Below are 72,089 nucleotides of genomic sequence, written 5' to 3'. Positions count from 1 at the left end.
TTTTCTAGCAGCACTGATTGCAAATGGTTTTGATGGCTTATATGCTTGCCCTGAGGGATCTCTGGTTGGGTTACCACTGTTGCTCAGTCAAATTACGAAGTGTTTATTTCCCCTGACAACACAGACTTTGTGCTCGATAAGTTGGATTCCATAAGGAGCCACTGTGAAACCTGCATTTGACTAAACAATTGTCTTAAAGGAAGTTGTGCATGTAAGGTTAAGTTTGCAATTGACCACACTGGTACAAAGTCCACAGGTATGTTTTATCCACAGATTTTGATCCGTTTTCAAAGTGAAGGTATGCGCATACTTTCACTTTGAAAATTATCCCAGGAAACCTACCCACATACATTTATACCTGATAAGTTTGTGTGGATAGTTTTTCTGAGAAAACTTATACACATAAAGGTGAATTGTAAAAGCCCAGTATGTGCCAAATTCGGAAGATGCGCGAACATGTTGGACTGGTACGTGCCGAGCGAATTTTAAAAGCTGCCCAGATGCATGCATATTTCCCACTGCGTTTTTCATCTCACTTGTTTCAAAAAAGGAGCATGGTCTGGGCAGAGTCTGGACAGAGCATGGGCATTCTTGAGCGTGGCCAAAAGATGTGTGCGCAAATACTTACATGCCTGGGCATGCCCCAGATCTAGTGCCGCTTAAGTTTACTTCTGCTATGGAGGAGGTGTAAATTTAAAACAAAAAGCCATATCTGCGGGATTTGAAGGGTCTGGTCTAACTGGGGGAATGTAGGCTATTAAACTAGGAGGGTTTGAAAGACCTACATCTGAACTGGGCGAACTGGGCGATGAACTGGTGAAACTGGCAATGCAGTGTGTGTGCACACCACTTTTAAAATTCCCCAACTTAAGCTGTAAAAGTAGAATTTATACAGCCAGGCACACAATCACTTAAAATCGTCCGCATGTATATGCAGCCCAGGCTATTTTATAACATGTGTGCATATGTGCGTGCATGTTATAAAATCACAGTATCCCACATGCCAGTTTTAAAGTTACCATCATACTTTTGAAAATTCAAAAGTATACATACAAGCACAAACCCCACCACCAGAAACGCCTCCCCCTTTTACGCATGTAGTGTTAGTGTGCATGTAGGTTTACTCACATATAGGGTGGGGAATGTTCTAAAAGCCCATTTCTACAATAAAGCATTGTTTTACCTACAAAAATGACTTAATATTTTCCTCGTGGCTTGCACTTTTTAAAGGATTTTATGCAAGTGTACAATTGTGTTTGAAAATTTATTCCCTCGGTGAGGGCGAATTAGATCAGGGAAGTACATGCAGATGTATCCACCTGTCCATCGGGGGTCACATTCTCTGCTTTGGGAGTCTGGGGTAACTCTCCCAAAGTGAGGAAATTCATTTCAGTTGGGTTGCGGGCTGGAGGCAGCTAAACTAAAAGGTCAAACTGGGTGCAGAACACACACACATGTACTTCAAAAAAGTCACTGTTCACATCAAAACTTGTGCTCTAAACAGGGGCGGATTGTGGGAAAATAGTGGCCCGGGAGATTTTTCTCCATACTGGCCCATCGATACCCCATTACACATACAATTTGGTGAGTCACCAAATACAGAATAAAGGGACTATAAAATATACACAGAAATGCACAGACAAACTGAACTCGAAATCACAAGTTAGACTGTATGTAATGCAGCAATGGAAAAACAGAAAATACCAGCATTCCTCATAAAACATCAAACAATAAAATCAAGAACTATAAAACATCACAATAGGTAAATCATACTAAAACTATATATTTCAAAACTGCTGATGAATAGAACCTCCAGTAATTTAACTCAGGGAAATTTTCAAAAATTTGTATATAACACCAATAAAATATTTCAAAAAGAGCAGACATCAAATATTCAATAATTAAAACTAATAAGGATTTTAAAAAGCCCCTGCTGTCCCCTTCTGTGGGAGCTCTTGATTTCCAGTCACCCTGATATTGTCGAAGATTAGGAGGTTATCCTCTCTCTCTCTCTCTCTCTCTCTCACACACATACTCACATGTCCATTCTCTCTCGCACATACACTGTCACAAACATACACATTCATGCTCTTATATCCACCATAACCTCTCGCTCTCACTTACACTGACACACTCTCAGTCTCTAAGACACTCTCTCCCCCTCCACACTCAAACTCTTACTCCCTTGGATTTTTTCATACGCACTCATGCTCTCACACTCACTGGCTCCCTCACATACACACAAACACACACACCCAGGCAAGCTCACAGTCATTCTCACACACACACACACTGACCCCCAGGCAGGTTCCCATTCATTTTCACACCACTTCCTCCCCATCCCCCAGGCATGCACACATTCATTCTCACACACATGACCCCCAGGCAGACACCTATGCATTCACACACATACACCCCCAGACAGACTCCCATTCATACACATGCACACACTAAAGGCAGACCCCCATCTCTTTCTTTTCCCAGTAACCTCGGAACCTCTCTCATTCCTCTGCTGCCACTGTCACTGCTGCCACATGGCTATTGGGGAGGTGCCGATTACTGCTACCAACACCGAAGCCCATTCTGCTGCCTCTTCTGTGCAGGCCCCGTGGGCTTCCACTTTCTCCATGCTGATCTCGTATATTGTGAGATCTGCATAGAGAAAGTGCTATTCTTGCACATTCCCAAAGATTACATGTGCCAATCACTAAAAAGTAATTTTTATTTTACCTTTGCTGTCTGATCTTAGTTTTCTAATTAGTTGGTCACAGGCTTTTTTTTCCCACCTTCCCTTTATTTTTTATTTTTTGCCAATTCCTTTTATATTGTCTTTTTTTCTGTTTCTTTTCTCTCCATCTTCTTCCCTCAAACACACAGTCAGGTTCTCATTCTCACATGCATTTCTCTCTCTCACACACATGCATTTCTCTCTCTCACATGCTCTCTCTCATGCAATCATTCATACACACAGGCTCTCACTGGCACATGCTGTCTCTCATACAATCATTCATACACACAGGCTCTCACTGGCACATGCTGTCTGACTCTCACACACACAGGCTCTCTCTCACTCCCACATGCTGTCTTGCTCAAGCACAGGCTCTCACTGTCACATGCTCTCTCTCATACAATCATTCATCCACACAGGTTCTCACTGTCACATGCTGTCTCTCAATCAATCATACATACACACAGGCTCTCACTGTCACATGCTGTCTCTCATACAATCATTCATACGCACAGTCTCTCACTGGCACATGCTATCTGACTCTCACATACCCAGGCTCTCTCTCACTCCCACATGCTGTCTTGTTCAAGCACAGGCTCTCACTATCACATGCTGTCTCTCTCACACACATAGAGGCTCTCACATGCTGTCTCTGCAAACATTCAGGTCCTCACTATCATACACAATCTCTCAACACATCTCATACACGCACAGACACACAATCTCTCAACTCATCTCATACACGCACACAATCCCTCAACTCATCTCATACACACCCTCTACGAGCCCTCAGCCTCTCTCTCACCTCTGGGCCTCCTCTTCACGGGTCGCCGCAGGATGGGCTCTGCAGCAGCTCTGATGTTCTCGGGCCACAGCGGCCCTGCTACCGGGCCTCTTCCTCTTCTCGGGCCGCTGCGACTTGGGATTCGCGACGGCCCGTAAGTACTGCTCCTCTTCTGCACTCGCTGATGCTCCACCTTCTTCCTGCCCGTGCGGCTCCGGCAACGTTTACTTCTGGGGCTGCGCAGGCAGGAAGGAGGAGGAGCATCAGCGCATTTAAACACAATCTTTTTCTTTGGGCCGTGGTGACGTGAGCCTTACCACGGCCCTGCCGATCTGCCTGTCACAGCGCCGCATGAGCCTCCCTGCGCCCGGGGGCATTGGCTCCCCTTGGGATACCACTGCTCACAGCTCCCCAGGCCCAGGCCTAATGCTTCCACCGGCCCTGCCTGCAGGTTTCTCTTCGGGCTGCAGCGCCAGCAGCTCTCTTCTTGTCTTTGGCCGGGAAGTTTTTAAAAAAAAATAAAAAATCACATGATGAGAGCAACCGGCCCACCGAGGGAAGCCCGATCCCCCGATAGGCCAATCCGCCCCTGGCTCTAAATGAAAAGATAGTATATTAGAAGTATCTTCAGATACTGTAGAAGAGTATAATTTTCAACTTCACAGCAAATCCAGAATGATTTTTCTCTCAGCCTTCCAGAATGCTTCAGACACCCTATTTTATGGTCTATATACACCACTCTTCAACCTGTAAAGGCCATACTGTCCTTAATCTCTTGTCAGATACAACAGGTCTCAAGGTACTCACTTTATCTCTCAGATGGCTTCAAGCTACTTACTTCCCCTTGGTGCAGGAGGAAATGGGAGGCTTTCAATCCTGCCTCCAAGATCCAACCGTTGACAGGTTTCTCTTTTCTGGTCCCAACCAGTCCCTTCACAGTTCCTTTTTTCTAATGTACTTTTTACTCTTAGATCCAAATTCCAGTCTCTTCACACAGGCTCCCTGAGACACTATTGGAGTATCTCTGCCAACTCTCTCCTCTTTTCCCCTGAAACCCCTAGAGAAGGTCCCAGCTGCTGCCTGCTCTTTGCTTGGTGACTCTGGGAGAGCTCTAAGCAGAGTTATATTTTCTTTTCAAAACCTAATCACCTAGGGGGTCATTTTATATAGCTTTTGCACGTGATAGGTAGATCGGGGCGGAGTCGACACCGGAAGGGGAGGAGTTGGGGCAGCACGGGGGCAGAAGCGGCGAAGACATCGCTGATGGCGAAAAGTTAAGGCCCCTTATCGCCGCCAGTAACGCACCCAATAGTTACACAAGTCCCTCACCATCGTTCACAAAACCATTCACAACCAGATCCCCATCGATCTTCAATGTCCACTCTCATGCCACACCTCTTCAAGACCTATCAGAGAAGCTTACAGGGGATCTCTACACATCCCCCCAATCAAATTCACCCTTATTCAACCACCAGAAAACGGGCCTTCCTCGCCTCCCCGCCCCCCGGTACCGCACGTAAGACCTGCGGTACCGGGGGGGCGGGGATTTTAGAAAATCCAGGCCTAAGGGCTGAACCAGTCTGGCTGTCAAGAAATTCAGGACAACCCCTTGACTAGTACTCCCCATAAGGGGAATTCACATTAACCTCAATACATTCTCTACACATTACACTCTGCAATTGTTCCTGTGGCACACAGGGGCTATACAAAGATTTCATTTTGAAATCCCCACACATACTTTGATGTGTTTACCACTGTTCCACATCTTATTTATTTATTTATTTATTTAGTACTTTTTATACCGACATTTATGATACAGATCATATCATATCAGTTTACAAGGAACAAGGGATTATAACATTAACATAAGCATAGAGGGTACCGGAACTAGGATAAGAGGAGTCAGTAGCAGAAGGTAACTCGGTAACTATAACAACAACAAATCGTTTACAATATCGGTAATGGAGTGCATTGAATAGGAGGCGTTGGTATGTGACTATAACTGAGCTGGGCCTGAATTAAGGGAAGGCTTGTTGAAACAGCCAAGTCTTGAGTTTTTTTCTGAATGTCAATAGACAGGGTTCTTGTCTGAGATCAGGGGCATAACATTCCAGATGGCTGGCCCCGCTGTCGAGAGGGCCCGTTTTCTGGTGGTTGAATAAGGGTGAATTTGATTGGGGGGACGTGTAGAGATCCCCTGTAAGCTTCTCTGATAGGTCTTGAAGAGGTGTGGCATGAGAGTGGGCATTGAAGATTGATGGGGATCTGGTTGTGGATGGTTTTGTGAACGATGGTGAGGGACTTGTGTAAGATTCTAAAGCTTACAGGTAACCAGTGCAGATTTTTGAGGATGGGCGTGATGTGGTCTCTTTTGTTGGAATTTGTTAAGATTCTAGTGGCCGTGTTTTGAAGCATCTGAAGAGGTTTGGTGGAAGAGGCAAGGAGAGCTAGTAGAATAACATTGCAATAGTCTAACTTGGAGAATATAATGGCCTGGAGGATAGTTCTGAAGTCATGAAAGTGCAGAAGAGGTTTAAGTCTTTTTAGCACCTGTAGTTTGTAGAAGCAGTTCTTGGTTGTGTGATTGATGAACTTCTTTAAATTTAGCTGGTGGTCAATTATAATTCCGAGATCTCTTGCTTGGCTGACCAGGGTGTTGGGGTGGGTCAGTTGAAGGATATCGCTGTGGTCGGGAGATATAAGGAGAAATTCCGTCTTAGCAGAGTTCAGTACAAGGTTTAGGCTGGTGAGGAGGAGGTTGATATCTTGGAGGCAGTTGTCCCAGAACTTAAGTGTTTTCGTAAGGGATCCAGTTATAGGGATCAGGATTTGTATGTCGTCGGCATAGAGATAGTGTTTTAGTTTTAGTTTAGTTAGCAGCTGGCAGATTTGAAAATTAGTTTTCAGGTCTATGGGTACAAAGTATCTGGCTAGGGACACTGAAAATTTTCCCCATAGTATTAAAATGAATATGTCCTACAAATCTGTTAGATTTTTTTTAGAGCAGTTAATAAATATATGGACAGTGGCAAATAAGTTAACATACAGGATAACTTTAAAACAAATGCGGCGCCATGGATACATGTACTTGGCCGCATGTAGTTTTAGAAAATACACGTATATTTATCCCTCAACATATGCGTGTATGTAGGCTTACACACGAATACATGCAAAGCATTGAAACCAAGTATTCCTTTTTATTTATTTATTTTAACTATTTGTTTCTAATTTACAAATAAATTTAAAAGCATTTATTTGCAACAGAAATAGCAGATCAACCATATAATTTAAGAAAAATGCATCAAAAGAAAAATAAAGTCAATTTGCTTAAGAGACCACAACTAAGTAAGGGGATCCAAGCAAACTAGGGAGGGAAAATAAAGAAAACAACAGGAAATTTTCCTAAGAGGGCAGTTCTCCCCCATAAACCAAAATTATTGACCATATCACCCCAACCCTCATCCCACCACAACAAACAAGATTACTTAACCATATTAGAAACTCTAGAGACAATAAAGGTGTGAAGCTATGAGGGCTCAAGAAAAAATACATTTCTGTGAAGCAAATTGCAATCATATATTAACAGGAAAACTATTTTAAAAAAGCAAGCCCCCAGAGCCACAGTCTCTTAGAACATATATAAACATTTCCTTCTATGGATTTGAGTTTTAACTCAATGCACAGTCAAGCTCTGGAATTTGTTGCAAGAGGATGTGGTTAAGGCAGTTAGCTTAGTTAAGTTTAAAAAAAGTTTAGGACAAACTTCTGAAGGAGAAGTCCATAAACTGCTATTAATCAAGCTGACTTAGGGAATAGCAACTGCTTATTAATGGCCTTAGTAGCATGGGATTTATTTACTGTTTAGGTATTTGCCAGGTACTTGTATCCTGGATTGACCACTGTTGAAAACAGGATGCTGGGCTTGATGGACCCACGGTCTGACCCAGTATGGCAACTTCTTCTGTTCTTACGCTCTTCTGTTCTTATATGGCCTCCCAACCTCATCCATCAAACCCCTCCAAATGGTTCAAAACTCTGCAGCCAGAATCCTTACCAATACGAATAAAAGAGATCACATCACCCCCATACTTAAACTCCTCCACTGGCTGCCAATTAAGCAAAGGATTCTCTATAAAGTGCACATAGCAATTCATAAATCCATTCACAATATATCTCCACTTCACCTAAGCACCCAACTACGTCTTCACTCTTCATCTAGACCTATCAGAGGAGCATATAAAGGCACACTCTATGTACCCTCAACAAAATCCTCGCTTCAGAAACGTGCCATATCTTCAGCAGGCCCCGTTCATTGGAATGCGCTCCTGCCAGACATCCGTCTAGAGCTCTGCCACTCTTCATTCAAAAAGAAACTTAAAACCTGGCTCTTCAGCCAAGCTTTTCCAGGACCATGAGCACGTTTTTCACCTCCAGCTAGTAAGAGCTTCTCACCATCGCAATCCCCATGTTCTATACTACTACTTGACACTGTATCTAATCCCTTCTGCAAGACACATGTGACATTTACAGTTATGCTTTATTTTATGATTTTGATGCTCAATGAGACCTGTTAGCTAAGATGTTTTCTTTATGTTCTTAAATTTTACAATGTTAATTTTGAACTAGTTTACCCTGTTTCCAAGTTCCGTAACCTTGTTCCATGTACCGCCTCTAGGCGAAATTTATGTTCTGTTTCAATGTAAACCAATGTGATCTGTATTTCATACAGGAACACCGGTATATAAAAATCTAAAAAATAAATAAATAAATAAGTAGCCCTACAAAAATCAGGGAAAATTCAGACTTTAAAGCTCATGAACAGAATATGAGCAGATTGAAAGAATAATTGAAGGACCAAATCACAATCTTGTAATGAAACAAACATCACTAACAATGTTGCTCTGTATGCCAATGTCCACCATTGTAGACTCCAAAATTGCAGAAATATATATAAATAGGGATGTGAAGGGGAAAAACATACATTTTCATTTTTTATTCCGTTTAAGGAGGTTTTTTTCCCCATGAATTTCGGTTCCTGGATTGCTTGATTTGTTTCACTCATGTGAAAAAAACAATTTAAAAAAAAAACAGCCAGAAAATAAAAACAAAGCCTCCCTCCACTCTTCCAGAAAAATGCCAGAGCCAGGATCCTGCCCCCCCCCCCCCCCCCCCCCGATCCCTTGGACTTGCATAGACTGAAGCCACAGTAAGTTACCACAGCCTCAGCCTACTCAAGGCCAATACCTTATCCATAGCCGGAGCCTGGACCCAGGCCAGACACCGCAGTCTGACCCAGAGGATGGTTCCCAATGCCGGAACCTTGATTGGGACCCAGGCCCAATGCCGTGACCCGACTCCAAGGCCAGGTGTCGAAGATTAGGCTTCAGCCTAGGGTGGTGCCCAAGACCAGGCTGAAGTCGCAGCCCAATCTGAAGGCCAGATCTTGATGCTGGGGCCTCAGCCTGGACTCAAGCCCAATGCTACAACCCCAGCGGATGGCGACATTTGGCTTTCAAGCTCCGAAGAAAGAAAAGGTTCGAAGAGGAACTCCCAGGCCTGTCTGAGGCCCAGTGTCGGGCCTGCCCTAGACGAGATACCCATTTCGGGCATAGGCCAAGGCACCAGCATTGCACTTGATCATAGGCCTTCAGGCCTAGACCTTGCCGTGATGCATTAGTTAAAAACACAATGAATGAATAAGTTTCATATCATTTGGTTTGGGCCCCCCCAAATGAAACGAATTAGCCTTATTCATCACGTTTTACACTTTCATTTTAAAAGAATGCACATCCCTGATGCATAACTGCCCCATCCTGATTTAATACAGCCTGGCCGGTGTTTCTAGCCTCTGAACTCCTCCCTTCTGGGAGGTAGAAGGCCTTGTGAGATAGAAGACAAAACAGTCTGAGAGATTCCAAACATTTCCCACATATATGTCTTAAATAATTCAATAGGAGATATCATAGAAACCAAGGGGATGGTCAACACTCAAAGATTCAAAGTTCTTACAGAGTTTTCTAGATTTTTCAATTTGTGGTGGCTCACAGATCTATCTTACACCAATGTAAACTGTAGCACTTGTCAGATTATCAATCTATTCAGAATGAGCCATAACCACAGCCTTTTGAGATTGCACCCATGATAAAAGAACTATGGTAGAATATAGAGAAATTAAGGACTGCTCCACTGACAACAAAACATTCCAAATACTGCCCAATGTAATGGGGGAGTGTTTAGGTGAACAAGGTCTAAAAACACCAAAGCCACAGCAAGCTCACCTTGATGTAACCCAGAGAGTTCAGTCACAGAAGATCCAGTCACTCCAACAGCCATCTGCAATGGCACTCCTCCATCATTCAAGGCCCCTCGTCTTCTCTCTGCAGCCTGTTGCAGCCCAGCTCCACTCCCACAGATCACCTCTGTAGCTCTGTTTCCAGGCAATGCTGACCCCATTTGTGTCTACATCCAGGTATCAAACAACGACGCCACCACTGAGCACAGCGGGGAGAAAGGAATTCTAGCATCAGGCTGAGCAAAACTTCCTCAATCTCCTCCAGCCACTGTGCTGCTCCCTCAACAGAAGTAGCAATCTGGCCCAAACCTGACAAAGAGGGAGATTGGAAGTGCTCTAAAATCACAGACTGTCTCATCAAAGGACCCTGAGGGTGAGTAGGAGGAAAGCTCCACAATCTTCCCTTCTGCTTGATAATAAGAAAAGAAAAAAGGGGGAGAAAAAAGGGAAAGAAATATAGGACCTTCCTCACATCATATCCTCTCTCGATGCCATCATGGCTCCCCCCTCCCCCATTTTTTTTTTTATTTAACTTTTATTGAACCAAGCATAATGAACTACAACAGCAAAGGCAGAATCACATTGCACAAAACAGTATGGGGCAGATCTTAAAACCTTTGCGCGGGCATAGATTTGTTCATGCAACCCGGCGCAAACAAATCTATGCCCAATTTTATAACATGCGCGCGCAGACGCGCGCATGTTATAAAATCCAGGGTCGGCACGCACAAGGGGGTGCACAATTGTGCGACTTCGCACACCGAGCCACGCAGCCTTCCTCCATTCCCCTATCTAACCCATTCCCAGCCTTAACTAAATTCCCCCCCACCTTTGTTCCAAAAGTTATGCCTGCCTCAGGCAGGCGTAACTTGCACGTGCCGGCCAGCTGCCAGCGCGCCATGCCCCCGCACAGGCCGGGGTGCCGGAGCACCCTGTCCGCCCCAGACCGCCCTGGACCACTGCCACCTCCCCGGCCATGGCCCCGGCCCGCCCCGGACCGCGGCCATGCCCCCGGCCCCGCCCCGCCCCTGGACTGCCCCTTGTTCGAAGCCCCGGGACATAGGCACGTCCCGAGGCTTGCGCACCACCAAGCCTATGCAAAATAGGCTCGGTGCACGCACGGGTATGTTTTCGGGGGTTACGCGCGTATCTTACGTGTGTAACCCTTTGAAAATCTACCCCTATATGTATATAGCACATCTAAATGTATATTCACAAGAATTATTCAGTTTCCATCCTTAACCCAAAACCCCCTTCCCACTCCTCTGCCATTCCCAAACCCTTGCCACCCTACCAACCATAAAAGCTGCAGACAATTTTATTATTGTTGAGCCTGGAACATAGGAAATTGACCTCTGGGGTAAAAAATTCAGTTAATGATTTTACACCAAATCATGTATGGCTCCCATATTTCCAGAAAGGAAGATAATGAGTCTGAGAAAAGCAGTCAGCTTCCTCATATAAAACACATTCCATAAATGTTTTATGAGGGATGCTAAAAAGGGAGTAGTTACCCATCTCCAAAAAGCAGCTATTTCACATCGTGCATCTCTCAAAGCAGGATAAGGATCCACTTTTTCCTGAGTCCTATAGACCCATTTCATTGCTCAATTTTGATATAAAGATTTGGCGTTTATACTAGTAAATTGAGTCACTAGGATTGTGAAGAATTTAGTGGGAATAGAGCAAACAGGACTTGTTGCATGGAGACGTTTTTCTTCAAATTTGTTGAAAACCTTGATAGCATGTCATGTGATTAACCGGAACCATGAAGATGAGCTTTTGGTCAGCCTAGACTCAGAAAAGGGTGGAATGGTCTTATATGTGGTGGGTCCTTTCAGAGTACAACTTGGGGGAGCCTTTTCTGAGGTGGATCCAGCTACTGTATGCAGGCCCACAAGTACAAATCATGATTAATGGGGCGTTGTCAGAGGTGTTTCCTTTAGCCAGGAGAACCAGGCAGGGATCTCACTTGTTGCCACTTCTGTAGATTCTGACATTGGAACCATTGGTATCGAATTGAGAACATTAGATCTTTTCAGGAGGCTGTAATTCACAATAGGCATATCAAAATAAGCTTGTTTACCAATGATCTGTTATTGTATATTGGTAATCCTAAGGAGAGTCTTCCGGGCATAATAGAGTGCATACAGAATTTTGGATATTTCTCAGAATTAAAGATAAATTATAGTAAATCAGAAGCCTTCCCTCTGTGCCCAGATTTACCAAATAAATGGGAGGGCAGTATTCCCCTAAAGTGGGCTGTGAACTCTATTAGATACTTGGGTATATGGCTGGCTCATTCAGTGCATGATTTGTATCATTTGAATGTTACCAACATGCTAGAGAAGCTCAAAACCATACTTAATAAGTGAATGAACTACCCATTGTCATTAATGGGCAGATGTGTGGTTGTCAAAATGGTGATCCTGCCTAAAATGATATATGACTTGCAAATGTTGCCTATTTGGATAAAGGAACCTGATATTAGGAATTTCAAATCTATGGTCTCGAGTTTTATTTGGCATGCTAGAAGGGCTAGGTTAAGAATAGATGTTCTGAGTGAGGATAGAGGGAAGGATGGGCTGGCATTACCAGATTTATGTATGTATAATGTTGCTTGCTTATTGTACTACATTGAGGAGTATGCTTCAGGACATAATAAATTTGATTTAGAAGGGCTGATGGAGGCTTGGATATAGCTTCATAAATGAATTAAGTTGTTGCATTATCCAAAACAGGTAGTGACTGCATTACATCTCTCGAGCTTCTGGTATAATGCCTTGTGGAAGTCGTGGAAATGGTAGAGAATGCATATGCAGAGGAATGTTAAGGTATCTCTGTTCCTGCTTTTTTAAGAGAACATGGAATTTCTCAGTGGGTTGGAGATGTACATATTTCATAACTGGAAAAGGAGTGGGTTGCAATGTTTGGGGAAGTTGGTAGATAGGGATTTGAATTTTTTTGTTTTCGTTTCAGCATCTACAGAAGAGCTGATCCATATCTAATAAGCAAATCTTTGGATACCTCAGGTACATCTCTGTGGTTTGAAGGTTTGCACTAATGATCTTTTGCGAATTGGTTTTTCTGAGGATGAGGAAACGTTTTTTGAGGCTGTCCCAAAGTTTAACAACATCGGAATTTGGGTTCTTTTCCTCAGAAAGGCTCTCCCTCAGGATCATTTAATAAAGTTGGCTACATCTTGGACTGCAGATTTGCAAACAAAAATAGAGGTGGAGAATATATTAGCCATGTTTGGGGCTTTGTATAGGTATTTGAAGTCAGTGAATCTCAAGGAAGTGCAATTGTGGGTCTTGCATCGCATTTATCTCTTATGGGTACAAGGTGTGCAGATGGGACTATGGGACTGCCTGATGGGAGGAGCAATCAAATAGGAGTTAGCAATCTGTTCAGGATCTGCTAGAGAGTTAGCAGTCTCTGTTATAGTTGTGGGTGGATCCTTGGGCCAGTGGCAGATGACCACACCCCCGGGGGAAGATCCCGAGAGGGACCACCAATCAGGCTCAGAGTTTGGAGACAGACACACACTAGTTCTTTTATTAAACAATATATTGAACTACCAGAGATGGCAGTGGTGAGCCGGAAAGCCCGGCTGGGCTGTAGTCCCTAAGATACTGGAACAGCGATCCCTGGAGGCTGAGCTGTAGAGAAACTGAGATATAGTGAGTAGGCAGGGTATGCAGATGGTAACACTCACGCAATGTCCAAATAGAAGCCCAGGAGCTGGAATGTATAGGCCCTCGAGGAGCGAGTACCTGGTTCCAGGGAAAGCTCAGAGAGAACGAAGGTAACTCACTGATGTAGCTGATATAGTTGGTAGTGATGACTTCCAGGCAGAAGAGTATATGAAGCAAGTCTGGAAACAAGGGCCCTCGAGGAGCGAGTACTGGTTCCAGACTGTCACCTGAAAAACAAAGGAGAGAGCAAGGCCCCCGAGGAGCGGGTACCTCTGGTAAGTCCGAGGAGGCAGAGTAGCTTAGGTAGCAAAACCCTTGCTAACTTGATGAGTTAGCAAATACTGAGACCTTAAATATTCGTCGCGGGTGACGTCAGCTTCGGGGGACGCCCCTGAGGTTCACGCCATTGCCGGTACTTCAGTCGGGGCCGCGCCGCACGCGCGCCCCTAGGCCTCCAGGAACATGGCGGATAGCAGCCGGTCCAGGAACACCCGAAGACTTTCGGCAGAAGAATGCCGCGGCAGCCAATCTTCCCACGTTTGGAGAGGGAGGCGCCAGAGAGGTAAGGAGGGCAGAGAGAGGGTGTCAGACACCGACGGACGCAACAGTACCCCTCTTCAAAGGGTGACTTCTTCTTCGGGTACCAAGCTTAGGTTTTGAAGGATGCACGAGGTGGAATTGACGAAGCATCTCTTTGTCCAGGATATTGGTCTGAGGCTCCCAAGAGTTTTCTTCGGGGTCGAAACCTTCCCATTTTAGAAGGTATTCAAAAGTCTTGCCACTTTTATGAACATCCAGAACTTCTTCGACTTTGTATTCCAAGTCGTCTTCTGCATTGATGACAGGTGGATCTTGAGTCTTGGAAGAAAATTCACTGAGTATGAGTTATCAGCAGCGATGGATGAGCTGCTGGGGACATCACTGAGATCTTCAGTGGAAGTGGCGAAGTTGGGGAACGTCCAAAGCCCACTTCAAAAGTTGACACTGTAATGGATCTTTCAGCTTGTTGAGAGGACTCCTCAGGTCTTCCACTAGACGTCTGAGAATGAAGTTGCCTCCTGCCCCTGAGTCCACTAGGGCAGGAGTCTGAACCGTGATCAGTCCGTAAATCAAAGAGGCTGGGAGAGAGAGCGGAGGAGATGTTGCGGTATGGCCTAAGAACAGTCCTCCTGCAGGACTTAGGCCTGTCCGTTTTCCAGATGAATGGAGCATGTGGAGACATTGTGGCCTTTGCATGTACTGACCACAGTACATGCAAAGGCTGCACTTCTTCCGAAATCTTCTCTCTTTGGAGGTCAAATGACCGTGACCCACTTGCATAGGTTCATCTGTATCAGCAGCAGGGGTTACTGGAACCATCCGAGGTATAGAGGCAGCACTGGCCTGTTTCAACCCGGGTACACCCTAGGCCAGAGTTCCTTCACTTTGTCCCAGAATCGTAGATCAATCCAAGTAGTTAAGGCTATTAATTCGTCCAGCGAGTCAGGTGTTTGGCGAGCGGCCAGCTCGTCCTTCAAACGGCTATCCAGGCCTCTGCAAAAGAGAGTCTTGAGACATCTGGGGTCCCAGCAAATTTCTGCCGCAAGAGTTTTGAACTCTATGGCAAATTCAGCCAATGATCTGCTGCCTTGCTTCAAATCCACTAAAGCAGAACCGGCTACAGATATTCGAGCAGGTTCATCAAAAACAGATTTAAACAAGTCCATAAATCCTTCTATGTTCTGCAAAATCGAGTCCTTGCAATCCCACAAGGTGGATGCTCATGACAGAGCCTTACCATCCAGGTATGAAAGGATGTAAGTAGTCTTGGAGAGCGCTGTAGGAAATAGAGATGGCTCTAAGGCAAAGTGCATGCAGCACTGGTTCAAAAAGCCCCGGGCCTTCTGGATTTCTCCAGAAAAGCGGATTGGAGCCGCCAGTGGTACAGCAGTCTTCAAAGTTACCTCCGGTGACTGACCTTCTTGGTTGGAGGATGTGCCTTGAGCCTTCTGTGTGTGTAGTTGATGAAACGCTGAAGTAAGTTTCTCCAAAGCGTCTTGCTGCTCCACAATGCGTTGGGCCAGGCCCGGTATGGCCTGCAAAGCACTGAGTTGTGCCAGATCCATGGAGTTAGCAACCTGTTCTCAATCTGCTGCCTGATGGGAGGAGCAATCAGATAGGAGTTAGCAATTTGTTCAGGATCTGCTAGGGAGCAGTCTCTGTTATAGTTGTGGGTGGATCCTTGGGCCGGTGGCAGATGACCATGCCCCCGGGGGAATATCCCGAGAGGGACCACTGGTCAGGCTCAGAGTTTGGAGACAGACACACACTAGTTCTTTTATTAAACAATATATATGGTCATCTGCCACCGGCCCAAGGATCCACCCACAACTATAACAGAGACTGCTAACTCCCTAGCAGATTCTGAACACTCTGAAATGTGTCTTCGATGTAAAATTCACAAAGAGGATTTATGTCACACTTTTAAGGAATGTCACAAAACCCTTTTGGGATCAAGTGTTAACATTCCTGGAGGAATTGAAGGGAGTTTCTTTGAAATGCTCCAGTAAATTGATATACATTCATTTGTTTGAGCAATTGAATGGCTGGCCAAGTGGAAGTCACAAGATTTTGAGTGTCGCTTTCACTGTGGCAAAAGACATTATCCTTTCCTCCTGGAGGGAAGAGGAGTCATTGACAGTGAGTTACTGGAAAAATTTGATGGCTACTCATTCTTTGATGGTATCAATGCAAAAGAAAGATATCACTGATCCTAAACTGCTGGTACTCAAAGGGATAGTTTTCACTATGGGGAAAAGTGGGTAGTTACCTACCATAGGTCAGACATTATGAATAGGTGTGAATTGTTAGATATCACTATAGTCAGAGTTCACCAGGAATGGATGAGGAATGTTTGTGGAGTGAATGAAGTAATATGGTATGTATAGTTATGGATGGTGGCTGTGTGGAGGGGAACATTAACAAAATTTATATAGTGAGAGGTTATACATAAATCTGTATTGCATCATCTTTGGGTTTTTTTGTTTGTTTTTCAGCAACATTTGTAATTGGTTTTTAAATGACATTGATGTTTGTGTGATGCTTCTCACTGGAATAAAGAGATTATTTAAAAAAATAAGGTTGTAGAGGCCTCACCTGCCACCATTTTGTTTGACAGAAAAAGTCAAAGTTGGATATACCCAAATCTATCTTTCTCGGACAAACCCAATTTTTCCACAAGGGCCTGAAAGCTAAGTATTTTTTTATTTTAATACAATTGACCAAAAACCAATAGGCCTAACAGACCCCATCTGAGAAAAGTGGCAAAAGATGTATCCTCATTTTGCTTAATTCTACCCAACCCAGTTCGAATCAATGGGGAAAATTCTTTATGCTCTATCAAAATTATCATTATCCATTGAACATTTTGAAAGAAAATTCTTCATGCCCAGTTAAGGTAACTCAAAATTTCTCCCATAATTTGAGAATCACTATCATAAAGGGATTGGGCAACCATCTTAATTTATCCATTAGAGATGGTGTCCATACCAGTTTGTACAAAGATTCCTGCCCCAATAAACCCTGCTTCAGGACCCCCCACTTAAGCTTAGAAGTATGGTGCCATATCACTTTAAGCTGTGCAGCTAGACTGTTGTGGTTGTGAGCCCTTGTGCTGTGGCATGGTTGGTGCTGCCTTGTAAGTGAATCTACTAGACCCACACCGACAGCTGGTAGACATGCTCTACTGAGATAGGAGCTGGAGTTTCACCTGTACCAGCCCAATTCCCCATGGGTTGAGCCTTTGGGTTCCAGGAGCAGGCAGGGCTTAGGGAAGTGTCCTCTAAGATGCGGTCAGAGAGAGTTCAGATTTGGACAGTGGTCGGGGCATGCAGCAAACAGACATTATCAGGGTCTAGACCAAGAGTCAGGGTAGGCAGTGAGCAGATGATGTCCTGGTCCAGGCCAAGGGACAGGGCAGATGTCAATCCAGGAGCAAAGTCAGAATCCAAGGTAGAGGTCAGAGCCAAGACAAACAGGACAGGCAGAGACAACACACCAAGGGATTAGACAGGGCAGGATGGATAAGGCAAAACAATGGAAACAAGGCAAGGGAACAAACATGGCAAAGGAAGACAACAGGAGAATGGGGCAGCAGGACAAGGCAAAGGAACAGTGAGACAAGGTACAGGGAATAGCAACATGCATTGCAGAGCAGGAGGATCTGTTGCTGAAGCAAGGATCCAAGGTTCCTGTGGAGTTTAAATAGTTTAGAGGACCAGACATCATCAGGAGGCACTGAGTGATTTTTTCTGCCACAGGGCCTTTAAACCTGGTGAAGGCATGTGTATGGGCACCTATGCTCGCACACAGAAGCGGTAGCATTCGTGCTGTGAAGCATGGCATCGGGGTGGGCTGGCTGTGTCCTGTGGTGTGTGCAGCTAGTTGCAGGACCTCCCTGTGACTGCCAATCCTCTCTGATCCTTAAGGAAAATGAAACAAAAGCTGAGGTGCTTAGAACATTGTTGGCATAGGAACCCAATACACGAAGGAAAGTAGCATATCTGGTATTCTAAAGAAATCAGAGGAGCCAGATAAATGCTACCAAAAAATGTTTCTACTCTGAGAAATCCATTCTGCTGGAAAGAACTGTGCCATTTTATTTAATATCATGAAATCCCTAACCTCGACACATCCCATGTCTAAACTAGCAGTAACCCCCAACTGCCGTAATCAATTAGGGGAATTTTTCATTAACAAGATCTTCACCATTAAAAATAGTGTCTCATATCTTCCTATCCCCACAAATACTATCGGCAAGCAACCTATTACAAAATGGGATTCCTTTTCTATAGTCTACTGATACTCTTAAACCGATATTAGTTAAACTGAATACTTCATCTTGTCCCTTGAACCCATGTCCCACTGCCATGTTGAAATTGGCCAAAGACAAGATCTCTGAACACTTAGCTGATCTGGTAAATATTTTATTAACGTCTGGCAAAATACCTGTGGTATTAAAACCTATCTCTGTTGCATCCATATTGAAAAAACCTTCTGCTGATCCCTCTGTATTCTCTAATTAGTAATTACTGCCCAATTTTTTCCCTGCCCTTCCTATGGTGTTTTACATTAACTCAGTGTTTTCGTTGAAGACAATATTGACTTTGATCACCATCAAAATGGTTTTAGGTGGGATTTCAGCACCAAAGCTTTGTTACTTTCTTCCTTCGACACAATGATTCGAGGTTGTGATGAAAATACAGATTGCATCATAGTCTTATTAGAGATATCCACAGCATTTGATACTTTAGAACATACTATGCTACTTTCAAGTTTACAGTCTTTTGGAATATCAGGCACTGCCTTAAAATGGTTTTCATCCAGTTTAACTGACAGAATACAAGTCAAGATAAGTTCAGTTTGTTCAAATTGGTTTGCAATGTCCTCTGGCATTCCACAAGGTTCTACACTATTGGCCCCCTAATTTAGTATACATCTAGCCCCACATTGTAAGGTACTCAAAGTTTCAGCATCAATTATAAAATCTATGCAAATGACATACAGTTCTTTATACCATGTACCACTTCTTGGACAAACACGTTTGGCCTGGTTTCTTTATGCCTAAACTCAGTAAGACACTGGCTAGACCATAACAGATTACAAGTACAATGTTCAAAAACTGAAATTTTACTGCTCTCAGGAATAAAGTGTCCATCCTATATGATCCCCACCACTTTACATTTCAAGGACACTGCCTACCAAGCGTGCAAAAAGCTAAAAACTTGGGTGTTATGCTAGACTTAGACCTATCCATGAAAAATCACATTTCTGCATTTGTTAAATCTTCCTTCTTTGTGCTCCACTTGTTAAAGCAATTGAAGTCTTTGTTGGAACCACCAGATTTCCATTCAGTTTTGCATTTGTTAGTCCTGAATCATCTCAATTGTTGTAACTCTTTATTTCTCAGTCTCCACGCAAATGCCATCCGTTCATTACAAATTGTGCAAAATACTGCAGCAAGGATACTAATTGGAACTAGAATTAGAGAACATATTTTGCTTGTTTTGTCATTCCTTCATTAGCTTCCAGTAGAATCATGTGTACAATATAAGGTACTAACCCTGATTTAAAATCTACTCAATAATGATTCCTCTACTTGATTGAGTACTAACCTTAATCTGTAGAAGCCTGCTAGATATCTGAGCTCCACCTCAAGGAATATGCTGGATGTCTCAACTCCGAAACTGGTTAGATTGGATATTTCCAGAAGCCAAGCCATCTCTGTTGCCAGTCCTCTCTTATGGAACTCCTTCCCAGACACTTGCGAAATGCTTCCTGTTTAAAGACTTTTAAAAAGGCACTGAGAATTTATCTTTTCTGCTGGCCTTCAACTCCAATTCTCTGGATCCAGTACAGTAAGCAGCCCCTTGACTCTTGGACTTCTGATATTTAGCGAACCTGTGTTTCAATTATGTGTGTTGACTTTATAAACCACCTCACACTTATAATAAATTACGGGTTATAAATCTTTTATAATAAATAAATAAATAAATAGATAGATAAAAAAAATAAATAAATATGGTCTACATTTCCAGATCAAACCAAAAATCCACTGCTGTAGCAACTTTAAGAATCTATCTGGAAGTACAATAGGCACAGTTTATAAACTATAGCGTAATTTACTTCTGACATGGCAATTTGGTATGCAATAAAAGCACTTAGTTTCTTTACCTACACTTGCATATTTTACACACACAAAAAAATGTACATGTAAAACCCTGATTTATATGCAGAGACAGGTATATTTTAAAATATGCACATGTTCTTAAAATTACCAGATAGGGATACCTCTGCCAGTTCACCCAGACCATCTCCAGTTCACCTAGACCCTCTAATACTTCGTTGCAAACTCTCACCAGTTTACCCACAGCTCCTACCCAAAAACAACAGACAAAATATGAGTCCAATTTTACTTGCTGAAATCAATTAGCAGGTGTAAAATTGTGCAAATAAGTTGGCTAATGTATTTGCATAAATCTCTTATAAAATAGCAACTTTTGATCCTGCCCCCAAATACCCCTTTTTTGCATGAGTAAGTGTACATGCAAAACCTAAAATCTGTGCGCACGTTTAATGTTTATAAATATAGCATATATGCAAATATAGGCTACTTGCTCACATATATGCTAACTTCCTGTATGTAATCTCTTTGGAAATGTAATTGTTTGTTTAGGTATGAACTTATTGATTTGTAGGTAATGTTACCTTTTATTGGACCAACAGGAAATTGATCTAAAGAAGATGTACATGGGGTTTCACATGAAGCTAGATCTGCTTTTCAGAAACAGCCTTGAAAGCTTATGTTGTGATGGTCTATAACACAGTCTGGATTTCAGTGGTACTCTTAATGTGAGCATCCAGCCAATGCCTGGGGTTTTGCCCCTTCTTTGGGCCCACAGACCAGGCAGGCCTATTGTGGGTGGAGGGTTAGTTCATCAAAAGTTCAGACTTCTTATTTATAGAAAGTCAGTTTGGGCAAACACAGAGGTCAATGTACTAACATGAGCTAAATTTTGAAAAGTTTGTTTCTTGCATAAAAATGGCAACCTGAGCTCATAAGTTACACTTAGGTGTACAATTTTTCCTTTTTACACACACAGCAGACTTTGCAAAATGTTTTGGCTTTACATGTTGTAATCTTGATTGCGAAATATGCAAAATCAAAATAAGCTGCTGTAATGAAAATTCATGCAAAGCAGCTCATTAACTATGTTCACACCACAAAATACACTCAAAGGTTTGTTTTCACAAAAAAGATAACATACTTCATTGAGGTGTAAATATCATTTTTGTGAAGCAAGTCACATAAAACCTACATATAATTTTTCTATTAGGCGTATTGGCAAACCACGATCAGCAGAAATCACATGGGGAAAACTGCAACTTCTGCACAAAATCTAGTGCTCTTTAGAACATTGGCCTCGTAATTTGGGCCATTTACTGGCAAAGGCATTGGTTCACATGGCTACCTTCCCTTTGAAAATTCACATAAAGTATGTATATTAAAACTGCTCACATTGTTTGCACCTGTTCTTGTGTGGGCATCCAAGAGAAGAAAAATAGTACAGGTACTTCTGACAATGTCATATACAAGCACTTCCCAGACCTAAATACGCCCAAAGGAATGCCCGCTTTTAATGGGTGCACTATAACAAGTACAGGTGTTGGGATCTCTGTGCACCCTTTTAACCACATTTGATAAGAGAAATGTTCAGTCAGGCCAATTTATTTGGATAAATAGCTTTCAATGTTGTAATATGCCTGAGAAAATGACTTTAAAAAAATTGCCCTTCCTCTGTGTATCATACTGTGACAGGAGCATTGACAAGGAACAGGATTAAAGAACTGCTGACTCACTGTAACCTAATTTTACCACAGCATCAAGATAACAAGATTAGGAACATAAATGTTTTCCATAGAGCATTAAGTTCTGACATGTTGATCTGCCATAACGTAGAGCAATGGAAATACACAAAACAGAAACAAGGAGGTCCATATTCAGAGACATTTAACTGGATAACTCACAAGTTATGTGGCTAAATGCCTACTTTTGAGTATTATGGAAACTTATCCAGCTAAACTTTAGCCAGATATCTTATATTCTGGGTAAAATTTAACCGGATAACTTATGGGCATTCTAGGGACATTTCTGGGAGGAGTTAGGTTAGCCAGCTAAGGGCCTCATTTTCTAAAGTATCGCAGGCCTGCGATACTTTAGGGAATGAGGGGTGGGGGGCCGAAATGGGGGGCGGGCCTCCACTAGCCGGCAGCGATCGCACCGTCGTGGTGCGATCGCTGCCGGTTTCGCACCCAATAGCACCACCATAGAAGGTGTAGCTATTGGGCGTGAACTCGGACGCGAAAAGGGCCTTACCTTTTCGTCGTCCACGGCATCTTCGCGGAGTCGGCCCCGGTGACGCCCCAACTCCTCCTCTTCTGGGGCCGACTCCGCCCCCATTTTGGTATCGCATGCGATAAGGGACATTTCGCGTGCGATCCGGGTGGAAAATGAGGCCCTAAGTTACCCGGGTAACTCTGATATTCAGAATTAGCCAAATAACTTATCCAGCTAACTCGGGTCATGCCAAAGAGCTGTCCTAAAATTAGTTGGCTTAAAGTTATCCAGCTATTTTAAGATAGTCATCTATTCAATAGTGAATATTTCTCTAAATTTAGCCAGAAAAACAACCCTTTCTAGATTGCTAAAGGTTCCCAAAAAAGCATGTTAAAGTTAAGCAAAGGCATCTTTCTACTTTTCTACCCCCAGACCTCATGCTTAGAGATCCAAGTGTCCTTTGCTAAGAAAACTAAACAAAATAGGAGACATCATAATGACATGCTGCCCCTTTAAGGAATAAAGAAAAAAGTCACACCCTAAGATGGTGGCAGGGGTTTATATACTCTGAGAGCTCACCATCTCAGACTCCCAGATGGCGCTAAAACCCACAATAATACTAAATCTGCCCCCCCCCCCCCCCATAAAAATGGATTATTCCTCTTAGTAGGAACCCACAGGATTCTTTTACCATTAAGTTCTGTGAAAGAGGGTATTCTGGTTTTTTTGCTGGGTTCATTATTACAATTTGATATTGCATTCCAGTAAACCTTTCCTGCAGGAAAAATGTGGGACTAAGGATTATGACGACTGATCATTTTCATTTGACCCATCTCTCCATTTTTATATCCATCTTTACGGCAAACAAGAAATCCGTTGGAATTAGAAAAAAAATAGGACTGAAATAAGGAGAAAGTATCTTGGTGGTGTGCCTGATAACTTTGCTTTGTATAAAGAATCACTCCTTTTGTATATTAACCAAATTGATCTTTCTTGGAAAGTACATTAAATTAAACTAAATATCCCATGTAGTACCTGAATGCCCCAAACATTATCATCCTTTTTACAAAGTAGTCTGGGATTCTTTTATCAGTCACAAGGGCTGCTGATGAACAGGAATTTGTCATATCTGCAAAACGAAAGTCTATAAAATATGGTTAGTCAGCTGCTCCTTTATTCAACAATGATTGCATTATATCATGGCAGTTCAGGAATGCAAGGATAGGCAAGAACAAAAAACGAACAGAAATCACAACCTCATATAAATTGGCAGCACAATACAGAAGAAAAAACCATGGCCTATTCTTAATCAAGGGGGGAAATAACCTATATTGCTTGCATCTTCCAATTACATGAAATGCTTCTAACTTTTTTCTCTCCTTTCTACAAAAATATCTATCCTCCTCACTTTGCACCTCTCAGGTGCATGTATACTATACTGTGAGACACAGACATTCATGCTTTTTCAAGCCTCCATTAGCATATTTTTGAAGTTATTGCCACCAAAGCAGATAAAATTATGGACCTGATTTACCAAGTGTTTTTTCCCCATAGGCACAGTTTAGAGATTAAAAAAAAAAAACCCTTGACAAATCAGGATTTATCTTAGAATTATCTATGATAAATAGAGTGCAGTTAGCATAAGAGGTTCATAATTTCTCACTCCCACCCGTGCCATGGAAATATAAAACATGAGCAGAAGCTGTCACTTCTGCTTCCTTGCTTTCCATGGGGTTTTAGCAGGCAGCAAGTGGCAAAAATAATGACATGCATTATTTATAGAACACAGTGACAGCAGATATGAATTGTTAGATTCAAGTAATCTATAATTGCAGTTCTCGAGATGCAATCACTTATTCAAATAGAAATAAAGAAATAAAATTAGAGTCATTCATACAAATTGTTCACAAATTGTTCATTTGAGGGTTTAATGTCCCTCAAATTATATCATTATAATACAAAGATTAGGGAGGGCGAAAGAAAGCACTAATGGTGGTGGAAGCTCAGGACTACAGCACCGTCTGCAGCTCTGGAGAAATCCCTCTAAACTGGATGCACCCACTGTTCCAAAGTGAAATAATATAGTGGACTGGCTATAACAACACAATCTATTTACTTAGTTAGTTGCAAACATTTAGAATTCATTTTTAATAGACCTGTCATGCTAAGCAGAGTAAGGCAGAAAAAAATACAAAATTACAATCTTAGCATCATTAAAATAAACTACTTAAGAACATAAGAATTGCCATACTGGGTCAGTCCTAGGGTGCATCAAGCCCAGTATCCTGTTTCCAACAGTGGCCAATCCAAGTCACAAGTACCTGGCAAGAAACCAGACATTAAATAAATCTCAAGCTAATATTGCTTAATAATAAATTGTTACGCGTGCTGGCCGCAGCAGACCCGCGGCCCGGCCCCCTCATCTCTCTCAGACGAATCCAGTGCCTGGTCCCTCATCTCTGGTGGCGGTGGGCCGCCGGCTCCAACCTGGGGCTGTCCCCGGTGCCTCAGTCTCAGACGCTGATCCCTGAGCTCCGCATCGGGCCTCTCCGCATGGCCCGCGGAGAGACGCCACTGTCCAGCACCGCGCCCCTCCCTAGGCGTGCGCGCGCACACCATTGAACCTTAAATAGGGCCCACGGCGAGAACCTGGCCGCGGCCCTGGATGATGACGTTAGCGGAGTCCCGCTACTTAAGACCGGGCTCCTCTCCTCAGGTTTGCCTTTGCAACACGTCTCCACGCTGGTCGTGTACTAATTGCCTCCTGGTGATTCTTCCTCGTCCCTGGTTCCTGTTCCTCGCTGACTCCTGTTCCTGGTTTCCTAGTTCCTGCGTTCCTGATTCCTAACCTTTATTGGATTGCCTTCTTGGAAACGACCTCTGATTTGCCTGACCACGCCGTTGACTCTCTCCAAGCCCGGACCCCTGCTTTGCCTGACCATGCCATTGACTCTCTCCAAGCCCGGACCTCTGCTTTTCCTGACCACACCATTGCCTCTCTCCAAGCCTAGACTTCTCATTGCCTGACTACGCTATTGCCTCTCTCCAAGCCCAGACCTCTCATTGCCTGACTACGCTATTGCCTCTCTCCAAGCCCAGACCTCTGCTTTGCCTGACTACACTATTGTCTCTCTCCAAGCCTGGACCTCTGCATTGTCTGACTAGGGGGCACTCCATGAAGTTAGCATGTGGCACATTTAAAACTAATTGGAGAAAGTTCTTTTTCACTCAACGCACAATTAAACTCTGGAATTTGTTGCCAGAAGATGTGGTTAGTGCAGTTAGTATAGTTGTGTTTAAAAAAGGATTGGATAAGTTCTTGGAGGAGAAGTCCATTACCTGCTATTAATTAATTTGACTTATATAATAACCACCGCTATTACTAGCAACAGTAACATGGAATAGACTTTGTTTTTGGGTACTTGCCAGGTTCTTATGGCCTGGATTGGCCAGTGATGGAAACAGGATGCTGGGCTTGATGGATCCTTGGTCTGACCCAGTATGGCATGTTCTTATGTTCCTTGTCCAGACATCAGCTTCTCCTTGCCACTGCTTCCTGATTGCTGCCGGCCCTGACTCCAGCTTGCCTTACGACGTTTCTTCAGTCTATGTCCTGGACATGGCCTAGTCAGGCATTGGCCTACTCATGCTAGGGCACCCCCCTGTCTGACTTTGGTTCTATTGGTGCCCGGGACTCTGGGACTCCGCCTTGTCCAGTACAGACTTCATCATTCCACTGATGCTGCCTCTGGGCTGACCCCTCGTTCCTTCCATCGACAACGACATACAGAGGCCCACCAGCTGGCCCCGGTACCCAAAGGCTCAACCCACGGGGAATGAGGGCAGGTATTGGTAAAGTGCCAGCCAGCCTCTATCCTTCATCCCACTCCGCCTGCCAACGGTGGGGACCACCTCGGTCCAAGGGTCCACCTCCGGCACAACATTAATAGCAGTTTATCGATTTTTCCTCTAGGAACTTATCCAAACCATTTTTAAACACTAAGGGGTAGATTTTAAAAAAGAACGCACGCGCATCCATGTGTGCGCATTACCCGGCGCATGTTATAAAATCCCATTCAGCACGCACAAGGGGGAGTATAATTTAGCGAATTCACGCAGCAATGCATTGTCGGGCTTCCCCAATTCCCTCCCAGTCCACTCCAATTAAGGAGCAGAATGGGAGGGAACTTCCCTACCCCCTACCCTAACCTCCCATCCCCTTCCTCATCCTACCTACCCCCTATTCCTATCCTAGTCCACCCCCCCATTTTTTTAACTTACTTTTTGCTCCTGCAAAGGAGCAGGAGCAAGTTGCGCGCGCCGGAACCCTGGCAAATGACCCCTGTACCGGGCACCTCTAGCCCCTCCCCACCCCGCCCCAGACCACCCCTCTGCCAAGGCCTGGCTTTTGTGCACATAACAGGGGTTACATGGGCAGCCAGGCCTTGCACGTACAACCCCTGTATTTTACGTGTGTGGGCCATTAAAAATCCGGCCTTAACTGCTGTGACCACATCCTCTGGCAATGAATTCCAGAACTTAACTATGCGCTGAGTGAAAAAGAATTTTCTTTGATTTGTTTTAAATGAGCTACTTGCTAATTTCATGGTCCTTCGATCATCTGAGAGATTAAATAACAAATTTACATTAACTAAAGAGTTAATGAAGAGTTACATTTATATTAACTGAAGAGTAGTAAATTTACATTAAATTTACATTTAAATTTACATTAACTGAAGAGTAGTAAATCACCCGGACCAGATGGTATACACCCCAGAGTCCTGAAGGAACTAAAAAATGAAATTTCAGACCTATTAGTAAAAATTTGTAACTTATCATTCAAATCATCCATTCTACCTGAAGACTGGAGCATAGCAAATGTAACCCCAATATTTAAAAAGGGCTCCAGGGGCGATCCGGGAAACTACAGACCGGTTAGCCTGACTTCAGTGCCAGGAAAAATAGTGGAAAGTGTTCTAAACATCAAAATCATAGAACATATAGAAAGACATGGTTTAATGGAACAAAGTCAGCATGGCTTTACCCAGGGCAAGTCTTGCCTCACAAATCTGCTTCACTTTTTTGAAGGAGTTAATAAACATGTGGATAAAGGTGAACCGGTAGATATAGTATACTTGGATTTTCAGAAGGTGTTTGACAAAGTTCCTCATGAGAGGCTTCTAGGAAAAGTAAAAAGTCATGGGATAGGTGGCGATGTCCTTTCATGGATTGCAAACTGGCTAAAAGACAGGAAACAGAGGGGCGGATTTTCAAAGGCCCGCGCGCGCCGGCGAGCCTATTTTGCATAGGTTGCCGGCGCGTGTAAAGCCCCGGGACGCGCGTAAGTCCCGGGGCTTCCTGTCGGGGGCGTGTCAGGATGACGCGGCGTTTAGGGGGCGTGGCAGGGCATTTCGGGGGCGGCGACGGGGGCGTGGTTTTGGCCCGGGGGCATGGCCACGGCCTCCGGAACAGCCCCCGGGACCGGACCACGGAGCGGGGCAGCCGGCCGACGCGCGCAAAGGTAAGGGGGGGGTTTAGATAGGACCGGGGGGGTGGGTTAGGTAGGGGAAGGGAGGGGAAGGTGGGTGGAAGGCGAAAGAAAGTTCCCTCCGAGACCGCCTCTCATGAGGAACTTTGTCAAACGCCTTCTGAAAATCCAAGTATACTATATCTACCGGTTCACCTTTATCCACATGTTTATTAACTCCTTCAAAAAAGTGAAGCAGATTTGTGAGGCAAGACTTGCCCTGGGTAAAGTCGAAATCGGAGCGGCCTTGGAGGGAACAGGCAGCGCGCGCTGGGCTCGGCGCGTGCAGGTTGCACAAATGTGCACCCCCTTGTGCGCGCCGACCCCGGATTTTATAAGATACGCGCGGCTACGCGCGAACAAAAGTAAGCTGTGAGTGAGAACGAGTGAGATAATCAAATTTGCAGATGACACAAAATTGTTCAGAGTAGTTAAATCACAAGCAGATTGTGATAAATTGCAGGAAGACCTTGTGAGACTGGAAAATTGGGCATCCAAATGGCAGATGAAATTTAATGTGGATAAGTGCAAGGTGATGCATATAGGGAAAAATAACCCATGTTATAATTACACAATGTTGGGTTCCATATTAGGTGCTACAACCCAAGAAAGAGATCTAGGTGTCATAGTGGATAACACATTGAAATCGTCGGTTCAGTGTGCTGCGGCAGTCAAAAAAGCAAACAGAATGTTGGGAATTATTAGAAAGGGAATGGTGAATACAACGGAAAATGTCATAATGCCTCTGTATCGCTCCATGGTGAGACCGCACCTTGAATACTGTGTACAATTCTGGTCGCCGCATCTCAAAAAAGATATAATTGTGATGGAGAAGGTACAGAGAAGGGCTACCAAAATGATAAGGGGAATGGAACAACTTCCCTACGAGGAAAGACTAAAGAGGTTAGGACTTTTCAGCTTGGAGAAGAGACGACTGAGGGGGAATATGATAGAGGTGTTTAAAATCATGAGAGGTCTAGAACGGGTAGATGTGAATCGGTTATTTACTTTTTCGGATAGTAGAAAGACTAGGGGGCACTCCATGAAGTTAGCATGGGGCACATTTAAAACTAATCGGAGAAAGTTATTTTTTACTCAACGCACAATTAAACTCTGGAATTTGTTACCAGAGGATGTGGTCAGTGCAGTTAGTATAGCTGTGTTTAAAAAAGGATTGGATAAGTTCTTGGAGGAGAAGTCCATTACCTGCTATTAAGTTCACTTAGAGAATAGCCACTGACATTAGCAATGGTAACATGGAATAGACTTAGTTTTTGCGTACTTGCCAGGTTCTTATGGCCTGGATTGGCCACTGTTGGAAACAGGATGCTGGGCTTGATGGATCCTTGGTCTGACCCAGTATGGCATTTTCTTATGTTCTTATGTTCTTATGTTTTTCAAGTCCTTTCATGATTTTTTAGACCTCTATCATATCCCCTCTCAGTCATCTCTTCTCCAAAGTGAACAGCCCTAACTTCCTTAGCCTTACTCATAGGGAAGCCGTTCCATGCCACTTATCATTCAAACCTTTGGGTAAAGGGGGTTAACAAGGGGCCTTGACCCCCCAATGCTTTTATTCACACTTTTAGGGGGAGGGAGAAGGGGATACTAGGGAGACCCTGACCCAACAATTATCATAGTCTGCAACTTTGGGGGGTGGGGCCATCACTGCATAGTAATTTAAAACTTTTTGTTAAATTTGGGGAGTCAGGCAACCTCGGGTTGAGCTGGGGGTCAGCCCTGATCCCCATTCAACTTTTTTTTAGCTATGGCAAGCTTTTTTTTTTTACCAGGCCCTTTAAATGTAATATGGAAGTCTCAGGATCCGTGTTAAAATTATTGAAATGCCAGGAAGTGTTATTATTTTATCATGGCTAACCACTTTCTCAGTCAGACACAACAAAATATTATCATCAAATTGTCTAGTAATGAACTGCTTTGCAAGGATTTGCATTAGTCATGCATGCAAATCACATGCAAAGCAGCTCATTTTAATTGGGGAGGCAACCTGGGAGGGGTCATGCATAATATCATGTATATTGCACAATATCACCACAGTAGAGTTCTATCATGTGATATAGAGTATATATGTATAGAGAGAGTATATATCACATGATAATCACTGTTTAACATGCATTAGAACACTACCATGGCTTGATGCATCACTCAGTCAGTTTGATGGAGTGCGCTCTTAACTTTTGAATAAATTGAGGCTGCAACTAGAGGATGGGACTTGGGAGAGCTGATTGAGAGCAATGAATCTGATTACTTTGGAATGATGAGAAGCTATAGGAAATTGATAATGAAGCTAGCTAACACTGCTTGAGAGTAAAGGCAATAAACTCTCTATTTCTTGATCACGTCATCTCTCTAGATTCCAGGCAGGTTCTCTACATACTACACTTCCTTTAACCAAATTTTTAAAAAACTATCTTCCTCCAACCAAAACTCTTCCGCCAGCTAAGTGTAAGCCCTAGGTGTATGTTTCACCAGCTTGTTATACAAATTTACTAGCTAATTAAAATCAAAGGATAATTATATTACTCTAAATTGTTGTGCCGGAGGTGGACCCTTGGGCCGAGGTGGGGTTGACGCTACCCGTAGGAGAGATCCTATGGGTGCCCACCATCGGCAGGCAGAGAGGGCTGATGGACAGAGGCCAGCTGGTGCTTCACCAATACTAGCCCTTGTTCCCCACGGGTTGAGCCTTTGGGTGCCGGGGCCGGCTGACTTAGGTGGCCTCTGTCAGTGGTCATCGATGGGTGGATTGAGGTCAGCCCAGAGGCAGCTACTAGTGTAGGTATCAGTCTGTACTGTACAAGGTGGAGTCCCGGAGACCCGGGCACCAATAGGAACACAGTCTGATAGAGGGCGCCCGAGCAAGTGCAGGCTAAAGCCTGAATGAACCATGTCCAGGATAAAAAATGAAGAGGCGTCTTTAAACAAGCTGGGACCAGAGCTGGCGGTAGTCTGGAAGCAGTGGCAAGCAAGGCTGAGGTCTAGACGAGGAGAGAGTCAAAAGGATGGTCAGATGAAGCAGAAGACCAGGGCTGGAAAGAAGCAACTGCGTAGTCAGGCAATGCAGAGGTCCGGGGCTGGAGAGAGGCAACAGAATAGTCAGGAAATGCAGAAGTAAAACCAGGTTAGCAATATGAAGGAGAGACGAAGGAACAGGAACACAAGAACAAGGAAACAGGAATGAAGACAATCAGGATCGGGAACCAGGAACTGAAGAGGCAACGAGTACTCAACCCCATTCCTTCGACGATCCTTTTCTATTAAACACTGTCTCATCTCCCTTCTCCCCCCCACCCCCCTCTCTCCCTCTCACCTCCCCTACTCTGCCCTCTGCCCTCATCCCTCATCCTCTTCCAACCAACCTTTCTCAAGTCTTTACCTGTAGCACCTAACATGCCCCGAGCTCCTACTCTTACCCATATCCTACTTCAACCCTCTACCGCTCAGATTGCTATTCGTTCCACATAATAATTAATGAATATCATATATTTACTCCTCGTGTCGATTACCTCTTTCATATAAATTTCTCTTCTAATATGTTAAATAAAGTTATACTATATGAATGTTAAATACAGTTATAAGTTATTTGTATGTATTACGTTGTTATCCTGTAAACCGGAGTGAAGGCAAAACGCTATACTTCGGTATATAAAAAACCACAAATAAATAAATAAATAAATAAACTAGCGAGGGGACCTGTTGCAAAGGCAATTTGAGAGAGCAGAGCCCGGGCTTATATACCAGAACTCAGCCGATGTCATCATCCGGGGCCACGGCCAGGTTCCCGCCATGGGCCCTATTTAAAGACTAGCTGTGTGCGCACGCCTAGGGAAGGGCGCGGTGCTGATTGGGAAGGCGTCTCTCCACGGGCCATGCGGAGAGGGCCGACGCGGAGCATCAGGAGCTGCAGCAGAGTCAGAGGCCCCAGGGGTGGCCCGAGGACGGAGCTGGCGGCCCACAGCCGCCAGAGACGAGGGACCAGATGTTGGATCACTTTGAAAGAGGTGAGGGGGTCGAGCTGCGGGTCTGCTGCGGCTGGCACACGTAACATAAGTAAAGGCTCAATAAGAGATCTAAGACATGTGAATAACAAACTTTCGTTTTGGGATTGCCCAATGTGGAACAAGTGAGTGAGTAAGATGAGATTTGAGAACGTAAGACTCAAGAAAATTAGATGTGACAAATTTAATTGTGATGTCCTCACATACAACCACAAATGTAATCACACTTTATTTCTTCCTCATCTGTTATTATTTATCTAGTTTCTCTATTTTCTCCATACCAATTTAGAGAAACAAAATAATTTATATATTCCAGGTAGGTTCAGGATCCACAGAGGTGCATTACTTCTGATACTACTATAGATTATATTCTTTGTAGCAAAGGAAATCCTTTCTTCCTTCCTTCCTTCCTTGGGTTTTAAAATTTCTTTCAACTCAGTGCCAAAATGTATTTGACAACAGTTCTCAGTTTATCGTAAAGACAAATTCAACACTTAACCAGCATAATATCCCTCTGGTTACATTTATTATGGCCACTGTTTTATATAATTTCTCTTTCAGAGAATTGCAAGCCACTTACGTAAATGACATAGGTTAAGGTTATAGATAAGCCACTAATTTCATAAAGAATACAGGGGCTTCTATTAACTCAAGAAACTTTTGTTGCATTAATTAATACTCAGTCCTTTTATTCAATCTCTTTTAGATCAGCTGTTCTTTAAATGTAAGCTGACTGATTTCTTAATCTTACCTTTTCAGGTTTTTTATTAACATAAAACATTTTTTTCATTCCCACAATAATCAGTGCTCCCGCACTGTATTTGTGTTTTTCTGACAGTAACTGGGCCTGTGAGAAAGAGCCAAGTGACACCCTCCTTCTCTATCAGCTTTCCGAGCAGCTCTCTACACAGTTCTAAACTGTCACCCACTGATTTCTCTTGTCAGTGAGATCCCTACTTTGATTATGTCGTTAAGGAATACTTGACAAGTCTTAAGAGCTATTCCTTATTGATTCTTGCCCTTCCTAGATTCCTCATTTAACCCCTAGTTCAGGTTGTTATGATGTGAAAAGATTTTTAGTAACTCTAAAAGTTCCTCCAAATAGAGTTAATTAACAAAACATTATTTACTTTGACCCTAAAAAAATATAGTTACACTAGCCTGCCAACATGCTGGCTTCAGGTAAACTGTGAGTTTCCATGACATCTCCTGGGCAGTAAAAATAACCCTATGATATTTTTACTCAAAATGAATATGAATGAACCCATTAAATTAAAACCCCAAAATCCCAAATCAAAAACCCCAAACTATTTCTGTAGCAAGTACATACTTGTGCATAATATTTATTTATTTACTTATTAGTTTTATATACCGACATTCGATCTGAGATATCACATGGGTTGACATTCAAATATTGTAGGTATTTCCCTATCCCCAGAGGGCTTACAAAATGATAAATAAAAAGTTAAAAAAAACCAACTCAAAACTTATCCAAATCCAGTCTATCCCCATTAAACATCATCGCCAGTTGTCCTGTATCCTCAAACACATTCCCAAAACATCCATGCACAAAATTTGAAAATTATAATATTTCAACCCCCCCCCCAAAAGGCTCAAGCAGATGATCCTACCACCTTCTCAGATGTCAATAACCATTAATTAAAGTTTCCTGAGATGTTTTGCGCATTTTAACCCCCAAATGTTCCATGAAAAAATGGATCCAATTTATCCTAAAAACTCATTTTTACCCTCAAATACTGGTTTGGTTCAGGTCTCTAGCCCCTCCTAACATAACCCCAAGCAGAAATGTATTAAAAGTTTGTGTTTTAAAAGTGTTTTTCAGCTGATTGGTGCTAGGTTTGCCAAGGTGATTCCCAATGGACCATATTTGGTAGGAAGCCTCCCCTAGGGCTCTCCACCTAAAACATAGCATTTATAAAGTTTTATTTTATGAATTTGGCCTTTTTTATTTTAAAAATCAGCCTGGGCCAGTGACCTCGTGACCCTGCTGCCATCATCAGTGACATCAGCAGGCACAGCCTGCACTGCTCGTGTCGGGGACTTTCCCAAGGCCCTCAATGCTAGAGGTTGCCACTAGTTACAGCGGCAGTTTTCTCAAGGCTGCCGCTGCCATTCCTGCCGCTTTCCATGGTGGCACCGACTAAATCATTCACCGCTGCAACCCGGCATTTGGCAGGAGGCTTGGAGCGGCAGAGGCAGCAAATCAGCTGCTCACTCCAACCCACATCCCATTGCTGTCTCCAAACACCACTGAGAGTGCTCTGCTGCCTGGGTCCTGCAGCTCTCTCCTACACACAGCCATGAACAGCAGCTACTCTGCTGCCTTCTCTAGCCTTCCACCATTCAAAATAAAAAAAACCCCTCTGTGACCATGTCCCCAGGTTCCCCAAGTCCAAACCAGCACCAGGCTCAAACCTGACAGACACTCCTCCTTCAGGCCCCTGGAACCAAGACCTCAGGACCACCATCTGGGCCAGCTAATTAGAGGCTTGGTGGTGCAAACCTCCATCTTCCTGGCCATACATTGGATCAAGGACTCTTCCATGACTGGAATAAAGGAGAAAGGATAGCAGGGCAGCAGGCCCATGGGGAGGAGAGGTAGGAAAACAAAGCCACGAGGTACTCCATTTTGCTGCCTATAGGACATGTGCCATAGGGCATGTGCCTGATTTGTATGCTGTTATGACATAGGGTTGTTAGGTCCTTATTTATAGTTTAGAGATGATTCTGTATATGGTGTCAAACGATACTGAACAGCACATTGAACCCTCGGATACTGTAGTCTATCGCTCAATGCATAGGCGCTATTCTGTTCTTCTGTTCTTCCAGGGCCCATGTGGATATGCAAGGTTTACTCTAGAACAAGCTGCCTGTCAGTGCCACATATTCCTGAGTTTCTCCAGTCCTCATTTTGCCTCAAGAAGGAAGTTTTCACATTCTTCACATAATCACCAGTGGAAGTCAGATGGTATTTATTATATAGGAGTCCCTACTTTTTTATTGGTCCATACAGATCACTGTGGATTACCACCTGAGCTGACTTGATCTGCTATGGCTTGCCTCTGACAATCATGCATGAGTTGTTTTGCCTTTCTGATAGCACTTGCATGTCATTATCTAGGCACATGGAGAAATCTTTAATCTGCTGTCATCTTTTTTTCAGCAAGGAACTTATCACATCCAAGCATCTGTTCTCTGCTGTGGCTTGCCTATGACACAGATGTACCTGTTCCTTTGTCTTTTAAGACAGCATACACATGTCAAGGTTTCTGTACATAGTGATATCTTTAAATCCATTATAATTTTATCTGATGCAGCAAGTTGTTTATTGCTTCTGAGCACTTGTTCCCTAAACATCTGTGCTGCATGTATTTGCAGTCTGGTGTGAGGTGGGTAGCACCCCTAGCTCCTCATCTCTATACATGATTTGGCATAGGTCTTCCACTTTGTGCCTCAATGCTTGTCCTTTTGCTTAATCAATTTATTTATTTATTTAATATACCGACATTTGATCTGAGATATCACATTGGTTTACATTCAGGTACTGTAGGTATTTCCCTGTCCCCAGGGGGCTTACAATCTAAGCTTGTACCTGAGGCAATGGAGGGTAAAGTGACTTGCCCAATGTCACAAGGAGCGACAGGAGGACTCAAACTCTAGTCTCTTGGTTCATAGCCCACTGCTCTAACTACTAGGCTATTCCTCCTCCCTTAAATCAAGCATGTATTTTGGCATTGGAGGACAGTAAAGGCCTTACTTTTTAGGAATTTCATATAGAATACTCAGTCTTTAAGGACAGATACATTTTGATCATTCTCTCACTCGTCTTCTGCTCTGGCATCCAGCAGTTAATATTGCTGAAGCATGGCCATCTCTTCGATCTTACCCTATGGCATTTCTATCGCCCTATGATTTCTAACAAAGCATTAATATCATCAGACTGGAAATGAAGCGATTATCGTAGCCTTACACTCTATAATGTACAGAATGAATGGTCTCTTCAAATTTTCCACACTCGTCCCATGGTGGAATTACAACAGATGCAGAGGTTCAAAGGTTCATTTTATCCACCATTGCATCATAATGCAATCTATATAGACCTTCTAATGAAGCAGCTGTGGGAATTACAGATAGTACAAAAACCCACCACTAGGTGGTTTCTGGGCTGGGTAAGAAGTAGCATGTTACGCCCACTCTGGTGAGGTTGTATTGGCTGCTTATTGATGTTTAAGATGTTTCAGGATTCTGGCCCAGAATACCATAATGTGAATTACTAGTCCCCCATGTTCCAGTATGGACTTTATATTCCAGGGATGCTGGTGGCTCCAACAGTAAAAAGTTGCCAAATGCATTGTATTAGGTTAAGGGCCTTTTCAGCCATTACCAACCCAACAGTCTAGAAACAAATATATTGAAGTTCTGCATGGGGCTAAAACCATGACCGTTTAAGGAAGCATCTCCAGATGTCAATAGTTGAGGAATGATAGGGTGATGATGAGGAAGTGCTGGAGCTTTAAAGTGCTGTGGGGTCATTAACTAAACTGCAATGTGGATATAGCCTGTGAAAAACAGTGTTTATCATGCAATAAACACTATTTATATGTTTTGATCTAAAACACTTATTTTGGATCAAAACATATTCCTATTACAATAAGCTGCATTGCATGTGATTTGCATGACTACATTTTGAAAATGCATACAAAGCAGCTAATGCAAAGATAATCCTATGCAAATAAAATAACACGGTTTGCCAAAAATCTGGCCAACCGCGTTATTTTAATGTTTTTTAAGAAGCCATAGATAAGTGTTCCTGGGGGCATAGTGATGCTAATGCGCATCCTGATGTCCCCAGGATGCCTCTTATAGGGTCAGATGGCCCAAAATGACCTCCCCGAAACAGTGTAAAATACCCCCGGGGGTCTGGGAAGATTCCTACCCACCCTCCAGCCTCTTCTTGAGGAGGCCCAAAGTAAAAAAAAACAAAACACAAAAAAGGCTGCAAGTATCAGACAGCAATGCCCCGTCCCTCTTTTTTAGGAAAATAATCCCCCTATTCAACACACCTCCTGCAATCTCTCCCCCCTCACAGCATCCTACCCCCCAGTCCCACCCCAAAATATATTAGACAAATTCCCTAGAGTCTTGTGGGTCCCCAACTCCCCATCCCTTAAGTCAGACCTCCCCCCCCCCCCTTTACATATTCCAAAATGGTGCCAACCGGCCTTTGTCCATAGTGCTGAAGACTTTATTCTCATATATGCTTTTAATGTAAATGCTTTTTTAGCTGTAATCTGCTTTGTACAAGTTTTCTAGAGAAACACTAGAATATATATGTTTAAATAAATGAATACTGTAAACTCCTGAAGGTAGCCTGTTAACCCTTCTGAAAACGGACCCATTCATCTTTATGGAAAAAATACTTGAAGCAGATGTAACTTGGGTTTCTTAATCAATATGTAAAAATTTGATTCTGACATTGGTATGTATGTTTAATGTATTCAGCCTAATAAAGATATTTTCAGCAAAAAAAAAATACTTAATACACCTGGCACTAAATAGGACGATATATAACTTAAATTTAAACACGGAACCAAGAACAAATGTATATTTGCAGAATAAAACTGGATGCCATGCATAAATCAGATAAACCAGTTAAATATATGTAAAAATGACACGAAGCGGGTGGCACTTTATAGGCTAACCAATTCATTGAGGCATTAGCTTTTGGGGACAGAGTCCACTTCAACAGACTAACACGGCTACATCTCTGAAAAAGATATGCAGAATCTTTATATGTCATGTTAATTTATACTTACACACTACCTTCCTTGCACAGAAGTGGAACCCAAAGTGGTTCACAGCAGTGAAATAATATTAAAAATAATCAAAATACAAAATGAATCTTTTATTATCTCTGGTGGCCCAAAATTACAGAGACAAGACCATACTAAATCTCCCGTTCTCTAGCATGCGCCATAGTATTTAAATAAGCTTCAGATCAAGTACAGTTTTGCCTGTTGACAATCATAAAAGTTAGGATAACATTCCTCCAACATAAAAAAATAACTTAAAAGAAATGCACAAGCAAAAAAACTTGTGATGGAATTAATCCATGGGATCATCACAAACATTAAGAAAAAAGAAAATAGTAAACTAGAGATTTAAAGGCTTTCTTTGATGTTTAAAAGCAGGATGTATTGTATAGAAGGTGCATTATCAGAATGATCCTGTTATTATACCATATGCTGACATTACACTGATAGAATTAATGATGAAATGTCGCGTAGGGGGTTAGATTTATCCTAAAGGTACCCAGATTCACATATATTCCTCCTTGAAAAGGGACTTTAGATAAGGAATTAGTTGCACACTTCATGGATTCATTTAAGTTAATTAATATAACAATGATTCTATTTATTATATCAGTATACAAGACAAACCATATGGTTAACATTCCCTTTTCCAAGAAAAACAGAATCTAAGGTTGTTCCATATTGTCTTCCTGAAAATGGTACATCTAGGGCTTTTGATTTTAAGTGTTTATAAACTGTGAACTTAGGTGTTTATTTCCAGATAATTAGGGGTTCTTTGTGGTACTAAAAATTAGTATTTACTATTTATCTGTGTTTTTACATTGCAGGTACTATTGTTGGGTCATTTTTCCAATGGAATCAAATGCATATATTTCTGCAGCTGAGGAATCATTAACATGGAAAAGGCACAAAAAGTGAAGGATCCAGGGTAGGCAAAGGAGAGGTGAGAGAGTACTAGGGGTAACTAGGGGTACTAGGGGAGACATAGCCTAGTGGTTAGAGCAGTGACCTATAAACCAGGAGACTATGAACCAGGAGACCAGGGTTCAAGTCCTGCTGTTGCTCCTTGTGACCTTGGGCAAGTCACTTTACCCTCCATTGCCTCAGGTACAAACTTAGATTGTAAACCCTCTAGGGATAGAGAAATACCTACAGTACCTGAATGTAAACTGGTGTGATATCTCAATTGAGATCAAATGTCAGTATATAAAAAATAATGCTGTTTTTCTGGTGTTTATCTTTTATTTTTTTTCATATTAGGGTGTTTTATCAGGATTCATCACTTAAAACCTAAAATCAGAAGCCCTTAGTATATCCTTAAGATTGTATGGCCTTGGGTCTGCCTGATAGCTAGAACTCAGTGGTTTCCACCCTTATATGTCTTGCAGGATCTCATGCTACGCAAACTGTAAAACCTCAGGACAGGGTTGCAGAGAACCACATTTTAACATGGCATTGGTGCTCCTGGAGCTTATTCCATCTTCCCTCCTCTGGATCTTTTCCCCTTTGGCATTGTGTGAGAAAACTCCATATTAGGTTAGATAAGCAGAGGAAGATTGTTGGAGAGCCAAGGACAGGACTAACCATGCATTTAAAAATGGAGCCAGCAGTCTGGGTTGTTTTGTGCTTTGCCAGAGTCTCTGCTATTTGAACCTGTCGGTGCCTTTGAAGTCTGTCTGCTGCCTCCATCACAATTCCAGACCAAGATAAATTTCTTCTGTGACACAGAATCTCCAGTCATCTGGAAAATAGATGCAGGTGTAACCCTTTTTCTGGGAATAGTGCTGACTCCAAAGGGTCATAAAAGAATTTCTTTACATGGACTAGCTCCTCAGTCCTTTCTTCAACTCTTGTTTTTTCTCAGGAGGGGACTCTTCTCTATGGGGGGGAAGGATAAACTTCTGGGCCCAGGCAATGGAAACCCTATGTGTATGTGTGTTACCCTTGCTCGTTGGGTCAGGTACCTGGACAAAACAGGCAGGACTCGCTGAATGGGTGTTCAAAATAATATTTACTGATATTGATTGTAGATAAATCAATAAAGTAAATTAGTAGTGTCCAAATACATCCAGATTCTTTATCTTTTGTGTAGTATAAGTTTAAATGATGTATCCCTCTGTGGAAGTGTCCCTTCATACTTAAGAATTGGAACTATTAATCCATCCATGATGTGAGATAAATATATGTCCCAAGAGGGCCGGTGTATCCTAACCAAGGCAGATGTTGCCTTTCCCGCCATACCCGATCTCCAAGGGGACACTCACAGTCTTCACCTGCCTGTGGCCTGTGTCCCATGTTGTGAGTGTGGACCCTTGGCCCGAGGTGGTGTTGGTGCTACATGTGGAAAGGAAACCCCTCCACAGGTCCCCACCATTGGACGGGAAGCAGAGGCCAGCTGGAGCTTCGCCACTACCCGCCCTCGTTCCCCACAGGTTGAGCCCTTGGGTACCAAGGCCGGCTGATCTTAGGTGGTCTTCTGCGTGGATGATCCCTTGGGGCAAGGCCAGGCGGGCCAGGCAGATAGCAGGGATCCTGGGCAGGCACTAGAGGATAGAAGCGGCTCCAGCAGAGAGGAAGAGCCAGGCAGCAAGTCTTGTGGTCAGTTCGGTCCAGAGGTTGGAGGCAGGCAGCAGAAGACAAAGTCAGTATCGATCCAGAGGTCGGAGGCAGGTGGCAGAAGACGAAGTCAGAAGCAACCTGGGTCAATAGCCAAAAGCAGTCTGAGGAGCGAGGAACAGGAGCAGGAACACCGGAGCAGAAGCAGGAATGGGAGTGGGAGTGGGTACTGGAACGCAGGAAGGATCAGGAGCGGAGCAGAAACTGGAACTTCAGGAAAGCAGCAACTCAGGAACAATGCCAGGAACGAGCGAGGAGACCTGTTCCCAAGGGAAGCTCTGACTGCCAGAGCTTGCCTTATATACTCAGAGCCATAGATGTCATCACTAGGGGCTGCGGGAGCTTTTCCCATCACGACCCCTTTAAATCCCCAACAGGGGCCGAGGAAGATGGCGGCGGTGGCATCTTCCGTGCAGCGGCAGCCGCCTGAGGGCAGGAGGCTGCAGGAGACAGTGGAGAGCTATCGCCAGCCGTGCTGGAAGGCCGGGAGCAGCAGGGCTGCAACGGCAGCTGCCTACTGCAGCCGAGGAGAGAGGGGCCGAGGTCGAGACCCGGTGCCGGGAAGTAGGGGCTGCTGGCCTGCGGCCGGACATTGTAACATCCTAGAGTGGAAACTCCGAGTGGGGTTCTTCTGATAGTCTGTTTCTCCAACTCCTCTCAAAAAGAATAATTCTCTGGGGGAAGGTTCACTTCTGAAATAGCTATTAAAGTCCAGGTTTGGGAAAGGAAGGGCATACCAAAAGATGTAAAAAGTTTAATCTAGCCAAAAATGCTGTATCTTTCCTACAGGTTTCTGCAACCTCTTCTTATTGGGAACAAAGGAGCATACAGATCCTTCCTGCACCCCTGGAGAGGGGAATTCAGCCTTCCAGAAGGTACAGGTCAAAAATAGCAAAAATCCTAATTCACAGTTCCAAAAATAGAAAAAACACTCTCTCTAAATCCCTCTTCCCGCCAGTCTATCACCAAGACTGGCAGGGCAGTGCCTCTCTCTTCTTTGCTAAGCTGAGGCCTAACTTTGGAAAAGAGCACAAATATTTCCTTCTCAAAAGCAAAACTACACTGCCTCCTAGTCACATGGTCTAAACCCCCCTCCCCCCCCCCCCATGCCTAACATACTGCCTGTTCCTGCAAACCTCTGGGGGAGATGCAGTAGTGAATGGCATAGCCAGTAATACTGATGACTAAAATAAGGGCTGGGGACTTGGACCACCTGGTAGAGACCTCATAGTCTCTACACAGGCATCACAGGACTGCTTGTTCATGCAGCCTGCAAGAAGCACTGGTCTCACACCATCCGCAGCTTCTTCATAGGCACAAGCTTCAGCATGGACCCTGGAAAGAAACCATATATAGAAACATAGAAACAAAGAAATGACAGCAGAAGAAGACCAAACGGTCCATTCAGTCTGCCCAGCAAGCTTTCACTTTTTTTTTTCCCCATACTTATCTTTTTCTCTTGTCCCTTGTAAGTGACTTTTTGTTCTATTTCTCTTCCACCCCGCCATTGATCTATTTCCCTTCCACCCCTGTCATTGATATAGTTAGCAGTGCTGGAGCTGCAGCTAAATGAAGTATCTAGCTAATTGTTTAGGGGTAGTAACCGCCGTCATAGCAAGCTACTCCCACGCAGATAAAAACTGAACTGCAAACCGCAACAAGCCAGATGCTGTATGCAGTGCAATATTCATATAATCCTGCTCACCTCACCATATTTACATGTAGAAATATATTATGTGACCATCATAATAGGCATCAACAAATAATCTTATACACATAATTTTGTTCTCTGCCTTATGTTTAATCATGAGGCATGGTACTTAGCCAATTAATAAGGAAATCAGGGAGTGCTAGGTTGACATCATTTCCTGTTACATGCCATATTCAAAATGTTTAAGGAATGTGAAATAACATTTGATGTCTATATCCTGAAGAAGGACTAATAAGTCTGAAATATGGTCCCGTTTTGGGCTAAGGACAGACACTCTGGAAGTTTTAAAAGTTTCTTGCCAAAGAATATGCTCATCAACATGCAACGAAGATAAGTTCATTTCTTGAATATATTTAGAGACATTATCGAACTGTATTATTTTACTTGCAACAAAAAAGAAAAAGTACTTATTAATTGGCTCAGTACCATGACCCATGATTAAATATAAAGCAGAGAACAAAATTATGTGAATAACATTATTCAATGATGCCTATTATGACATTCATATAATATATTTCTATGTGTGGATATTGAGGTGAGGAAGATCATATGTTGTAGAGTAAGTTTATGTCCACTTATCTCCACAATAAACATCAAGGAAGTTACTAAGTTGTGCAGTGCAACATTACCATTCTTCATAAAACAAATAATAAAATCAAGAAGTATGAAACATCAATCATAATACTAAAACCATACTAATAAAAAGAGTAAATATTTAAAACATTTATAAATTGAATAAATTTCCCAAAGCACCAATAAAATATTTCTGAACAGTAGGCATATCGTTAAAATTAATAAGGATTTAAAAGTCTCCATATTTGAGATCTTTTGATTTAAAACCACCCTGAGATTGTTGTGGATTGGGGAGAAGAAAGAGGGCCACACACATTTATCCTCTCACACACACACACACACACACGCGCGTACTTATACATATTCATTCTCTCATACATTCCCTCTCTCTCACACACACACAAGCACTCGCACATACACACACCCTCTCTCTCACACACTCACATCTAGGTACACACAGGAACTCTCTCTCACATACACACACAAGCACTCACACACATCTTCTCTGTCTCACACATACATATACATACACACACACACACACACACACTCAGGGCCTCCCCCCCCTCCTTCTGGGCCTTTTCAACCAACGCCATCGGCTGCCACAGAATAGATCTGCAGCTGTCCCACCGAGCTCTGTCTTTGGCTGCTGCGGGATGGTGTCTATGGCGACTGCCAGGTCCTCCCTTTCTTGTGTTTCAGGGAGAACAATATCTCCCCCCAAACTCTGGCCATGGTTTGCTCGGCATCTCCATCTTCTCCAGGCTGCTCTACCTCCCTTCCAGTGTCAGTGCCTTTAACTGGCAGAATGCTGCTCCTATGGCCAATGCCAATGCCTCCTATTTATTTATTTGCTCATTTATTTTAAAATTTTGTATTCCACACATATCCACAGACTTTAAAACAAAAAACAAACTTTGTACAATGTATCAAACACATTAAAGTTAACATTAAAAATACAAATTAAAAAAAAATAAGATTAGAAATTACAAATGATCAGTTGCAACCAAAGACCTCATGGAGCACGCCATGATTCAAACAGCTTTGCAGGAAGGACAGAAGAGGTACAAGCACTGGCTGAAGGAGCAGCATTTTCCTGGTTAAAGGCACTGGAACTGGGAGGAAGGAGGAGCAGTCTGGAGAAGACTCTGGGAAGAGCCTCTCCCCCACCTTAAACCATGCAGATAAAATGCTGTGACATGAGGTAGGGGAGGGGAGGATCCATGGGAGAGAATAGCTGTTAGCTTGCAGGCTGCAGAGCCTCTTAGAGAGCTAAAATCTGGACAATGTTTGGACACTCCTCCTCATTTCTGTACTGTCCAGAGAAAATCTGGACAGTTGGCAACCCTATAGGTGTACGGGAGGAGTGCTGCCTTTTAAGCTGCTTTACCCCCCTTTTTTGGGGTTCAACATAAAGGGTTATTCCAAGAAGTAATTGTTACGGTTGCAGTGTATATGAGAGCCAGTATGCGGGGCGTTATTTAGAGAGCCTGCCACTTTTAATTTTAATTTTGATGATTGCGAAAAGATTGGTGTGTATAAATGGACTTTACTATCTCCACCTAAAATATACAGTGCTGAAATGAGAAAGCATATGCTATCTAGTAAGGTGTACACTGTCCAACATTGTCTTGTGAAGGAAGTTTAAGTGGGTCCGTTGCGTTTTTGTGAAATAATTTCAATATGTGAGGGGCAGCTAATGAGAAAGCAAGTTACAGATGTTTCAGCATTGTGAGCATTTGGATCTGGATCACAAAATAATTATACACATATGTATAACTTGGTTTCCGAGTGCTATAAATATGCATTGTTTTAGTCATTAGGTAATTTCTTGCCCCCTGATGAAGGTGGCTATTAACCAGCAAAATTAGGGTCCTAGTTGGGGTTTTGTGGTACCATCTTTTAGTGTTTACAGGGTGGGGATTTGAGGTTAAGAGTTTTTTGTTTTATATGTAACTAAAATAGCATCAATAAAGTTGAAAATAATTGTAATGTGACATGGTTTTCGTTTTGTTGTGTATATGTCATTTATGTCACATGTATTTACCTTCAGTAGGTATATAACCCTATAGTTTGACTATCTCTATTTTACTGAAGGGAAGCAGCCAACTGACAGGACCTGAAAACTGAGAATGTAAGTACCAGCAATATGTCAGCCTCCCCAACCACACCTCCCAACGCTGCTCTCTACCTAGCATGGTGCTGGCAGGTAGGAGGAAGCAGCAGAAGCATGTGAATGTGAGTGCAGAGCTTGTGAGTCCAGTTCTTGCACGCAGAGGCGCCACAATAAATTTGCACCTCTTTGCATGGGTTTCCTTTATAAATACGAAGGAGGTGGAGCCACTGCAGATCCTCTGAGTGTATGCGCTAGGCTCACAGGGCTCGCACTCACATGCTGCTACTGATGGTCTTTTTTTTTTTTTTTAACTTCCAATGCAATGCTAGAGAAAGCTGACGTTCACACTGGTATGGTGGAGGACACCATGAGAGGGGCAGGGAGAGAGAGGTGGCGCCAGGATCTTGCGATGGGGAGAGGGAAGACACTGAGTTCCCAGGCTGTAGAAGGAAGAATCAAGGTTTCAGAGGCAAGGTGTCAGGAGTGGAGTGTTTGGGGGTTGGCTGTTTTATTTAAGGCCTAAATTGGCAACTCTAGCCAAGGGGACAGAGGGGTCAACTGAAGCTTCGGAAGTGGCCATTTGTTTTAAAGAGAAAGTTGGCAGATCTAGGCATATGCAAATAGGCATTATCCCTTTCACCCAATCTTCTCTCCCCATGCAGCAGAATAGGAGTTGGCAAATAGGTCCCAGTTTTTACCAGGAATCCATAGGAGGGCTTAGCAACCGTCTTCAAGCATTTTTTTGCTGGTCTAACAGGCGGCTTCATGCAGGAATTTGGGGGATCATGGCTTTTTGGGGTGCCAGGGACCAGCACCAACTCCAAAGCAAATTATAGCACAAACCTATGGGTCCTTTTACTCCATCTGGTCCATGGGTATGCCCCAGGTCCGCCTACATGTGGCCTTCATGGTGGGAAGACACAAGCTTCACATGCAAATCAGGCCTTAACCAGTACCAGCCACATACATGTCATAGTTCCATTAGATATCCAAGAAGGTCCAGCACCAGCTGTACAGCAGCAGAGTAATTGGGTAGAATTGCCAGCAGTCCATGATGAGAGGCACCCCAGAGCAATCAATACCCAGAGTGGAGCCCAAATGAGTGGGGTGGAGGATAACTTTCCAGATATAGCAAAATAGCAGTGCCAATGAATGGGTTCCATCAAAATTCCTAGATGCAGGTCTAGATGAGGTGAGGGACTGATGATAAAAGCTAAAAGTAAGGAAAAAAAAAAGATGGCACATAAATCTCAGTCATGCTCCTCATCTAGCAATTCATCTAGCATTTCAGATTCTGACAGCTTATCAGATTCCAGTGTCCCAGCACAACTTGCAGGAACTGGGGATGAGGAGCCATCTGCTTTGAATCCTCATCCCCAGTACCATAATATCTTTAAATTACTACAAGGATAGTGTAAAAAAAAAAGGAAAGAGAGAAGGGTAAAAAGAAGGGTAACGTATAGTATCAGACAAGAATAAAATGGTTCCCAAAATATTGTTAATTAGACCAGGGCTTTTTGGAAGATGACAAGGCTTGACATCCCAAGCTGCTATGTTTTCATGTGTCACACAAGGACACATGTTTTCAAGTCACACAAGGAATATGAATGTTGGGTGTGACAATTATTTTATTTATTTCTTATTTGGATTTATTACCTGCCTTTTTGAATATATAAGTAAACCAAAGCTGTGTACAACATATTAGAGTGGCAGCATATTAACAGGAATCAATACCAGCCTAACAAAAAAAAGAGGTGCATAGTAAAAACATAATCACAATTAAATTAGCAATTAAAAAGAACACATTTGTGATAATGTGGAAGAAAACAGTCACATGTCCTAGGATACTCAAGATAGCCATTGGCTGAAACAAATGACTGAAGTATCGCAAGGGCCCAGTGAGTCAGGCCTTTCCAAGGCCAGCGCATCAATGGCCCCCATTCAAACATCAATAGTTTCATTAAGCCCTCTGCTGGCACTTCCGCAGGGTTCCCTGCAATTTTCAGAATTGCTGAGTTAAGCACATTTGCTCACTAATGATCAGCCATCCACCCTGCTATTAGAAATCTCAAGAAATGAACAGATAGGACAGCCCTATGGCCCAAATAGGTCTATGAAGCCCCCTTGCCCATGCTTCCGTCGCTTCATGTCTATCATGATAGTAAGCTGCCACAATGCTTATGGAGGATTTTACTGAAGGATTTCAAATCCCCCACTTTGATACCTAGAAAGCAACTCCATCGAGAAAAGTGCATTTTGCTTCTCATTTTGCTAATATAGTTAAACAAAAAGTAGGCAGCCTTTTCTGCAGGTGATACTGCCCCATTGCCCTCCCGCATCTCCTTGGAAGCCGTGCTCAAGAGCCAAATTTAGGTTGATCCAGAACTTGCCCTAGCCTAAGGGTACTTCATGGTAATATGGTAACTAAGGTGTCAATTTTCAAAACCTGCTTAGTGCATCCTTCAATTCCTAGGGCCTGATTTTAAAAAGCATTTACACACTTAAAATTGGGTTTTACACATATAAATGCACTTTACCTATGTAAGTGGACTTTTGAAAATTGCTGCAATGTATGCTATAGAACTGTTCATAGAATATACATGTGTAAGTGTGCTTCATGTGCATAAATGGTTTTAAAAATTGCTACAATAGTATGTTACATTTACACGTGTAACTCCTTTTAAAATTACCTCCATACATTTTATGCATCTAAATTTCAGAAATTTTCCACCAAACTTAGGAACCTACATTTTCAGTTGAAAATTACCCCTTGGATAAGTTGCAATTTGAGCCACAGTAGTAAAACTCCCTGTTATTGCCCATAGATGCTCAGTGTGATATTCCTATTTTTTCCAGTAGGGGACCAACAACACCAGAACAACCTTGCATGTCAGAAAAGGGATAATGATGGTCATGCATATTGTAAGACAACAGATAATACATTCAACATCTCAAAATCAGGTAAGCCCCAGTTACTTCATTATATGCTCATAATTGCAGAGTTTGGCACAATTTGGCCTCCTCTCCAGTTTGATTAGCCTTTTATTTTAATTCGCTGAATTTCTCTAATAGCTAGTTACCTCTTTTCCTTCTTCAAATTCAGTGAATCAATCCTATAATTTTGTCAAAATGCATTCCTCCAAAGTACTAAAATTATGTAAAATTCTTATATATTTTTTTTTTTTTCAAGAGCAGCTCTCACTGGTAGCGCAGCACGGTGTTTAGAGCATAAGTCTGTGTGTCCTAGAGAAGCAATTTGAATCCCTTCTCCCCTAATCATTACATGAACTTCCTCATCCTGTGTACTAGTTGAGATTGCAAATTATGAGAGGCCAGGCATTATAATCATGTGAATTATCTTGCTGCAACACTGTTAGTACTGGCATTATATAAATAATAAAAGTCCCTCTTAAATACTTTCTGCTCTGGCAAGTTTTAAGTAAAACTGGGAGAAAAATTAGGCATAAAGTGATGTGACATCAATATAGTTAGAAACCTTGGGAAAGTGCAATCAAGTATCATCTGGTGATGTCATGCCCCAGCAACCTTCATCCGGCAGCTCAGCATGAGGCCCAGGTAGCGAGGACACACCGACACAGGCTATTGACAAAAGAAGCGCTGCTTTTATTTATTATTCACAAACTTATGGGACTTCAGTGCTGCTCATGGTTTTATTATTGCCCATATGAATTATTTACTACTTCAAAGCTCACCTCTAGTCCAAGCAGGGCAGGCAGCTCATGCAGTTCAGGGAACACATACTGTACCACGGAAAGTTACAACCCCATTGCACCTTGGCCATGCAGTAACATTTCCGAAACTGTTCAGTACTAAATGTCCCCATAAGTTCATCTGAAAGACTCCTTTTCACCAGGCATCACAACTGTGGCCCTTATCAGTCCTTGTCTTTCCTTGGTGAGTAACCTGCTGTATCCATCCATAAACTGGTCTGCGTCGATCTCCTGTTAAATACTGCAGCAATGTGTTCAGTGCACCTGTCTGTTCTTTTTAAGTCTGGGAGCCTTCCTTATGTCGCCTCTCAAGATGCAATAAAGGCTGAAAATATCCAGAAGGTTGACGTTGTCTCTCCCTATCTCTTCACCTTCAATTAGAGGCAAGATATGTAGTAAATGGAGTGCACAACCAGGGCAATGACAAGGTCTTCTCTCACCTAAGGTCCATGAAGACTTCATTCCTTGCAGGTGGGGAATACTCCTTTTGACTTAAATTTCTAACTCCCTTCTTACTTATCTGGGTGGTGAAGGAAGGTAAAGGCTGTGGGGTTGATTTTAAAACCCCTGCACGCGTAAATCCTCTCGGATTTACGCGCACCAGCGCGCCTATTTTGCATAGGCCGCCGGTGCGCGCAAAGCCCCGGGACGCGCGTAAGTCCCGGGGCTTCGTAAAAGGGGCGGGAGGGGCATGTCCGGGGCATGTTCGGGGGCGTGTCCGGAGCAGGGGGCGGTCCGGGGCGGGTCCAGGGGCATGGCGACGGTTAGGGGGCGGGCCGGGAGGGTGGTCCCGAGTCCCCCGGCACTGCGGCCTGGGCCGGGGGATGCCGGGGCGGCGCGCGCAAGTTACGCCTGCTTCAAGCAGGCATAACTTGCCCAACAAAGGTAAGGGGGGGATTTAGGTAGGGCTGGGGGGTGGGGTAGATAGGGGGAAGGGAGGAGAAGGTGGGGGGACGCGGAAGGAAAGTTCCCTCCGAGGCCGCTCCGATTTCGGAGCGGCCTCGGAGGGAACGGAGGCAGGCTGCACGGCTCGGCGTGTGCAGGCTGACGATTTTGCGCAGCCTTGGCACGCCAACCCCGGATTTTATAAGATAAGCGCGGCTACGTGCGTATCTTATAAAATCTGGTGTACCTTTGTTCACGCTGGTAGCGCGAACAAAAGTACGTGCGCGTGTATGTTTTTAAAATCTACCTCAGCGTGAGTAACAGGGTTTGTGTAACAGATGAGGAGTGGTAAAAGTATTCAGATATAAGAGAAATCGTCATCAACTACACTGATATATTGGGTTGTCTCATCTGCCTCTCATGTTGCTGCCCAAAAGAAGAAATTGACAAATGAGATTTTGCAATTAGAAAAAAAACTGATGTCCGCAAAAATAAGTTTGTAACTGTACAAACTACACAACTCCCTTCTCCATCAGAGGACCAAAAAATCCATGATGTATTATAAAATCTACCCCTAAATGAATTCTTTGCTTCTGTGTTTACTAATGAGGATGTTGGGGAGATACCAGTTCCGGAGATGGTTTTCAAGGGTGATGAGTCAGACGAACTAAACCAAATCACTGTGAAACAGGAAGATGTAGTAGGCCAGAGTGACAAACTAAAGACTAGCAAATCACCTGGACCGGATGGTATGCATCCTAGGGTAATAAAGGAACTAAAATATGAAATTTCTGATCTATTAGTTAAAATTTGTAACCTTTCATTAAAATCATCCATTGTACCTGAGGACTAGAGGGTGGCCAATGTAATCCCAATATTTAAAAAGCGCTTCAGGGGTGATCCGGGTAACTATAGACCAGTAAGCCTGACTTCAGTGCCAGGAAAAATAGTGGAAACCATTCTAAAGATCAAAATCATAGAGCATATAGAAAGACATGGTTTAATGGAACACAGTCAACATGGATTTACCCAAGAGAAGTCTTGCCTAATAAATCAGCTTCATTTTTTTGGATAAAGGTGAACCGGTAGATGTAGTGTAATTGGATTTTCAAAAAGCATTTGACAAAGTCCTTCATGAGAGGCATCTAAGAAAACTGAAAAGTTATGGGATAGGAGGCGATGTCCTTTCGTGGATTACAAACTGGTTAAAAGACAGGAAACAGAGAGTATGATTAAATGGTCAATTTTCTCAGTGGAAAAGGGTAAACAGTGGAGTGCCTCAGGGATCTGTATTTGGACTGGTGCTTTTCAATATATATATATATATATGTATATATATATATATATATGATCTGGAAAGGAATATGACGAGTAAGGTTATCAAATTTGCGGACAATACAAAATTATTCAGAGTATTTAAATCAAAAGTGGATTGTGATACATTACAGGAGGACCTTGCAAGATTGGAAGATTGGGCATCCAAATGGCAAATGAAATTTAACACATAAGGAAAAATAACCCTTGCTGTAGTTACACAATGTTAGGTTCCATATTAGGAATTACCACCCAGGAAAAAGATCTAGGCATCATAGTGGATAATACTTTAAAATTGTCGGCTCAGTGTGCTGCAGCAGTCAAAAAAGCAAACAGAATGTTAGGAATTTTTAGGAAGGGCATGGTTAATAAAACGTAAAATGTCATAATGCCTCTGTATCGCACCATGGTGAGACCACAACTTGAATACTGTGTACAATTCTGGTCGCCGCATCTCAAAAAAGATATAGTTGCAATAAAGAAGGTACAGAGAAGGGCAACCAAAATGATAAAGTGGATGGAACAGCTCCCCTATGAGGAAAGACTGAAGAGGTTAGGGCTGTTCAGTTAAAAGAAGAGAAGGCTGAGGGGGGATATGATAGAGATCTTTAAGATCATGAGAGATCTTGAATGAGTAGATGTGAAGCGGTTATTTACACTTTCGGATAATAGAAGGACTAGGGGGGCATTCCATGAAGTTAGCAAGTAGCACATTTAAGACTAATCGGAGAAAATAATTTTTCATTCAACGCACAATTAAGCTCTGGAATTTGTTACCAGATGATGTGGTTAGTGAAGTTAGTGTAGCTGGGTTCAAAAAAGGTTTGGATAAGTTCTTGGAGGAGAAGTCCATTAACTGCTATTAATCAGGTTTACTTAGGGAATAGCCACTGCTATTAATTGCATCAGTAGCATGGGATCTTCTTGGTGTTTGGGTACTTGCCAGGTTCTTGTGGCCTCGTTTGGCCTCTGTTGGAAACAGGATGCTGGGCTTGATGGACCCTTGGTCTGACCCAGTATGTTCTTATGTTCTTACAGCCCAGGTCAGTTTCCACAGTAATCCTTTTCCATGGACAGACAGAGCAAACATATGAGACAAGACTTCTACTTACAAGATTAACTGAGATCTTCAGTGCCTTCAAATCATATAACATTAAGTATACACAGGATTAAGAACTCACAGACCTACTTCCAAGTCTTCTAAATATAGGTAAAACTTCCTGGTATCCCAGCACAATGACTGAATCTTCTGAGGAACAATCCAGATTCTCAGGAGGTGGGAACATGCACTAAGCTGTTAGTAGTTTGAGTCTTTCCTGAGAAGCATTTTGTCACTCTGTACACAGCACACAGCCTAGAACTAAGGAAACCCCAGGTCATGACTGTTTATTGCTAACAGAGGCATAAGCAATAAACTTTAGCTTGCATATTAAAGCCCTCATGTACATGCTAAATATAGCAAGCTATGCAGGAAGGACTTACTATGCATATGTGAAGGAGTGGACTTAAAACCCCTTCTTAACCAGTGCGGGACCAGGCTTGATGCCTGGTCCACCTTAAATCCTGAAGGGAGAGAGAGCTCTATGTATGGGACCCTGCTGGGAGGAGAATAATGGTTTTAGCTCAGCTGGGATCAGGATGCTACAGTATCTCCTGGAGTTGAGATCCTGTATACAGCTCTAAGGTATCCAAGGTGAGAGTACACTGCTGTGAGGTAAGCAGTCTACTAAAATGTATGTTGTTTGATGTTATAATAAAGCTAAAATTGCAAGAAGAGAAGTTGGGGTCAGTGTGAAGTGTGTCTCCAGCCTGAAGATTTGCTCGGCTACCCTACATATGGTATCAGTTTGGGGATTTTTCTCTATGCAAGGTACAGAGAAAACCCAAGTCTCCTACAGGAGGAAAAGAAAGAAAAGAAGAGAATTTTTTTTGTTGTTGTAGGGTGTGCTGCCAAAGAAAAGGTTTGTTGACAAACAGTGCTGCTAGTTGTACACAGAGCACTGAGGACTTTAAAAGGACTGTGGTGCAGGAAAAAGCACAAAAGCCAAAGCAGTTTAAATCTTTTCCTTAATTCAAGAGCTGTCTCTTGGGGCTTAAAGGAAAATAGAACAGCTTTGAAAAATTTGTTGGCAAGTAAGAAATAAGCTCTGCTTGCCCAAGAAAGTTAGGGAATCAAAGTGAGTCATTTAGTAGTTGGTGAAGGAGACTTTTCTTTCTTCCCCATTTTCCTGTGGAAAAAAAGGAAACAGTATTGCACAAAGATTGTGATTGAACAGGGCATAGGCCCTGAAAAAGCAAAGCTGCCAGAGTTGGCTATGGGTGTGTAGGTGACAAAGCATGGCCCTGTAGCAGAAAGACAGCCTGCTCAACACTGGAGCACAAGAAAGCTAGCTACTCTGCTCTAGCGAAAGCATGATTGAACAAGATATTCCATCTCTGTGTGAAACTCTCAGGGAAGGCCAGAGACAACTACAAGAAAATGCCCTGAAATACCAGGTTTTCTGGGCAAAGGACAGGAAAGTACTGGGCACATATAACTGCCTGTTTGTCAGAAATAAAGCTGGAAGCAGACAAAGCTGCAGAAGAATATAACAGCAGCAATGTTGCTGGAGCCAGAGAAAAGCCTGTGATCAAGGTGACAGGAAAACCTGTGGTGGTACCATGTTATGCACCAATGGAACATGTAGCAGGAAAAAAAATGCTTTGAAAAAAGGCAGGTACAGCTGAGTGATTTTAGACAGTGCTGGGGAGGAGCCTGTTCTCATGGTACATGTGGGCACCGATGACATAGGAAAATGTGGGAAGGAGGTTCTGGAAGCCAAATTTAGGCTCTTAGGTAGAAAGCTGAAATCCAGAACCTCCAGGGTAGCATTCTTTGAAATGCATCCTGTTCCACACACAGGTCCCCAGAGGCAGGCAGAGCTCCAGGGTTTCAATGCATGGATGAGATGATGGTGTAGGGAAGAGGCATTCAGTTTTGTAAGGAACTGGGGAACCTTTTGGGGAAGGGAGAGTCTTTTTTGAAGGGATGGGCTCCACCTTAACCAGGGTGGAACCAGGCTGCTGGCGCTAACCTTTAAAAAGGAGATAGAGTAGCTTTTAAACTAGAACAAAGGGGAAAGCCGACAGTCGCTCAGCAGTGCATGGTTCGGAGGGAAATATCTTTAAAGGCTAATAATGAAGCTTTACAGTTAGGGCATCCTAACAGAGAGGTTCCAATAATAAGAAAAGTAGTCCAAGTGGCTATAATTAAAAACTCCCTGGCCTAAACGATTCCAATTTATTCCTGACAACTGAAAAACATAATGTAAATACAAACAAAAAACAGACTTTGAAATGTCTGTATGCTAATGCCAGAAGTCTAAGAAGTAAGATGGGAGAATTAATGTGTATAGCAGTGAATGATGATATAGACTTAATTGGCATCTCAGAGACATGGTGGAAAGAGGATAACCAATGGGATAGTTCTATACCGGGGTACAAATTATATCGCAATGACAGAGAGGAGCATCTTGGTGAAGTGGTGGTGCTTTATGTTGAGGATGGCATAGAGTCCAACAGGAGAAAGCTCCTGCATGAGACTAAATGCACCATCAAATCTTTATGGGTAGAAATCCCTTGTGTATACTTCCCGAGTATAGTGATAGATGTATTCTACCGTCCACATGGCCAAGATGGTGAGAAAGACAGTGACATGGTAAGAAAAATTAGGGAAGCTATCCAAACTGGTAGTGCAGTAATAAAAGGAGATTTCAATTACTACAATATTGACTGGATACGTGAAACATCAAGACATGCTAGAGAGATAAAGTTCCTGGATGGAAAAAAAATGACAGCTTTATGGAGCAATTGGTTAAGAAACTGATGAGAGAGGGAGCAATTTTAGATCTAATTCTCAGTGGAGTCCAGGATTTGGTGAGAGAGGTAACGGTGGTGGGGCCATTTGGCAATAGTGATCATAATATGATCAAATTTGAATTAATGACCGGGAAGGCGTACAGTAAGTAAATCTACAGCTCCAGAGCTAAACTTTCAAAAGGGAAACTGAAAAAATGAGAAAAATAGTTTAAAAAAAACTAAAAGGTGCAGCTACAAAGGTAAAAATTGTGCAACCGGCATGGACATTGTTAAAAAATACCATACTAGAAGCACACTTCAGTTGTATTCCATGCATTAAGAAAGGTGAAAGGAAGGGAAATTGATTATCAGCATAGTCAAAAGGTGAGGTGGAAGAGGCTATTTTAGCCAAAAGATCTTCATTCAAAAATTGGAATAAGGATACATAAGGAGAAAATAGGATAAAGCATAAACATTGGCAAATTAAATGTAAGTCATTGATAAGACAGGCTAAGAGAGAATTTAAAAAGAAGTTGGCTGTAAGGAAAAACTCACAATAAAAACTTTTTAAAATATACCCAAAGCAGAAAGCCTGCGAGGGAGACGATTGGACCGTTAAATGATCAAGGAGTTAAAGGGGCACTTAGGGAAGATAAGGCCATCACAAAAGATTAAACAATTTCTTTGCTTCAGTATTTACTGAAGAGGATGTTGGGGAGATACACATTCCGGAGAAGATTTTCAAGGGTGATGATTCAGATGAACTGAACCAAATCATGGTGAACCTGGAAGATACGGTAGGCCTGATCGACAAACTGAAGAGTATTAAATCAACTGGACCGGATGGTATACACCCCAGGGATCTGAAAAAACTAAAAAATAAAATTTCAGACCTATTTCAATTAATTTGTAACCCATCATTAAAATCATCTGTTGTACCTGAAGACTGGAAGATAGCCAATTTAACCCCGATATTTTAAAAGGGATCCAGGGCTAATCCGGGAAACTATAGACTAGTGAGCCTGACTTCAGTGCCGGGAAAAATTGTGGAAACTGTTAGAAAGAATAAAATCACAAAACATTTAGATAGACATGGTTTGATGTGACACAGCCAGTATGGACTTACCCAAGGGAAGTCTTGCCTCACAAATCTACATTTTTGAAAGGGTAAATAAACATATGGGCAAAGATGAACCAGTAGATAAGATGTATTTGGATTTTCAGAAGGCATTTGACAAAGTTCCATATGAGAGGCTTCTATGAAAACTAAAAAGTCATGGGATAGGAGACAATGTCCTTTTGTGGATTGCAAGCTGGTTAAAAGACAGGAAACAGAGAGTAGGATTAAATGGTCAGTTTTCACAGTGGAAAAAGGTAAACATTGGAGCCTCAGGGATCTATACTTGGATCAGTGCTTTTTAATATATTTATTTATTTATTTAAATTGTATTTTAAACATTACAGCAAGATTAATCTCACAGAAAACAGAAATGCATTTCAATAAATTTTTTTAAAGAAAACATTCTTACACATTAATATTCATTTAGAACTATTGCATTTCCCCTTAAAGAAAAGTATACACAGAGGGCAGAATATAAAGGGAGAATATAAAAAGCATGAAACAGGCAATAACGTGATTATAAGGCAGTTCTATATAATATAATATGATCCTGACACTAGGGTTCCTTATTGGAGGTAATGACTACCCTCCTAGCATTAAGGAAAGATTTTAATTGCTCAGGATAGAAGAAAATAAAGCACTCTGTTGAAGGTTTAGCAACACATTTGCAAGGATACTTTAAAACAAAAGAAAATCCCAACGCAGCTACTTGAGACCTGAATGCTAGAAACACTCGTCTCCTATCCTGAGTATCAGGAGCAAAATCTGGATATACACGTATCTGGATATATACATATCTGTATGCCCCGAAAGGGCAGATCTATATTTCTGAAGTATCTTCTCATTATTTTGCTGATTTCCCTTTTCGAAATAAAGGAAACCATTAACATAGCACATTCGCAAAAATTCAGAGGTGGAGTCCTCCAAGAAGTTAGTCAGGTTCCCTTTATTTGCATTACTTTGTAACATATCTCTATTCCTTGAAACTGGTAGATAATAAAGCTTATTTACCGAGGGAATCTCTCCCTCCTGAAACTTCAAGATTTCCACAAAGTATTTTTTTAACGCAATATTATTATTATTATTATTATTTATAGATTTTTCTATACCGGGGTACGTAAATAACATCACCTCGGTTTACATTCAAACAGTAATTCAGCATTGCGCTTTACAATATAACATGGTAACTGAACGAATACAATATAGTATATAACTTTGTATTAATAGAATATAAGCAATATATAGGGTAATATATAGGGTAATATAGGGTAATTCGCCTACTATCTTGGGGAAATTTAAGAGTCTTAAATTCAAATGTCTCAAATGGTTTTCCAAATGTTCCAACCTTCGTGAAACCAAGTTAAGGTCTTTAACAATCTTAGCATTACAATCTTGGGACCTCCTCAAATCAGCTTCCATAGTTTCCAAACGTGGCTTTATTTCTCCTATCTGGGCATCGTGGGAATCAAATTTATGATCAAAGGACTCTAATTTATCTTGAAATTCTCCCACCGATTTCCCTAATGCTGCCACTAGGTCCCAGATTGCTTCCAGCATGACTGTTTCTGGCTTGCTGGGCATCTGAAAGTGGGGACGCTGGAAAAACTCACCCGCTTTCACCACAAGAGATATTCCGGCCAGCATATTCCCCTTCAGCAGCCGTAGCTCCCTCCAGGACCTCCATCTCCCTCTCCCATGTCGGGGTTGACTCGAGAAGCACTGAAGTCGAAACTTTCACTCCCGATGGTTCCAGGCACTCTGGGGGCTGTGCTGGAACTGCGACTTCTCCTGCTCTCTGACCTCCTGCTGGTGTCGCCTTTGCCAAGTCATGACTCTGCAACCCAGCTGCCTGAGAGAGTTTGGGGAAGGGCATATTTATTTATTTTATTTAACATTTTTCTATACCGACCTTCATGGTTAAATACCATATCAGGACGGTTTACATCGAACAGGGATAAAAATAATTAGGTAAAGGAAGAGACAAAGTTACATTAAACGAGGACCGTGAACTTGGAAGCTTAGGTAGCTGGAAGAAAAGAGATAAAGTTAAGTAAAGAAAAGAGAAATAACAAATTCCGGACTAGAGATAGTTCAGAATAGAATTAGTCCACATGTTAGAGTTGGTATCCATGCTGTCCAGGAATCAGATGAGGGGAGGTATAATTGATATATAATATGAGGATCTGGGGGGCTTAGTGTAACTTCCCCTGGTGAGACCGACGCTCCCTCGCCAAGTCCCACAACGGAAACTTCTCCTCCCGCTTCTAACGCCTTAGCAAGTACGAAAGAGGTTATCAATCGCTGAGTAATAGGAGTCTCCGGGTCTGAAGGAAAGACGCAAAGTTTTCCTTTTCTCTTAGCAGGCATTTTAATTATTGCAAAAACAGAGCTCAGCATTTCCGTGACCTGCTCACGCCGCATCTTTTTAATATATTTATAAATGATCTGAAAAGGGGTACGATGAGTGAAGTGATGAAATTTGTGTATGACTCAAAATTATGCAGAATAGTTAAATCTCAAGGGATTGAGATGAATTGTAAGAAGACCTTGCAAGACTGGAAGACTGGGCTTCCAAATGGCAGATGAAATTTAACGTGGACAAGTGCAAAGTAATGCATATAGGGAAAAATAACTATTGCTATAGTTACACAGTATTAAGTTCTATCTTAGGAGTTACCATCCAGGAAATAGATCTAGGCATCATAGTGGATAATACTTTAAAATCATCGTCAGTGTGCTGTGGTGATAAAAAAAGCAAACAGAATTATTAGTAAGGGAACGACAAATAAAAGGATAGATATCATAATGCCTCTGTATCACTCCATGGTGAGACCACATCTTGAATACTGTGTGGAATTCTGGTCGCCGCATCTCAAAAAAGATATAATTGCGATGGAGACCAAAACGAAAAGGGGTATGGAACAGCTGCCCTATGAGGAAAGGCTAAAGAAGTTAGGCTTGTTCATTTTGGAGGAGGGATATGGCAGAGGTCTACAAGACCATGAGAGGTCTTGAACGAGTAGATGTGAATCAGTTATTTATACTTTTGCATAATAGAAGACCAAGGGGCATTCCATGAAATTAGCAAGTAGCTCATTTAAAACAAATTGAAGAAAATTATTTTTCACTCAATGCACAATTAAGCTCTGGAATTTGTTGCCAGAGGATGTGGTTAGTGCAGTTAGTGTAGCTGGGTTCAAAAAAAGTTTGGATAAGTTCTTGGAGGAGAAGTCCATTAACTGCTATTAATCAAGTTTACTTAGGTAATAGCCACTGCTATTAATTGCATCAGTAGCATGGGATCTTCTTGGTGTTTGTATACTTGCCAGGTTCTTGTGGCCTGGTTTGGCCTCTATTGGAAACAGGATGCTGGGCTTGATTGACCCTTGGTCTGACCCAACATGGCGATTTCTTATGTTCTTAGGGTTTCATTTGTAGACAAAAAGGAAGTGGAACTGTGGATGGGGGAAGGGTTGCCAAAAGAGGGGCCATGGCCAGGTGTGACCTGTGTGAGAGGGTGGGACCAGTACTGGGTGTAAACTCTCTCTCCCCCAAACACATACCCAAACACACTCTTCATGCTTTTCCTCCTTCTTATCCCAGTCATCTTCCGTCCCCAGCCCCCACCAGTGCCTAAACCCCAGCCGTTCTTTGCCCACCAGACCTGATTTACACTATTGGCTCTGTTCAGCTTCCTCTGGTCCCAGTGATAAGGTTGCAGAACACCGTTGTAGGTCATTCTGCCAGAAATTAAGCCCTGGATAACAGACACAAAAAGGAACTGAATTAGTAGAAGTCTGAAACTTCTGAGCAGTTGTATAGTAGCCAGGGTTGAAGTCTTTGGCATTACTGCTTTCAAGTTTCAAATCTGTCCTTCTTCTTTGTACTGCATTGTCTGCTTCTGAATCACAGCCTCACCTCCTGTTCCCTGCAGAACAGGCGTGGAGAGGTGAAACAGGATTGAATTAAGGAGCAAAGTGTCTGCTCCTGCTCTAGCTGCTCAGGCTCATCTGACTTCTCCCCTGCAAGCTGCTTGGAGGGGAGGGGTTAGACAGAACACCCCTGCTGCTCTGCCTCTTAAGGATGAAAAGAAGTGCTGGAACTCTGTTCCAGGCAACTGCACCACAAATTAAGCCCTGCATGGCAGACCCTGCTACCACCTCTCAATCGGGCCGATACATTAAAGTCCGGAGGTAAAAACAGGCAAAAGGAGGCGCTAGGGACACTAGCGCGTCCCTAGCACCTCCTTTTGGACCGGAGCGGCGGCTGTCAGCGGGTTTGACAGCCGACATTCAATTTTGCCGGTGTCAGTTTTCCAGCCCACTGACAGCCACGGGCTCGGAAACCGGACGCCGGCAAAATTGAGCGTCCGGTTTTCGACCTGATAGCTGCCGGCCGACTTCAAATTTTTTTTTTTTTTACTTTTGGAAACTTTCGGGACCTCCGACTTAATATCACCATGATATTAAGTCGGAGGGTGCACAGAAAAGCAGTTTTTACTGCTTTTCTGTGCACTTTCCCAGTGCCCGAAGAAATTAGCGCCTACCTTTGTGTAGGCGCTAATTTCTGAAAGCAAAATGTGCGGCTTGGCTGCACATTTTGTTTTCTGAATCGCACAGGAATACCTAATAGGGCCATCAACATGCATTTGCATGCTAGCACATCGAAAACGCACGTCCAATGGCGGGTTAACAGTGTGCTCCAACGGAGCGCATTGTACTGTATCGGCCCGAATGACAGCCCTTCAGGGTTCAGTGCTTAGTCTACACATTTTCCCCTTTTATACACAATCTCCTATATCCCATTACCTCATCTTTCACTCTTTCGTACCATTTTCTTCTGGGTAGCTCTAGAGACACCTGGAAACATCCTCTTATAACAATTCAGGAACAAAATATCTTTCACTTTAAATATTTTCAATAACGAATCCTTATTAGGGTCTAGCACACAAGTGATAACCATAGTAGAAAACATCTCTTGGCCAGTCTTAGATCAGTCCAAGAACCCTGTAAGATCCAAATTATTCAGGGACTTTTTAATATGGTGGAAGATAAAAGACCTTAAAGAGGGTATCTAACTAAAGAGGAATTTTCAAAACAGTAACAGCATATCTCTTAAATATTTCAGACAGATAGAGAAGAAACTCTAGGAAAATTCAGAATGTACAAATTGTGCCTCCTTAATACATTCTTTAGACTGATTTATTATGAATCATCACAAAATCTTTTATGAAAATTTCCTCTTTATTTTTTTCTTCACCAAATCAAAACATTGTTTAATATTAAGAAGTTCCCTCTCATGCATATCCTACTTCTATAATAAACTCTTCAAGCATGGTTTGGTTTATTAAAATTTGTGGATCACTCAGTGTACAAGGCTCTGAGTGATTTACAAAGTTACATACATAATAAAATACATAAAATAAATGATTAAAAACACATATCACAGTGCAACAATAGACTCATAAAACATTAAACCTAATCAGGCAAAAATGAGACAGAACAACTCTATAAGCCTGATAAAATAACCTTAATAGGGGACAATGAAACCCTATTCAAAGTCAGCCAATTTACAGAAATGCTAATCTAAAAAGGTTTATAACTCAGCCTTGAATTTCTTGGTGTCCATTTCCAGTCTCAGTTATAATGGGAGCAAATTCCAAAATTCAGGAGCTACAACTGAGAAGGACCTCTCTCGTGTCTCTTGCAGATGGCTACTTTGTATGACAGTATTTCCAGCATGCCACGGTTGATAGAACACAAATTTCTAGTTGGAGCATTAGACCAGGGAAAAGAATGAAGCTGAAGGAGATTGTATACCATGACAGCAATTTTGTATTTTCTGCGCCACTGAATTGGAAGCCAGTGAAGTTTAGCAAGTACAGGTGAAATGTATTTGCGAATGTGTGTGCCTGTAATAAGGCACGCTGAGGCATTTTGTAAGAGTTGAAGGGCCTTTAAGGAGTAGGCCCAAATAGACCATATTGCAGTAGTCCATGAGGAGCAAAATCAGGGCCTAGACCTCTGGATTTGTCCAAATAAAAATGCATGGGGCAAAATCAGGGCCTGGCAGAAATTCCCTGGATTTGGCCAGATAAAAATATCTGCATAGCATTTATTAGGGATGTGCAGCAGAGGCAACATTTTTGTTTTGGTTTGTTCTTTCATTTTGTAGGTCATCAACATTTGTTTGGTTCATTTCCAACGAAAAAAATACTCTGGTATTCAAGAGTCACAACTAGCCCTGGTTTTCAGAATATCCCACAATGAATATGCATGCCATAAATTTGCATACAATGGAGGCAGGACAAATGTAAGCCTGAAGCCAATGAAGGGCAAGGGATTGAATACTAATGATCCTTTTCTTTAATTAAGTATAAAACAGAGACACGGAAAGATAGAGGGATGTAGCCATGAGGTGAGAAAAACTGCAGTCTCAAGCTGGCAGTGCATAACAAAGGAACCCTGTTTCCGGTGTCTAGGAGTTTGGTGGTAGTCAGTATCTGAAAAAAAATATATATTCAGCTGTACTGAGATAGATAGCTGTTTATTATTTTGTAACAAGGAAAAGGGAAGTGATTTGCAGATAATTCCCTGATTTTGGTTTTATTTCAAGTTAAATGAACAGTATTAAGAATACTATTAAACTAATTTAGTTCAGAGAAGCTTGGGAAGATTTGTCATGATTTTAGAGAAGAAATATTATTATTTCTTTTTTTCTTTGTGAGAAATTGGACATTCATCTCTGGGAAGCAAGTTGATCCTGCTCTCTTATGGAATGCTGGAAACCAGTTTCCCAAGCAGCAGCAGCAGCAGCAGCTTCATCTAGAAGGCAGAGACATTTATCTAAAGGATTCAAAAATCATGTGAAATTAAACTGAGAACATCTGTTAATATTCTGGCCAGAATTTAGAAATTAATTTTGAAGTGACCTGAACTGATATATAGTGGTTTTAGTGGATTTTCTGTGATAATTTGCAAAAAGCTAATTTTTATGTTTTCCTACGTAAATAAATTCCTCTTTCACTATAATGTCATTTGCTTCTGCTTTCTATAAAATATATGAGTCTAAATGTGTTATGTAAGTATGCATGCACTAATTTTGTTTGCATTACTTGCATTTATAGGGGCAGATTTTAAATACTTGCGCGAGCGCGTACTTTTGTTCGCCCAGCAGGCGCGAACAAAAGTACGCTGGATTTTATAAGATACGCGCGGATGCGCGTATCTTATAAAATCCGGGGTCGGCGCACGCAAGGAGATGCACATTTGTGCAACCTGCGCGCGCCAAGCCCAGCGCGGCCTGCCTGTTCCCTCCGAGGCCGCTCTGATTTCGGAGCGGCCTCGGAGGGAACTTTTCTTCGCCCTCCCCCCACCTTCCCCTCCCTTCCCCTACCTAACCCACCCCCCCCCCCCAGCCCTATCTAAACTCCCCCCTAACTTTGCGTGCGTCGGCCGGCAGCCCCGCTCCGTCCTCTGGTCCCGGGGGCTGGTCCGGAGGCCTCGACCACGCCCCCGGGCCCGCCCCCGAAACGCCGCAGCACACCCCCGAAACGCCACGTCATTTCGGGAACGCCCCCGGACACGCCCCCTCCCTCCCCTTTTCGAAAGCCCCGGGACTTAGGCGCGCCGGCACGCGAGGGCCCTGCGCATGTAAATCCAAAAGGATTTACGCGCGCGGGCCTTTTAAAATCCACCCCATAATGTATAGATAACTATTTTATTTTATGTTATTTTTACTTTCTGCTTCAGCCTACCCTCTCCATCCCTAGAAGAATATTTAGTTGTGTGACATAATAACATAGTAACAGAATAATGATGGCAGAAAAGGACTAAATGGTCCATCAAGTCTGCCCAGCAAGCTTCTCATGGTAATATCTACTGGCCATGTAGGTCACTCAAGGTTTTTCTTAAGGGTAGTACATGCAGTTACCCCCAATCCTTATGATAAAGGTAGAAATATATACAATCAAAAACCAAGCAACTGTCAAATCCATAAAAAATTACTGCTAGCAACATATTTATTGGGTGAGGAGTCTTCCAAAAAGTTCCGGCAGTGCTGACTTGCTTTGATTTTGGACTTGGCCATAGAAGCATTCCTGTGCTTTTTCCCTTATGTCTGCATTTCAGTGCACCCAGACCATAAAAGTCGGGGCCCATGCTGATTGCCATCTGAATCCAATTCACCTTTTTTGGCCCCCTGCCAAAGCAGAGAGGGATGTTGCAGTTTTGTCAAAAGTATCAAGGTTTATTGGTCGAGGGTAGTAATCCCCAAGCTTCTAGTAAGAATAGTAACTGTCACATTGAGAAGATTACCCCCATGCACTCTTTTCTTCATTTCTGTCCTCTAGCCTTTCGAGATCCACAGTGTTTATCCTGTGCCCCTTTGAATTTCTTGACTGGTTTTGTCTTCATCACCTCTTCCAGAAGGGCATTCCAGGCATCCACCTCCCTCTCCATGAAGAAATATTTCCTGACATTGGTTCTGAGTCATCCCCCCAGAAGTTTTATTTTGTGACCCCTAGTTCTACTGTTTCCTTTCCAATGGAAAAGGTTCAAAATTTGTGCATCATTAAAACCTTTCATGTATCTAAAGGTCTGTATCATAACTCCCATGCACCTTCTCTCTTTCAGGGTGTACATATTTAAGTCCTTCAGCCTCTCCTCACAAGTCATTTGAAGGCGATCCCACACTATTTTGATCGCCCTTTTCTGGACCACCTCCACCCTGTCTCTATCCCTTTTAAGATACAATCTCCAGAGCTGAACATAGTACTCCAGGTAAGGCCTCACCAAGGACATGTACAAGGGGATTATCACCTCCTTTTTCTTACTGGTTATTCCTCTATCTATGCAGCCCAGCATTCTTCTGGCTTTATCTATAACCTTGTCACTTTGCTTCACCGTCTTCAAATCACTACACATCCTCATTCTAAATCACACAGCTGAAATGTGGAGTTATTTATATGGCCTCTCCCACAGGTGGTAAGCGTTTATATATGCAAATCTGTCTCATGAATATTCATTGTGGATTGCCTGAGAATTAATCTGTTTGTGGCTCTTCAGGACTCGAGTTGGCTACATCTGTTCTATTTGTTCATTCTTTTTTCCAAGTCAATGGAGAAAGTTATGCAACCTATTTTGGGCTGCAATTCTGGGGTTTTCTATTGAATTTTAAGAAAGAAGTCCAAGACATAAAAACTGTGTCAAAAAGGCACAAAAATAGATATGAAACACCCAAAGAACTGCAGTGGGGCAAAACGGTAGCAGCATGTAGGAGGAGTTCTCCAAGGCACATGAGAGGAGCAAAGCAGTAACAAGAATGACAAGAATACCCCAAGGCTCCAAAAGAAGGTAAAGTGTAACAAGGATAACATGAACACTTCGAGGCAGAATGAGAGGGACAAAATGGTACCAAAAGTGTCATGAACAGCCCAAGTGTTGTGGGTCTTGATGTGCAAAGTGGATCTCAGACCTAGATAGATAGATAGTGATATATACCTAAGAGTCTAAATTTAGCTTCCAGAATCTCCCTCCTGCACCTTCCTATATCATTGCTACCCATAGCTACCATGATAGTTGGCTCCTCTTCAACACTCTCTAAAATCTTATATAGGTGGCCTGTGAGTTCTATGATCTTTGTACCACACAATCCTCATGCCCACCAGCCAACCATGGGTCAAGTGCATTTACATGTGAAAAACTCAGTTTTAAGCATATAAATGCTTTTGAAAATCAGGCCATAAGGTTTTTAAGATCAGGTGACTTATGTTAGGCTGTTAATGACCAGCCACAAAACTAAAATTAGTCAATAATTAACATCTGGGTTAATTTCATGTTATTTAAAATCACTAATGAACTCCTATTTTGAAGATTTTCTTCCTAACTTGTAGTTTGTTATCTATTTAACAGAGTCTGGGGTGGGTGGGAATCAAACCAGTGAATAGTTGCCCAGTAACCACTATTCTCACCTTTACCACGGGGTCTGCCACACAATTGAAATCCCCCCCCCCCCCCCCCACTATCAGAGGGACGTCTCCAACATCTATCAAGAGGCCTGCCAGCATAGAAAAGAATTTGTGATTGTATACATTCGATGCTTAAATAGAACATCACCCTAAGGTTTCCCCAAATATCTGACCCACCCAAATAACATACCTGCCACCCTCATCAGTTATTAACCTTTGTGTCATGAAAGCCAAGTTTTTGTGAAGGAGAATGGCAACACCCGCTTTCCTGGTAATTGGGGCAGATGCAACAAAGCAGGCACCAACCCATTCCCTCTTTAATTTACTGTGTTCCTCAGGTGACAAATGCGTTTCCTGCACTAAGGGGTAGATTTTCATACAGGGCGCCCTCGCGTACATTTGTAGGCGCATCAGGCGCAAACAAAAGTACGCTGGATTTTAGTAGATACGCGCGGAGCCGCGCGTATCTGCTAAAATCCTGGATCGGTGCGCGCAAGGCTACTGATTTCGTGTAGCCGGCGCGCGCCGAGCCGTGCAGCCTACCTCCGTTCCCTCCGAGGCCGCTCCAAAATCGGAGCGGCCTCGGAGGGAATTCGCTAATGCCCTCCCCTCACCTTCCCCTCCCTTCCTCTACCTAACCCACCCCCCCGGCCCTGTCTAAACCCCCCCTACCTTTGTTGGGGGATTTACGCCTCCCAGAGGGAGAAGTAAATCCCCGCGCGCCAGCGGGCCACTGGCGCACCTAGACGCAACCCAGGGGCAGTTCCCGGAGGGCGCGGCCACGCCCCCGGACCGCCCTGGGCCGAAACCACGCCCCCGGGCCCGCCCCCGACATGCCCCGAAAATGCTGCGCCGATCGGCCCCGCCCCCACACGCCCCCGACACGCCCCCTCGGAAAACCCCGGGACTTACGCGAGTCCCGGGGCTCTGCCCGCACCGGCAGGCCTATGTAAAATAGGCGCACCGGCGCGCAAGCCCTGCTCGCGTAAATCCGGGCGGATTTACGCGAGCAGGGCTCTTAAAATCCGCCCCTAAGGCTATAGAGACATTTAATTGATGCAATGCATAAAGATTTGTCATATGTGATAGTATCCCCAAAAGTGTTGGCTTTCGACTTTTTATTTCTACAGTGTTCAGAATGTTAATATTTCCTACCATGGCAGTCTGAGTGCATAGAAACCCTTTTTGAAAAACAAAATCTATAACATGTGCCTTTATGTAAGGAAAAAATGGATTCCTAGGTATTAAACCTCTGTACAGTGCTTATACCTGCGCCCTGGTACAATGTTTTCTTGCAATTTTAGCTTACCTAAAGATAGAATCCCACATATTCTTCAAAGTCCATGGGAAGAAAAAGTAGCAAAAGTGCCTATCCCAGCAAAAGGTATCCTTTACAGGTTCCTAGTGCTATATCAAGGTTAAGAACAAAGCTCATTAGCTGATGTTAAGTCTTATACAATGTTCTTTATTGTGGCATAATAGTAGGTTCAGCCTTCTTTTAAAAGAGGAAACAACATTAATAATGTGAAAGTTTTATTACTTTCTTTCTCCAGATTGACTGTTTGTAGTAAAACCCTGTGGATAGTTAGGGATTTCTTTCACCTAAAAAGAGAAAAGTCCACAGCAGTAAAGTGGCATAACATTAAGGGCATAACCTCTGAGGCTGAGTTTGGAGAAATAGATGTTGGTCTGTCTAACAAAAGTTTTTAAACCATAAACAAATGGTAGTGCCATTAATTAAACTACAAAGAAAGAACGTAGTAACTGATATTAACCAGGCTAAATAATGCTGCCAATGGGACTGATGCTTTATCTGAATATAAAAACAACATTTTAAAGTTAAGTTGAAACTGAAAATGCATCTTTTTATGTCTTGGAAACCAATATTACAGTTGATTGGTGGAAATATTCTATTTTAGTAGTATAGGCATCAATAACATGGACAGCTGACAGATGTACTAACTATAACATCAGTTTCTTTCTTTATATTCCTGGTATTAAATCTTTCCTGGAATAATGACCTTGATACTGTGTTAAAGAGCAGTGCAAGTCTGAGTCACACAAAATCTTTTTGGCCTCTGGATGTTAATGTTGTAAACTGTGAGGTTGGGTGGACCCTTGGACACTGTGGCAGCTGACCACGCCCATGGGGGGAAGTCCCGTGAGGGGCCACAGCTCAGGCTTAGCTCAGGACACACAAACACAGAGTTTGATCTTTTATTAGGCTGTGTAAGGAAGCCACCAGAGGTGGCAGTAGTGAGCAGCTAGAATAGCCCAGCAGGGCTGGTATCCCTCAGGTGCTGGAACAGCGAATCCTCCAGTAGCAGTGCTGTAGTGGAAAGAACTGAGAGAATGAGTACAGTGGAGAATATACAAGACCCCAGAATGGAGATCCCCAGGGTAGGGAGAGCAGACCCTCGAGGAGCGAGTATCTGAACCCTGAGAGCTGGGAGACTTGCAGATGATGTACTCACGCAGCAGTTCCACGGAGATGGCACTGGGGCTGGAATAGAGACAGGCCCTCGAGGAGCCTGGTTCCAGAGAACAGCTCTGAGGTGAAGATGGTAGTACTCACTGATGTTGAAGATTAGCGAATCTTTCCAGGCAGAAGAGAAGGTAGGAGTAGGTAGCGAGTCAGGGAACATGGGCCCTCGAGGAGCGAGTACCGGTTTCCTGACAGCAACCTGGAAAGCAAGTGAAGCCCCCGAGGAGCGGGTACCCCTTTAGCAGAGAGTCCAATAGAGATTGGAGAGGCAGAGTAGCTGGGTACGGAGAGCGAATCCCATCCATAGGATTCCCGTAGGATTACCCTTGCAAACTCAAAGGCTTACAAACATTGTAGGCTTTAAATATCCAGGCAACATGATGTCATCAAGGGGGATGCCCCGGAGGTTCGCGCCAAGTAGAAAATAAGAAGGACTGCGCGGCGTGCGCGCGCCCTATGGTACAAGTGGAGCATGGCAGGAGGCAGCGCCCAAACTGGTCCGGGGACGCTGGAGAGGATGGCAGGCAGACACCGCGGTGGCCAGGCGTCCTTCTGCAGCAAGAGGAGGAGCAAATAAATAGAGGTAGGCAGAGTGAAGCCGTCAGAAAGGGACGGTTGCAACAGTACCCCCCTTCAAAGGGCGGTCTCCTCTGCAGGTACCAGGTTTTGGTTTCCAAGGATACGAGAGATGAAACTGATAGAGCATCTCTTTGTCAAGGATATTAGCCAGCGGCTCCCAAGAATTGTCTTTGGGGCCGAAACCTTCCCAAGAGAGAAGGTATTCCCAGGTTTTTCATCATTTGCGGACATCGAGAATGGCTTCGACCTTGTATTCTAGGTCATCTTCTGCATTAATAGGTGATGGTTCATGAGATTTGGAAGAGAATTCACGATGAATGGTTTCAGAAGTGAAACATGAAAAACATTATGGATGTTCAATCCAGGTGGTAACTTCAGACTGTAGATAACAATGCCAAGACGTCGGAGGATAGGGAATGGTCCAACGTAGCGAGGAGAAAATCAAGAGGAGGGTAACTTCAGTCTAAGGTGCTTAGTGGATAGCCCGACTTTGTCACTAGGTTGAAAGACAGGCGCTTTGGAATGATGAAGGTTGTAAAACCTTTTGGCTCGATCACTCGCTTTGAGTAGCATTGCTTTCGTCTGAGTCCATAGTTGATGGATTTCTTCAGCAGTGGATTGAGTTGCTGGGGACGTCACTGAGAGCTTCAGTGGAAGTGGCGGAGACAGAGAATGTCCATATATCACTTCAAGTGATATTAATCCAGTTGATGTTGCTGGATGAGAGTTAATGGCGAATTCAGCCCATGGTAACAGTTCAGCCCAATTATTTTGACAACAACTCACATAGGCCCAAATGAATTGTTTCAGGGTCCTATTCATCTGTTCTGTTTGGCCATTAGATTGAGGATGATAGGCAGATGTATAATAAAGAGAGATATCGAAGAGTTTGCACAGGACCTTCCAGAATCTTGCCGTGAACTGTGATCCTCGATCCGAGACTATGTGCTTCGGTAGGCCGTGGAGTCAAAAGATATGAATTATGAAGAGCTTCGCAAGTTCCGAGGTTGAGAGCAAGCCAGGTAGTGCCACGAAGTGGGCCATCTTGCTGAAGAGGTCGACTGTGACCCAGATGGTATTCATACCTCCAGAAAGGGGAAGATCAACTACAAAATCAGTAGCAATATGCATCCAGGGCTGTTCCAGAGCTGGAAGTGGTTGCAGCAATCCCCATGGTTGGCCAGAAGTAGGTTTGTGCTTGGCACAGTTGGTACATGATGCCACATAGGAGAGAGTGTCTTCCTTGATAGTTGGACACCAATAATACTTCTGTAGCTTTAGCAGAGTACAGCGTTGACCAGGATGGCCAGCCAGCTTGGAATCATGTGCCCAATGGAGCACTTTCTTTCTGAGATGCTTTGGCACGATAGTTTTACCAGCGGGCACAGAATGAGTAGCCACTTTCTTTGGGTCGATTATGTGCTGCGGCTCCTTTGGAATATCTTCCAAGAGAAAGGAGCATGAAAGAGCATCAGCTCTGGTATTTTTGAGCACAAAGTCAAAGAGTTGAAAAATAAGGACCATCTAACTTGTCTGTGAATAAGACATAAGAAACATAAGAACATAAGAAAATGCCATACTGGGTCAGACCAAGGGTCCATCAAGCCCAGCATCCTGTTTCCAACAGTGGCCAATCCAGGCCAGCAACAGACGTTGCGCATGGCGGAGATACTCTAGATTCTTAAACACGGTAATTTGATGTTGAGAGCCTTCGAGCCAAGGCCGCCATTCCTCGAATGCCAACTTAATAGCCAGGAGCTATTTGTCACCGATCCCATATTTCTTCTCTGCTGGACAGAAACATCGTGAGAAGAAAGAGCAGGGACGTAAGGACTTGGAATCTCCAGTCTGGCCCAGAACAGCCCCCACACCGACGTCAGAGGTGTCGACCTCTACAATGAATGGCTTGTTGGGATCCGGATGACGTAGGCATGGTTCCGTGGAAAAGGCAGTCTTTAAATCTTTGAACGCGGAAATGGCCTCCGCAGACCATTTAGAAGCATTGGCCCCTTTCCGGGTCATGGCAGTCAAGGGCATGGTTAAAGAAGAGTAGTTCTTTATGAAGCTTCTATAATAGTTGGTGAACCCCAGAAATTGTCTCAGGGCCTTCAGGCTGGTAGGTTGGGACCAATTCTTGATACTTTCTAATTTTTGGCGATCCATCTGGAAGCCATCTTTAGACGCAATGTAGCCAAGAAAAGGCACGGAGTCTTTATGGAATTCGCACATGGATAGTTTGGCGAAGAGCCGGTGTTCTCGGAGTCTTAGTAGAACTTGTTTGACATCTAGATGCGTAGACAAATTCTGAGAAAATATCAGGATGTCATCTAGGTACACCATGACACTCTTGTACAACAAATCCCGCTGAATGTCACTCATCATGTTCTGGAACACAGCGGGTGTGTTGCACAGGCCGAAGGGTATCACTAAGTACTCAAAATGGCCATCTCGAGTGTTTAAAGCCGTTTTCCACTCGTCGCCACTATGAATCCGGACTAAGTCGTAAGCCCCCTTTAGGTCAAGTTTCAAAAATATCTTGGCCCCTTGAAGCCGGTCAGAGATTAGAGGCAGGGGATATCGGTCTTTAATCGTAATCTCGTTCAGAACTCAATAATCGATACAAGGACGTAAAGTTCCATCCTTCTTCCCCACAAAGAAGAATCCTGCGCCGGCTGGCGACTTTGAAGGTCTAATGAAAACTTTCTGTAAATTCTCCTCAATGTACTCGGACATAGCCTTATTCTCTATTGCAGAGAGAGGATAGACATGTCCTTTAGGAGGTTCAGTATTTGGTTTCAGCCAAATGGCACAGTCATAAGATCTGTGTGGAGGGAGGATGTCAGCAGCTTCTTTGGAAAACACATCACTGAATGATGTGATCTGAGGTGGCAGTCCTGCCATCACTGGAGTTGTAGGCATGCAGGGAACAGGAGAGACTTCCTTGAGGCATCTGCCATGACAACCTGGACCCCAGCGGGAGAGTTCCAAGGAGGACCAATCGAATTGAGGCTGATGCATCTGCAACCAGGGTAACCCCAGAACGATAGGGTGCATGGCCTTCTCTAACACAAAGAAGGGGATTGTCTCCAAATGGAGGGCTCCGATTCGAAGAGTCACTGGTTCAGTATGACAAGTCACATCACCGGGCAAAGGTTCTCCATGGATGGAAGACAAGAGTAGTGGAGCTACTCTTGTCTTCCATCCATGGTAGCGAGGGGAATCCTCAAATGTTCCACTAGGAGTCGAAGTATAAAGTTGCCTCCTGCCCTCAAATCCACAAGGGCAAGAGTTTGAATTGTAGATGGTCCGCAAGTCAGGAAGACTGGTAGAGAGAGTGGAGGAAAAGGCGTAGTAAGGCCTAAGAACAGTCCTCCTGCAGGATTTAGGCCCGTCCATTT

This window comes from Rhinatrema bivittatum, chromosome 3, assembly GCF_901001135.1.
Source record: "Rhinatrema bivittatum chromosome 3, aRhiBiv1.1, whole genome shotgun sequence".
Taxonomy (NCBI): Eukaryota; Metazoa; Chordata; class Amphibia; order Gymnophiona; family Rhinatrematidae; genus Rhinatrema; species Rhinatrema bivittatum.
This window is presented reverse-complemented; position numbering follows the sequence as displayed.